At 43.9% G+C, this 70871-nt stretch overlaps 5 protein-coding genes and 1 long non-coding RNA gene across 8 annotated transcripts; 4 read left to right on the top strand and 2 right to left on the bottom strand.

The window, feature by feature from the left end:
• The first annotated feature begins 15167 nt into the window (after positions 1–15167).
• On the top strand, positions 15168–16637 carry LOC127323394 (uncharacterized). Its single transcript, XM_051351544.2, has one exon. The coding sequence runs from the start codon at positions 15168–15170 to the stop codon at positions 16635–16637; it is 1470 nt and encodes a 489-aa protein (XP_051207504.1).
• Positions 16638–20183: 3546 nt separating this feature from the next.
• LOC127323379 (uncharacterized) lies at positions 20184–24720 on the top strand. Of its 2 annotated transcripts, XR_011752900.1 has the most exons (7): positions 20184–20236; positions 20417–20525; positions 20628–20719; positions 20804–20858; positions 20959–21145; positions 21718–22538; positions 23108–24720. It is a non-coding gene; the product is annotated as an uncharacterized lncRNA (long non-coding RNA). The 2 variants fall into 2 exon arrangements; XR_011752901.1 differs by lacking the exons at positions 20184–20236; positions 20417–20525; positions 20628–20719; positions 20804–20858; positions 20959–21145 and adding an exon at positions 21344–21471.
• Positions 24721–28760: 4040 nt separating this feature from the next.
• LOC127323372 (exocyst complex component EXO70A1-like) lies at positions 28761–31045 on the top strand. Its single transcript, XM_051351521.1, has 2 exons — positions 28761–29261; positions 29354–31045. Exon 2 carries the CDS (start codon positions 29363–29365, stop codon positions 31043–31045), a length of 1683 nt encoding a protein of 560 aa, XP_051207481.1. The 5' UTR covers positions 28761–29261; positions 29354–29362.
• Positions 31046–32089: 1044 nt separating this feature from the next.
• Positions 32090–33374, top strand: LOC127323377 (exocyst complex component EXO70A1-like). Its single transcript, XM_071825823.1, has 3 exons — positions 32090–32262; positions 32379–32573; positions 32606–33374. Exons 1-3 carry the CDS (start codon positions 32090–32092, stop codon positions 33234–33236), a joined length of 999 nt encoding a protein of 332 aa, XP_071681924.1. The 3' UTR covers positions 33237–33374.
• Positions 33375–34009: 635 nt separating this feature from the next.
• LOC127323386 (ubiquinol oxidase 4, chloroplastic/chromoplastic-like) lies at positions 34010–37182 on the bottom strand. Its single transcript, XM_051351538.2, has 9 exons — positions 36799–37182; positions 36463–36679; positions 36271–36364; positions 36064–36179; positions 35784–35892; positions 35617–35685; positions 35029–35100; positions 34890–34937; positions 34010–34523 (listed from the first exon to the last, which is right to left on the bottom strand). Exons 1-9 carry the CDS (start codon positions 36936–36938, stop codon positions 34318–34320), a joined length of 1071 nt encoding a protein of 356 aa, XP_051207498.1. The 5' UTR covers positions 36939–37182; the 3' UTR covers positions 34010–34317.
• Positions 37183–62829: 25647 nt separating this feature from the next.
• LOC127323387 (ubiquinol oxidase 4, chloroplastic/chromoplastic) lies at positions 62830–65567 on the bottom strand. 2 transcript variants are annotated; one of them, XM_051351540.2, is made up of 9 exons: positions 65383–65567; positions 65111–65294; positions 64880–64973; positions 64659–64774; positions 64411–64519; positions 64240–64308; positions 63827–63898; positions 63691–63738; positions 62830–63345 (listed from the first exon to the last, which is right to left on the bottom strand). In XM_051351540.2, exons 1-9 carry the CDS (start codon positions 65511–65513, stop codon positions 63188–63190), a joined length of 981 nt encoding a protein of 326 aa, XP_051207500.1. In that variant the 5' UTR covers positions 65514–65567; the 3' UTR covers positions 62830–63187. The 2 variants fall into 2 exon arrangements, with proteins under 2 accessions (XP_051207500.1, XP_071682974.1); XM_071826873.1 differs by having other exon boundaries at positions 65111–65288; positions 65383–65566.
• Positions 65568–70871: the final 5304 nt, after the last annotated feature.

Here is a 70871-nt window from a genome sequence, read left to right as displayed (position 1 = left end):
TGGTATATCGATGCAGGAGGGATAGCAGGATCTCAGAGTTTAAGGTTGTGGTTAGATTTATCTTAATTAGTTTCTTGTAGTTGCGGATGCTTGCAAGGGGTATAATCACAAGTATGTATTAGTCCTAGGAAGGGCGGTACATTAGCATAGGTTCACCCACACAACACTTATCAAAACAATGAAGATTAATTAGCCGTATGTAGCGAAAGCACTAGACTAAAATCCCGTGTGTCCTCAGGAACGTTTGGTTATTATAAGTAAACAAACCGGCTTGTCCTTTGTGCTAAAAAGGATTGGGCCACTTGCTGCAATTGTTACTCTCGCACTTTACTTACTCGTACTTTATTCATCTGTTACATCAAAACCCCCTGAATACTTGTCTGTGAGCATTTACAGTGAATCCTTCATCGAAACTGTTTGTCAACACCTTCTGCTCCTCGTTGGGATCGACATTCTTACTTATCGAAGATACTACGATACACCCCCTATACTTGTGGGTCATCAACCACTTTATCATATCCTTTTATAAACATTGCAATCCTGCTGATAGACATGATTCATGATGCTTATTATTAATTTGTTGGTACCTTTTCATGATTGACATAGCTATTAGATGATCTTATTTGCATGTATCTTATTATGAATTGCCTAAGTACTTGTCCATATCATGAGAATATTTACATCATATGAACAAATGTGTTCGTGAAAGTTCTTTTATCGCACTCAGTTGTTAACTGAATTGCTTGAGGACAAGCAATAAGCTAAGCTTGGGGGGAGTTGATACGTCCAAAACGTATCTACTTTCCCGAACACTTTTGCTATTGTTTTGTCTCTAATTTGTGTATTTTGGATACAACTAACACGCACTAACGCTGTTTTCGGCAGAATTGCCCTGGTGTCTTGTTTTTGTGCAGAAATTCAACTTTCAGGAAAATCCCCGGAATTTATGTCGAAGGGCTTATTTTTCCAGAAGATTCACGGAGCCAGAAGGGCAGGCCTGGGGAGGCCCAGGGCCCCCACACACCAGGCCAGCGCGGCCTGTAGGGGGGCGCGCCGCCCTACTGTCTGGCCGCCTCAGCCAGCCTCTGACGCCCCCCTCTGGACTATTTAAGGGTTTCGATCTAAAAAACGCGAGACGGGAAGTCGAAGTCGCCAGAAACCATCCAGTACGCCGCCACCATCGCGAAACTCCATCTCGGGACCAGAAACTCCGTTCTGGCACTCCGCCGGGACGGGGAATTGGAGGAGATCATCACCATCATCACCACCGACGCCTCTCCATCGACCAGCAATGTTTCCCCCATCCATGTGTGAGTAATTCCCCCGCTGTAGGCTGAAGGGGATGGTAGGGATTGGATGAGATTGGTCATGTAATATCATAAGATTGTTAGGGCATAGTGCCTAGTGTCTGTAATTGGTACTTTGATGATATTGTTGCAACTTGTTATGCTTAATGCTTGTCACTAGGGCCCGAGTGCCATGATCTCAGATCTGAACATGTTATTGTTTCATGATGATATGCATTGTTTTATAATCTTACCTGCAAGTTGTATACATATGTCGTTGTCCGGAATCCGAGGCCCCAAAGTGATAGAAATTGGGACAACCGGAGGGGAAGGCAGTGATGTGGGGATCACATGTGTTCATGGAGTGTTAATGCTTTGCTCCGGTACTCTATTAAAAGGAGTACCTTAATTTCCAGTAGATTCCCTAGAGGCCCGGCTGCCACCGGCTGGTAGGACAAAAGATGTTGTGCAAGTTTCTCATTGCGAGCACGTACGACTATATACGGAACACATGCCTATGGATTGCTTAGTACTTGGACACCGTTTTATTATTATCTGCAAATGCCCTACTTTGATTGTTACATGAGTTTCTCTCATCCATGCAACGCCCGTCATCCATCCCTGTGCCTACAGTATTTTAATCCTGTTGTTTACTATAATCACTACTGATGTCTTTGTTACACTGCTGCTGTTATTTCACTATCGCTATCGCTATAAATCAGCATTACTGATAAACTCTTGCGAGCAAGTCTGTTTCCAGGTGCAGCTAAATTGACAACTCCGTTGTTAAGGCTTTCAAGTATTCTTTGTCTCCCCTTGTGTCGAATCAATAAATTGGGTTTTACTTCCCGCGAAGACTGTTGTGATCCCCTATATTTGTGGGTCATCACTCATCCCACACACGTACACCAGGTCTGCCCCACAACTGTAAAAGTTCATCAACTAATGGCCTTAGGTACACATCGATGTCGTTGCCGGGTGGCTTCGGACCTTGGATGAGCATTGGCATCATAATAAACTTCCACTTCATGCACAACCAAGGAGGAAGGTTGTAGATGCATAGAGTCACGGGCCAGGTGCTATGGCTGGAGCTCTGCTCGCCAAAAGGATTCATGCCATCTGTACTTAGACCAAATCTTATGTTCCTTGCGTCAGCTGCAAAATCTTTGAACTCTATGTCGATATTTCTCCATTGCGTTCCAACTGCGGGGTGTCTCAACTCCCCGTCCGACTTACGGTCCTCTTTGTGCCATCGCAACAACTTGGCATGCTCTTTGTTCCTGACCAGACGTTTCAACCGTGGTATTATAGGAGCATACCACATCACCTTGGCGGGAACCCTCTTCCTGGGTTTCTGGCCCTCAACATCGTCACCAGGGTCATCACCTCTGATCTTATAACGCAATGCAGTGCATATTGCGCATTCATTCAAATTCTCGTATTCACCGCGATAGAGGATGCAGTCGTTAATGCATACATGTATCTTCAAAACCTCTAAACCTAGAGGGCAGACAACCTTCTTTGCTTCGTACGTACTGGCGGGCAACTCGTTATTCTTTGGAAACACATTCTTCATCATTTTCAGCAAATTTTCAAATCCCGAGTCAGATAGACCTTCATGTGCCTTCCATTTCAGCAAATCCAGTGTGCAGACCATTATCGCATCCGGGGTACAGCGACTTTTTTTTATCCTCTAACATGCGATCCAAATTCTCCCTCTCCTTTTCAGTTTCGCAGCGTCTCCGTGCATCAGCAATGGTCCGACCAAGATCATCAACGGGCTCATCACGTGCCTCTTCTTCACCTTTCCCTTCACCTTCCCCTTCACCTTCCCCACCTTCAGCATCCTCCATGAAAGTATCACCGAAATGATCAAGATAGTTGTCATCGATGAAATCATCCCCTTCTTCATCTTCTTCCATTATAACCCCTCTTTCTCCATGCTTGGTCCAACAATTATAGCTTGGCATGAAACCGTGCCGAAGCAGGTGCAGGTGAACTTCTCTTGAGGAAGAGTAACCCTTCTCATTCTTACAGCCAACACATGGACAGGTAACAAAATTCCCCTGCTTGTTCGCATTGGCCACTACGAGGAAATCTTTCAAACCAGTAGTGAACTCGCCGGAGAGTCGGTTACCGTACATCCATTGCTGATTCATCTGCATTATTATTATATAAAGTATATAATTAACCATCATGCATTTGTTAAACTAACTAGCTAGAAATAATAGAAATTAAACAATGAACTACACACATGCATATTTTATCAATGACACATGAAAGGTTCAAGTTGCTAACCGCGATCGAGGAAAAATAAATGAGAAAGCTCAAGTGTGGCTCGGACACTTCATATCATGTTTCTTTCTATCTCTCGGGCATTTCATCGAACAACTTCTGTGCATAAGAGGAATTAAAATCAAACCAACCACCCACTTGTGAAGATTGTGAAGAAAGTGGCACCAAATGGCTAAGTGAGTGTGCTGAACGGGTATATATAGGATATATATAGGAGAGGGACTTTAGTCGCGGTTGGCCTGGCCAACCGCGACTAAAGGCCTTCGGGCACCTTTAGTCGCGGTTGGCCTGGACAACCGCGACTAAAGCCCCTCCCGTGCACCAGCTGGCCACCGAGCGCCCTGGGCCCAGGCCTTTGGTCGCGGTTCGCCTCCCGGACCGCGACTAAAGATCCCATTAGTCACAGTTCGTATATTTTGGGGACTAATGGGGACGGATGGAAGGCTCTTTTTCTACCAGTGAAAAAGTCTACTTCCATTATGAGTATGCCTCAGCAACCATTAGTTACCACCGAGTGCTCATACAGATCTTTGGAGCATCTCCAGTCGCGTCTCTCAAACCGTCCCTAAACGGCGTCGGATCGAGTGTTTGGGAGACGAGTTTTGTTCGTGCCGCGTTTGGGAGGACGTTGCTCCCCAGTCGCGTCCCCCAAACACCGTCCCCAATGAAGAATTCAAATAGTTTGCATTCAAAAGAGATCGTTCCCGCCGAAGTCGTCACGATCAGAGTAGCGGCAATAAAACTTATTATACAATACTTACCTTATGTAACACGGTTGGATTATTTAGCTACTATGCTTACGGAAGCAATAACAGTAAATGCATGACATATTGAGACAAATCTATGTTAGAGCCACCATTTCTTTACGGTTACATTAGTGTGGATTGTTCTTCTGATTCTGATAGGCCTCGCACCCTAGCTTCGATAGATTTATTTGATTTTGCGCGATCATATTACAGGCCGACGAAAGAATTAGAAGAATGGGTTGGGGTTGGGCGACGCCGACGGCGCATCCTGAGTCAACGTAGGCCCATCGATCACGATGAACTCGTCGTGATCTGCTCGGTGTGCATGCTCCGTTGCCGACGTCGAGGTAGAGGCCGACGCAGATGTAGTAGCAGATGTTGTCGCAGACGCGTCTGCCGGCTCTTGCTCCGGGGTTGGGGCCGCTGCCGCTGCCTGGGCCGCCGCCATTTTGGCTTCGATGGCGTCGAGGATCGGGCCTTTGAAGAAGTTGTGCGCCGCTCGCGTCCGGGGAGACATTCCTTCTGCCGACGTACTCAGCAGGGACACGCCGTCCCTGCGTTTCTTCAGCTCCATCTTCTCCTCTTGCCTCTTGAGCAGCGCCGCCCACCTTTCCTCGGCCTTTTTGTCGCGGGAGAGCAAGGTCGAGGAGACCTCGACGAGGCACTGCGTGAGCAACGCCTGCGCCTTCTCGGACGACGCGACGTTGGCCAAGATGGCCTTGGCAGCCTTGTTGCCGATAGGGCTCCCTGCCGATGTTGCCAGCGGCGCATCCAGATCAATGGCGTCTTTCCCCTATGAAAACGAAACGCGCGTCAACTGCCATTTGGGGTTCTTTTTGAGCTTGCTATAGCAATGCATCAGCGCGAACGACTTATGCCCATCCGAGTTCTTGCGGTACAAATTCATGGCCTTGTCAAACTAACTAAAGAAAGCGCAATAATTTCATCGAACACAATGTAGGCGCTACGGATTATGTAAGAAAGAGTCGTACCAGTTGGCTGATGTCGGCGCCGCTGTCGCCTCTGGTCTCTAAGTCGTGATGGAACCCATGGAACATGTTCAGCGACGCCTGGATGATGAGCCATCGCATCGACATTGCCTTTTGGCTCCTCTTCATTGTCACTTTGTTGTAGTCGGTGTTGATCAGCTTGCGCTCATCGAACTCGGCATTGATCCTCGCCCAATACTTCCCGTTTTTGGTTGGCGCCGATGATGGAGTCATGGCTCACCGTCGACCACGACTCGCACAGACATAGATCCTCCAGAACCATCCACTTGGGGCCTCGTGTGCCCGACGCCTTCTTCTTCTTCTTCTTCTTCCTCACGCCGTCCTCTTGAACCTCCACGAGATCATCGGCATCCTCACTGGCACCCTCGTCATCCTCTTCGTCGCCGCCCTCTTCATCCTCATTGTCCTCCACCCCCTCCCCCTCTGATACGTCTCCGACGTATCGATAATTTCTTATGTTCCATGCCACATTATTGATGATATCTACATGTATTATGCATACTTTATGTCATATTTATGCATTTTCCGGCACTAACCTATTAACAAGATGCCGAAGAGCCAGTTGCTGTTTTCTGTTGTTTTTGGTTTCAGAAATCCTAGTAAGGAAATATTCTCGGAATTGGACGAAATCAACGCCCAGGGGCCTATTTTCACACAAAGCTTCCAGAAGACCGAATGAGTCACGAAGTGGGGCCACGGGGCGCCGACACACTAAGGCGGCGCGGCCTGGGCCTTGGCCGCGCCGGCCTGTTGTGTGGGGCCCTCGTGTGGCCCCCTGACCTGCCCTTCCGCCTACAAATAGCCTTCGTCGCAAAACCCCCAGTACCGAGAGCCACGATACGGAAAACCTTCCAGAGACGCCGCCGCCGCCAATCCCATCTCGGGGGATTCAGGAGATCGCCTCCGGCACCCTGCCGGATAGGGGAATCATCTCCCGGAGGACTCTTCACCGCCATGGTCGCCTCCGGAGTGATGAGTGAGTAGTTCACCCCTGGACTATGGGTCCATAGCAGTAGCTAGATGGTTGTCTTCTCCTAATTATGCTTCATTGTCGGATCTTGTGAGCTGCCTAACATGATCAAGATCATCAATCTGTAATGCTATATGTTGTGTTTGTTGGGATCCGATGGATAGATAATACTATGTTATGTTGATTATCAATCTATTATCTATGTGTTGTTTATGATCTTGCATGCTCTCCGTTATTAGTAGAGGCTCTGGCCAAGTTTTTACTCTTAACTCCAAGAGGGAGTATTTATGCTCGATAGTGGGTTCATGCCTCCATGAAATCTGGGACAGTGACAGAAAGTTCTAAGGTTGTGGATGTGCTGTTGCCACTAGGGATAAAACATTGTGTCCGAGGATGTAGTTATTGATTACATTACGCACCATACTTAATGCAATTGTCTGTTGTTTGCAACTTAATACTGGAAGGGGTTCGGATGATAACCTGAAGGTGGACTTTTTAGGCATAGATGCATGCTGGATAGCGGTCTATGTACTTTGTCGTAATACCCAATTAAATCTCACTATACTCATCATATCATGTATGTGCATTATCATGCCCTCTCTATTTGTCAATTGCCCAACTGTAATTTGTTCACCCAACATGCTATTTATCTTATGGGAGAGACACCTCTAGTGAACTGTGGACCCCGGTCCATTCTTTTACATCGAATACGCTCTCATCGCAATACTTGTTCTACTGTTTTCTGCAAACAATCATCATCCACACTATACATCTAATCCTTTGTTACAGCAAGCCGGTGAGATTGACAACCTCACTGTTTCGTTGGGGCAAAGTACTTTGGTTGTGTTGTGCAGGTTCCACGTTGGCGCCGGAATCCCTGGTGTTGCGCTGCACTACATCTCGCCGCCATCAACCTTCAACGTGCTTTTTGGCTCCTACTGGTTCGATAAACCTTGGTTTCTTACTGAGGGAAAACTTGCCGCTGTACGCATCACACCTTCCTGTTGGGGTTCCCAACGGACGCGTGATGTACTCGTATCAAGCAGATTTTCTGGCGCCGTTGCCGGGGAGATCAAGACACGCTGCAAGGGGAGTCTCCACATCGCAATCTCTTTACTTTGTTTTTGTCTTGCTTTATTTTATTTACTACTTTGTTTGCTGCACTAAATCCAAATACAAAAAAAATAGTTGCTAGTTTTACTTTATTTGCTATCTTGTTTGCCATATTAAAAACACAAAAAAATTAGTTACTTGCATTTACTTTATCTAGTTTGCTTTATTTACTGTTGCTAAAATGGGTACTCCTGAAAATACTAAGTTGTGTGACTTCACAACCACAAATAATAATGATTTCTTATGCACACCTATTGCTCCACCTGCTACTACAGCAAAATTCTTTGAAATTAAACCTGCTTTACTGAATCTTGTTATGCGAGAGCAATTTTCTGGTGTTAGTTCTGATGATGCTGCTGCCCATCTCAATAATTTTGTTGAACTTTGTGAAATGCAAAAGCATAAAGATGTAGATGGTGACATAATAAAATTAAAATTGTTCCCTTTCTCATTAAGAGGAAGAGCTAAAGATTGGTTGCTATCTCTGCCTAAGAATAGTATTGATTCATGGACTAAATGCAAGGATGCTTTTATTGGTAGATATTATCCCCCTGCTAAAATTATATCTTTGAGGAGTAGCATAATGAATTTTAAACAATTGGATACTGAGCATGTTGCACAAGCATGGGAAAGAATGAAATCTTTGGTTAAAAATTGCCCAACCCATGGACTGACTACTTGGATGATCATCCAAACCTTTTATGCAGGACTGAATTTTTCTTCGCGGAACCTATTGGATTCAGCTGCTGGAGGTACCTTTATGTCCATCACTCTTGGTGAAGCAACAAAGATTCTTGATAATATGATGATTAATTACTCTGAATGGCACACGGAAAGAGCTCCACAAGGTAAGAAGGTAAATTCTGTCGAAGAAACCTCTTCCTTGAGTGATAAGATTGATGCTATTATGTCTATGCTTGTGAGTGGTAGGACAAATATTGATCCTAATAATTTTCCGTTAGCTTCATTGGTTGCTCAAAAAGAACATGTTGATGTGAATTTCATTAAAAATAACAATTATAATAATTCTAGGCCATATCCTGCTAATGGTAACTCTTATGGTAGATATGCTTCACCTAATGAGGAAAAGATGTTAGAAATTGAAAGATCCACCAAGAACTTTATGCAATCACAATATGAGCAAAATAAATTGTTTACTAAAACTATGAATGAGCAATCTACCTTGTTGAAGAATATAGGAAATCAACTTCAAAATCTGAATATGGAGATCTCTGGGTTGCAAACTAAACTTGCAAATGCTGAAAACCGAATCTCATACATGTCTGCGTCACAATCTTCTTTAATTAATAAAATGGCTGCTAAACCTGAGGATATAGATAATAAAATTGTTACTACAGCAAATGCCATCCAAGTTAGAATTAATGAGAATATAAGATTGATGGCCGAATTGCGTGCTAGGTGGGAAAGAGAAGAAAATGAAAAAGAAGATAATATAGCTAAAGTTTGGACTATTACCACCACTAGCAATGCTAATGCTACACATGTTGCTGCACCTCCTACTAATAATGGTAAAAGAATTGGTGTTGGCAATGTTTCCACTTCTAATGTAAAGCGCGAAAAACTGCCTGAAACTGCTAAAACTGCTGAAACTGCCTGTGATAAAACTGCTGAAATTTTTCCAACATTGGGGATAATGATCCCATTGCTTTAGATTATAATGGTTTGGATTTTGATGATTGTCATATCTCTGAAGTTATAAAGTTCTTACAAAAACTTGCTAAGAGTCCTAATGCTAGTGCTATAAATTTGGCTTTCACAAAACATATTACAAATGCTCTCATAAAAGCTAGAGAAGAGAAACTAGAACGCGAAACTTCTATTCCTAGGAAGCTAGAGGATGGTTGGGAGCCCATCATTAAGATGAAGGTCAATGACTTTGATTGTAATGCTTTATGTGATCTTGGTGCAAGTATTTCCGTTATGCCTAAGAAAATCTATAATATGCTTGACTTGCCACCATTGAAAAATTGTTATTTGGATGTTAATCTTGCTGATAATTCTACAAAAAAACCTTTGGGGAGAGTTGATAATGTTCGCATTACCGTTAACAATAACCTTGTCCCCGTTGATTTTGTTGTCTTGGATATTGAATGCAATGCATCTTGTCCCATTATATTGGGAAGACCTTTTCTGCGAACTGTTGGTGCTATCATTGATATGAAGGAAGGTAATATTAAATATCAATTTTCTCTCAAGAAAGGTATGGAACACTTCCCTAGAAAGAGAATGAAGTTACCTTTTGATTCTATTATTAGAACAAATTATGATGTTGACACTTCGTCTCTTGATAATACTTGATACACACTTTCTGCGCCTAGCTGAAAGGCGTTAAAGAAAAGCGCTTATGGGAGACAACCCATGTTTTTTTACTACAGTACTTTTATTTTATATTTGAGTCTTGGAAGTTGTTACTACTGTAGCAACCTCTTCTTATCTTAGTTTTGTGCATTGTTGTGCCAAGTAAAGTCGTTGATAGTAAGGTTCATACTAGATTTGGATTACTGCGCAGAAACAGATTTCTTTGCTGTCACGAATCTGGGCCTAATTCTCTGTAGGTAACTCAGAAAATTATGCCAATTTACGTGAGTGATCCTCAGATATGTACGCAACTTTCATTCAATTTGAGATTTTTCATTTGAGCAAGTCTGGTGCCTCAATAAAATTCGTCTTTACGAACTGTTCTGTTTTGACAGATTCAACCTTTTATTTCGCATTGCCTGTTTTGCCATGCTTAATGGATTTTTCGATTCCATTGACTTTCAGTAGCTTTGTGCAATGTCCAGAAGTGTAAAGAATGATTGTGTCACCTCTGAACATGTAAATTTTGATTGTGCACTAACCCTCTAATGAGTTGTTTTGAGTTTGGTGTGGAGGAAGTTTTCAAGGATCAAGAGAGGAGAATGATACAATATGATCAAGGAGAGTGAAAGCTCTAAGCTTGGGGATGCCCCGGTGGTTCACCCCTGCATATATCAAGAAGACTCAAGCGTCTAAGCTTGGGGATGCCCAAGGCATCCCCTTCTTCATCGACAACATTATCAGGTTCCTCTAGTGAAACTATATTTTTATTCCATCACATCTTATGTACTTTGCTTGTAGCGTCTGTTTGTTTTTGTTTTTGTTTTGTTTGAATAAAATGGATCCTAGCATTCATTGTGTGGGAGAGAGACACGCTCCGCTGTTGCATATGGACAAATATGTCCTTAGGCTTTACTCATAGTATTCATGGCGAAAGTTTCTTCTTCGTTAAATTGTTATATGGTTGGAATTGGAAAATGATACATGTAGTAATTGCTAAAATGTCTTGGATAATGTGATACTTGGCAATTATTGTGCTCATGTTTAAGCTCTTGCATCATATACTTTGCACCTATTAATGAAGAAATACATAGAGCATGCTAAAATTTGGTTTGCATAATTGGTCTCTCTAAGGTCTAGATAATTTCTAGTATTGAGTTTGAACAACAAGGAAGACGGTGTAGAGTCTTATAATGTTTACAATATGTCTTTTATGTGAGTTTTGCTGCACCGCTTCATCCTTGTGTTTGTTTCAAATAACCTTGCGAGCCTAAACCTTGTATCGAGAGGGATTACTTCTCATGCATCCAAAATCCTTGAGCCAACCACTATGCCATTTGTGTCCACCATACCTACCTACTACATGGTATTTCTCCGCCATTCCAAAGTAAATTGCTTGAGTGCTACCTTTAAATTTCCATTCTTCACCTTTACAATATATAGCTCATGAGACAAATAGCTTAAAAACTATTGTGGTATTGAATATGTACTTATGCACTTTATCTCTTATTAAGTTGCTTGTTGTGCGATAACCATGTTCCTGGGGACGCCATCAACTACTCTTTGTTGAATATCATGTGAGTTGCTATGCATGTTCGTCTTGTCTGAAGTAAGGGAGATTTACCACTAAAATGGTTAGAGCATGCATAATGTTAGAGAAGAACATTGGGCCGCTAACTAAAGCCATGATCCATGGTGGAAGTTTCAGTTTTGGACAAATATCCTCAATCTCCTATGAGAAAATTAATTGTTGCTACATGCTTATGCATAAAAGAGGAGTCCATTATCTGTTGTCTATGTTGTCCCGGTATGGATGTCTAAGTTGAGAATAATCAATAGCGAGAAATCCGATGCGAGCTTTCTCCTTAGACCTTTGTACAGGCGGCATAGAGGTACCCCTTTGTGACACTTGGTTAAAACATGTGCATTGCGATGATAATCCAGGTAATCCGAGCTAATTAGGACAAGGTGCGGGCACTATTAGTATACTATGCATGAGGCTTGCAACTTGTAGGATATAATTTACATAACACATATGCTTTATTACTACCGTTGACAAAATTGTTTCTTGTTTTCAAAACCAAAGCTCTAGCACAAATATAGCAATCGATGCTTTCCTCTTTGAAGGACCTTTCTTTTACTTTTATTGTTGAGTCAGTTCACCTATCTCTCTCCACCTCAAGAAGCAAACACTTGTGTGAACTGTGCATTGATTCCTACATACTTGCATATTGCACTTGTTATATTACTTTGCATTGACAACTATCCATGAGATATACATGTTACAAGTTGAAAGCAACCGCTGAAACTTCATCTTCCTTTGTGTTGCTTCAATACCTTTACTTTGAATTATTGCTTTATGAGTTAACTCTTATGCAAGACTTATTGATGCATGTCTTGAAGTACTATTCATGAAAAGTCTTTGCTTTATGATTCATTTGTTTACTCATGTCATTTACATTGTTTGGATCGCTGCATTCATTACATATGCTTACAATAGTATGATCAAGGTTATGATGGCATGTCACTCCAGAAATTATCTTTGTTATCGTTTACCTGCTCGGGACGAGCAGGAACTAAGCTTGGGGATGCTGATACGTCTCCGACGTATCAATAATTTCTTATGTTCCATGCCACATTATTGATGATATCTACATGTTTTATGCATACTTTATGTCATATTTATGCATTTTCTGGCACTAACCTATTAACAAGATGCCGAAGAGCCAGTTGCTGTTTTTGGTTTCAGAAATCCTAGTAAGGAAATATTCTCGGAATTGGACGAAATCAACGCCCAGGGGCCTATTTTCACACGAAGCTTCCAGAAGACCGAAGGAGTCACGAAGTGGGGCCACGGGGCGCCGACACACTAAGGCGGCGCGGCCTGGGCCTTGGCCGCGCCGGCCTGTTGTGTGGGGCCCTCGTGTGGCCCCCTGACCTGCCCTTCCGCCTACAAATAGCCTTCGTCGCAAAACCCCCAGTACCGAGAGCCACGATACGGAAAACCTTCCAGAGACGCCGCCGCCGCCAATCCCATCTCGGGGGATTCAGGAGATCGCCTCCGGCACCCTGCCGGAGAGGGGAATCATCTCCCGGAGGACTCTTCACCGCCATGGTCGCCTCCGGAGTGATGAGTGAGTAGTTCACCCCTGGACTATGGGTCCATAGCAGTAGCTAGATGGTTGTCTTTTCCTAATTATGCTTCATTGTCGGATCTTGTGAGCTGCCTAACATGATCAAGATCATCTATCTGTAATGCTATATGTTGTGTTTGTTGGGATCCGATGGATAGAGAATACTATGTTATGTTGATTATCAATCTATTATCTATGTGTTGTTTATGATCTTGCATGCTCTCCATTATTAGTAGAGGCTCTGGCCAAGTTTTTACTCTTAACTCCAAGAGGGAGTATTTATGCTCGATAGTGGGTTCATGCCTCCATTAAATCTGGGACAGTGACAGAAAGTTCTAAGGTTGTGGATGTGATGTTGCCACTAGGGATAAAACATTGATGCTATGTCCGAGGATGTAGTTATTGATTACATTACGCACCATACTTAATGCAATTGTCTGTTGTTTGCAACTTAATACTGGAAGGGGTTCGGATGATAACCTGAAGGTGGACTTTTTAGGCATAGATGCATGCTGGATAGCGGTCTATGTACTTTGTCGTAATGCCCAATTAAATCTCACTATACTCATCATATCATGTATGTGCATTGTCATGCCCTCTCTATTTGTCAATTGCCCAACTGTAATTTGTTCACCCAACATGCTATTTATCTTATGGGAGAGACACCTTTAGTGAACTGTGGACCCCGGTCCATTCTTTTACATCGAATACAATCTACTGCAATACTTGTTCTACTGTTTTCTGCAAACAATCATCATCCACACTATACATCTAATCCTTTGTTACAGCAAGCCGGTGAGATTGACAACCTCACTGTTTCGTTGGGGCAAAGTACTTTGGTTGTGTTGTGCAGGTTCCACGTTGGCGCCGGAATCCCTGGTGTTGCGCCGCACTACATCTCGCCACCATCAACCTTCAACGTGCTTCTTGGCTCCTACTGGTTCGATAAACCTTGGTTTCTTACTGAGGGAAAACTTGCCGCTGTACGCATCACACCTTCCTCTTGGGGTTCCCAACGGACGCGTGCTGTACGCGTATCACCCTCCTCCTCCTCATCGGCCTCCTCCTCCTCAGCACCGGCGCCGTCGAATTCGAGCGGGCTCCCGCGGCAATTGAACGGGGCGTCCTCTGGACCGGGTCCTGGCTCGTACGTCGGGGAGTAGAAGAGGGTGTTGGGGTTGAAGCCACCATGCGGCAGCATATACTGGTAGTGCGGTGACAAGTTTGGCGTCACGCACTCGGGAGTGGTGGAGGGGCCGTCGTTGTAGAAGCCGGATGTCGACAGGGACATCACTCCCGGAATGTAGGGTGGCACCGCCGTACTCCATGGGCTCGCGTTGGTGGCAGCGATACACCCGGCCAGCGCGTGCTGGTGCGCGCGCGCTGCCAACGCCTTCTTCTCCAGTTGTGCCGACCTCCGTCCTTTGCGCTCTGCCGTCGACATCTTCCAGCGCATACAGTCTTGATGCCACTGATAATCGGTCCAGCCTTCTGGCTTCTTCTTCGGAGCCGGCGCCTTCCGCGGCTTTGCGAACGGCGCCTTCGCCCCTTTCGTCTCATTGCCCGACAGCTTCTTTGCCGCTTTCTTGGCCATTTTTTTAGGGCAGTCGGCGGCGCCATGGATGGGAAGAGGGTGGCGGCGGGAGGGAGAAAAGAATCGGCGGGATAGGTCAAATGTGTTGGGATGGTAGAAATGCGCGGCGGGAGAAGCGCGATGTGGTGGGAGAGGCGCGATTAGGCGGGAGCGGTGGATGATTTTTTCCTGTGCCGCTGACGCGTCGGTCCCGCCACGCCTCGCCTCGCTTTTCGGTGTGTCCGGTGTCCCCGAAGCGTCCCCTGTGTAGCGGGGACGGGCTCGGGGCGCCGGGCACCGTATCGGGCCGCGCCGAATAAAAATCGGGTTTGGGGAACGCGACTGGGAACGGGTTTTTTTTCGGCCCACCCCAAATCGCTTTAGGGGATGGTTCTGTGTTGTCGGATGAGATACAGTAGGGTTCACTCTGTTTCCTCTGTTTTGGGTGCAGCACAACAAGGCAAATCATGCTGAGTCTCTTACGGGTGTTGTGTTGACCGGAGGTATTCATAGAAGTACTCCAATAATGCATTCGCTGCATCAGCCGAAATATCGATGCGGTTGGTGTTGACCCGCGGCAGCCAGGTCCTCAACTTGTCAATTGATTTGACTAGCTCCGGCAAATAATCAATATCTATTCCGGTGACTTGGAACTGCACTTCTCACAGTGTGCTCTCATCGAGCTCAAAGGGTGGCTTCCATCTACAAAGTAGCGGCCAACATGGCAGAGCACCTTGCTTCCGTGCAAGAGGAAACCACCACCAGCGTCGCTGCTTCCTGCCCGCCGAGCAGCACCTACCGCGAGTCCATCCGGAGCGTCACCTGGCCCCAATGGCAGATCAGGTCGGCCGGCTCCTCCCAGTCCGGTCAGAGCGGATCCACCTACTCCAGCATCTCCGGCGCCTCGAGCTCTTCCGCAGCGGACTTCGGCGCCGAGGAGCTCACGGAGATCGCTCGCAGAATGGTGAGCGACGGCTACACCCAGCGCATGGTCCAAGCATTCACTTCCAAAGACGGTGCCCTGCAAAATTGGTTCGTCGAGCTCGACGTCGATTGGGTTCTCGAAATCCGCGGGGGCTATGGCGGCTCACGGAGGCGGCTCGAGCTCCTGCTCCAAAACTCGTCTGCGTCGTGGCGACAAGAATTAATCGACAGGTGGGTCCGGGCTCTCACCATAATTGTCGTCAGTACCAGCAAAGAGCTGGTCGCCGGCGTCCACGATACTCTCGCGGCCGCACGGTTTGGCAAAGCCAGCATCTCAGCAATGCTTGTCGTTGTCGCGCCAATCCTCGCCGTTCTCAAGGTGGAGAATCTACAAGCGGTGCTGCACATGTATATCTGTGTCTCCAGTGCATCACGTGACTTGGGTGCGACGCACGTGGTAACTTCGGAGGCCCAGAGCATTTTCAACGAGATATGCGTCTTGCTGGAGAGAGAAGAGAGCAGGTTAATTGAGACAATATCAAACAGTCTGTCGAAGATGAGGATGACACTCATCTGTGACGACTCCTGGGTCATGGACATTCTGCGAGGAGGAGGCGAGGTTCATAGGAAAATTCAGTTTTGGGTGGGCTGCATAGTGTTGATGAGGAAAGCGCATGAATCAATGCAGAAGAGTTCTACACAGAGCCACAAGGCAGAAAACCTCCGTCGACTGATAGATGGCACCATTGATTATACAAAGGAGCTGCTTCTGAGAAAATCAGAGTTCTGCAGCGATCCAAGCCTCAGGTACATGTTCCGGCTCAACAACTCTTATTTTGTAGCGCATGAGGTGCCTGAACCATCGGTATCGTTAGATCTTGGCCTGGGCTCTGGACACCACCACCGGGGACTTGAACTTACACCTGAATGTGAGCAGTACATGAAAAGCTATTTCGATGTTTCGTGGGGACATGTGTTGTCATGTATACTGCAATCAGATTCTCCAGGACAACCAAAAAGGCGGAAGAAAAACTCTTCGCTGGCCAAATTTCAGTCAGAGTTTCATAAAACGTACCAAGCTCAGAAGTTCTGGAAGGTTCCGGATCCTCAGCTCCGATCCTTAATGCGGGAAACTATCACCAAAAGAGTCATTCCAGGTTACCGCGACTACTTGAAGGAGCATCCGGAACTCGAGAAACAGGATAGCGGTGGAAGCAACAGTCCCGCGGTTTTGGAGGAGATGCTGGGGGAGTTGTTCGAAGGTTGAGAATTCTTGATGCATCGAATTGAGTCATCTAATAAAAAAGAGGCCAGAGTTATGTTTCATATTGGTGTCTTTGGATTTTTTCCCCTTTGTTACTGAATTTGTTTTCTGAAGTTCGTTGGTAGCTTAAACTCCAGATACTTCACGAAGTGGCCACATTTTGTGGGTCTGTCTTTTGATTTAATTTCATGATTTCATGTCAAATACTTCAATATTATGCATTTGCATCAATTTCATTCTTAGATGATTACCATATTCAGATTTGGTTATTCAACACTCTATACATGCCCAGGTTCACACGTTAAGGTAGCCCCATACTTCTGAACCAATGAATGGGGAAGGTTTCCACCACAAAAATAGTTATATTTGCAACATAACTCTACTGTTTATATATGGAAATTCATCTGCATTTTGTGTACACCTGTAAGAGCTTTAATACATTTATGATTGCAATGCACCGTTATAGTTTAGACCAACTGAAGTATTGTGAATATACTACTACGGAATTGCTTTGTTTCCTGTGTGAAGGTTTAAGGTTTGAGGCATGTATTAACTTTCAACATAATAGTTTTTTTTAGCAAGGCAACGGAGGGCGAAAAGCCCACCTGAAACTTTTCATCAATTTTCATGGAAAACAGAGGATTACAAGCAGGGTTCAAGCCCCAGCAACACCCGAGAAAAGGGTCAGGGGGAGAGGGGCGCACACTAAGCAACAAGGGGAGCACAATCAATGCGGCGCGGCGCCCTAACAAGCCAGAGTGCAGGGTGGTCTCGCACGGATACGAAGAACTCAACGGTGGTTGTGTCGATACCATCGAAGACCATGCGGTTTCGCGTCGGCCGCAGTCATACGGAGAGTGAGCGGCCAGCCCGAGTGGGCGTCGGAGAAGGCGTCTACAATGTCCTCCACCGTGCGGTGTGATCCAACCCGAGGATCCGCGTCCGGATCTAGAAAAGGAAGCAAAATGAGGGAATGATAGGAAAGCAAAAGCTTGGGATGAGGATTCGTTGGGAAGACAGGTGCGTGTGCCTAGGATACTTCGGCGGCCGTACCTGCACAGGAATTGGCCGAGGTTTCAGCCTTTCTTCAGGTGGAGATTTTTGGAGCAATCAGGTTGTAAGACTGGGAGTGGAGGAGGACATGGGTTTGACCAGAAAAGAGGCGGCGCACGGGAGTTCTGCCGAGAAGAATCGAGAAGGCACCTGGCATAACAAATGAGCAATCTGAGCCATTGGATGTGACTAAATCAACGACCAGTATTCGTGGGATTCGCTCATGTATCATCCATTGGATTTGGAGAACTGACGGCAGATATTATTTTGAGCTAAGGCGGGAACACTATAGCGACGGTGGTAAATCCCAAGTTCAAAAATTGGTGTACATAGTAGTAGAGATATTGCGTGGATAGATGTTAATATCATCTCATCTTTTAGCAAAAGTGCTAAGGTGACAATCTCTGCACTAAGTACACACCATCACGGGTTTGCCAACATTTTCCGACAACATAAACTGAATCACAAAGTTTATCATAGACTGCGCGTGGTGAAAGATCAATGGAGCTGAGGTACAAACATGGCCGTAGTTTTGGAAGTGAGGTGTCCATGTAAAGTACGCCACTTCCAATGGAACTTTCCTCCCTTCCATTGTAGTATGCCTCAGCAAGCTTCCACGGAGTGCTCATGGAGACTTTTGGCGAGCATCTTTGCGTTGCCGGATGACCTACAGTACCCGACAGTCTGTTTCCTATTGTTATTTTGGGTGCGGCACAACAAGTTCTTGGTGAATTTCAGTTCCAAATCGCATGATATATCACAGAACGAAAGAACTCTGCAACCTGAAGAAGGTGCCCAGCACGGCCCAGGTTTTCGAAATGTACTCGTCCTCCACTCCTCCTGCCGGTTTGGGAGGGTGAACATAGGTGGAGCATCTAAAGGTATAATTGCTGCACCCCCATGGGGCATGGAGAGACTATCCACGCATGCCACCGGGCTCGCACGGGCTGGTCGCTGCCTTGTTTCCTATTCCAGAGATTTGGCCACGTGTTGCTTTTTAATTGGCTCAGTTGAGGGGATAGGAGGCTACCGTGAGACAAAATCATCCTCCCAAACCCTACCCCAATCCCCACAGCCGCCGCCTCCGCTCATCTCTCTCCTCCCGCGCTCGCCCTCCTCTCTCCCTCTCGAGCCTCCATGGAGCCGCCGCCGGTGCTTTCCCGCTCAATCCCCTTCGCCTACGCCCCGTGGAGCCCGTCTCTGGACCCTCGCATCAGCCGCCGGCCTCCAACGGGGTGCGGAAGGAGGTGGGCGCGAAGGGCGGAGCAGGTGCGTGTCCCGGAGGAAGGAGGTGGTGGCGCTCTAGGGTCGAGGCTGTCGTCCCCGACCTCGCCATCATCCTCCGACTCCAGGCCGCCAAGGTCATCCTTGACCAGCACGGTCGTCCTCGACCTCCTCAACCAGCATGAGCAAGCGGAGTGGCCTAACCGTCGCCAGTCTGGAGCTCCTCCCTTCGACTTCGTGGCGTGCTCCGCTTCTTTGTTGTCACCGAGGACGCCCGACAGCGGCACAACAGCCTCTTCTTCAAAGAAGACCATCAGGTTCTCTCTCTCTCTCTCTCTCTCTCTCTCTCTCTCTCTCTCAAATGTACGGGGAAAATCTCATCTTTGTTTGTCAAGATCCATTTTTGTGTGTGCTTACAAGGTGTTTGATAAAAATCCTAGATAATATGGCTGTGTGTACTATTTAAGGAGAACGTTTGAAATAATTTGTGCAGGGATTAATTTCATATTACTTTACATTGTAAGACACCAGTGTGCAAGCAACAATAGTCCATGAATACACATATAGTAAGTTCTTCCACATTTTCTTAGGCGTCATGTAGCAAGTTTAGAATAATTTGTGCAGTTTTTTAAAGTCCTACCTTTTCTCTGGTACCTATATTCATTAATGAGAGAAGCAGCTGTGGAGTCCCTCATGGTCGTGTCCGATGAGGCGGAGGAGGAAGCCCTCCATAGTGCTGCTGATACTAGAGACGGCGGCGAGGTGAGCATGGAGAAGCAGCATAGCGGTGGGACACCCCGTCGCCTCTCGTGGCCATGTTGGCTGCCATCGTCTGCGAGCTGCTTGACATGGAGTCTGTTGCCAGAGAGGAGGTGCGCTTCAGCTGCGTCGGCTCCAAGCTGAAGGTAAAGACTGTTTTCTTCAATCCCTTGTTGGATCCAGAGGGTTCTATTGTCATTATGTTGTTTTCCTCTCAGAATATAAAACCCCCTGTTGTTTTTCATCTTAGAACAAAGAATCATTGTGTTGTTTACGATGGTGTTCCAATTAGTCCTCAGGACCTTCACCTGGATCTTGTACTAAAATCTGCATCTTGCTCATTATAGTCACTTTGAATTATGTAGGCAGTGTAGATGATGTGTTTGAACTACTACGATGGTTTTTAAAAATGTATTTACTTCCATCTGTTCCATCTACTTGTGCCAATTGGGAACTCATGTACATATATTCTGGAATATGGGAACTAACTAAACAGCTGTTGCACTCTTGACAGGAGTTGGCAATGATTCACGAGAAGAAACCAATACTTCAGCATCCCCAAGCAAGTAAGCATCAATGTTGCTGTTGGCGATGATTAGATATGCATTCGAAGATAATTTAAGTATCTAATCATCATTCCTTGCTAGAGAATAGGATAAAAATCAACCTCGTGACATTTTTATAAGCTTTTCTTTTTATATTTTGGATGTACCACCACTTTGTACTCTGATAATTGTTGTTTGCAGGCTCGGTGGCGTTGTCACAAAGATGGTTCAAATCATCTTAAATGGAAGAGAGCGATATTGATTTATCACTGCTACAACAAATGAACTATTACTTGAGTCTCTTCTCGATGTAATTTTTCAGTTTTGGTTCTGCACGTTGTCGAATCAAAATTATTTTCCTCTATCGCTCCAAGTTTTTATCCCCCACTAACGTTAATGTTTTTATTTGCAGGTCCTTCCTTGCCGAGGTTTTGGTGTGTTTAGGACTTGAAGTCTTGAACTGAACCACAAGCGAGCAGGCTGAAGAATATGTGCAGCTAAAAGGTATGGCCCTACTCATCTCCAATCACTTGTATCTGACTAAGACGGACAATGATCTTACGAAATTATACATGTATGCTGCATCAGCTCCTTCGGAGAAAAGAAGAGCCAAGAGGAAGCTTTCCATCTTCAACACATAGAAGTATTGCAGAACAATAGCAACATCAAGCAATTTTGCTATCCGCTCATCAAGAATTGGGAGCTAACTCTTTTTTTCCGCTGTATGTGCGTTACAAAAACAGTAGGAGGAGAGGCGTGCATGGACCAATGCCAAGCGACCACAGGCCTGAATCGTGGAGCTTCATCTGTTAACCGATGGCAATGAGCATAGGCGCGAGGAGGTGGTCTTGAGGAGAAGCTGCTTGATGAGGTTGGTCTGTCGCCGAGCTTGACTGCAAGATCCTCATCTCTGTCTGCTGCATGAGTAAGGTACCTGTACAACATTCCTGAGTTATTTAGATTGAGTTTATAGGGCCAAGTAATGTGTGATATGGTTTATGTGATCTTTTTTTATCCATTGAATACAACATTGAGCAATACATAGGTGGGAAAGTATGTCGGCGCAAAATTGTTTGTTTAATTCTGGCACTCGTGTTCATCTAGGTTGAAATGTGCGTTACAAAAACAGTAGGAGGAGAGCGTGCATGGACCAACGCCAAGCGACCACAGGCCTGAATCGTGGAGCTTCGTCTGTTAACCGACGGCAATGAGCATAGGCGCGAGGAGGTGGTCTCGAGGAGAAGCTGCTCGATGAGGTTGGTCTGTCGCCGAGCTTGACTGCAAGATCCTCATCTCTGTCTGCTGCATGAGTGCTGCATGAGTAAGGTACCTGTACAACATTCCTGAGTTATTTAGATTGAGTTTATAGGGCCAAGTAATGTGTGATATGGTTTCTGTGATCTGTTTTTTTATCCATTGAACACACCATTGAGCAATACATAGGTGGGAAAGTATGTCGGCGCAAAATTGTTTGTTTAATTCTGGCACTCGTGTTCATCTAGGTTGAAATGGTCAAACAGGTTGAGACACTGGCAATCTCTCTTGAGCTGCTCAATTGAGCCTGAACCCAATAATGACGTGAAGTAAGGTACCAAACTGCCAGTACAGCTTGTGTTACCACCTTCTACTATGTTCCTTCACTCCCTGCTATATAAGAATATTATTTATTCAATGGACTTCTATTACTACAAAAATAACGTAATAATTTAGTAGGAAGAAAAACTGTTAAAGAACTGCAAGAAAATTAAGTACACACTTCTGGTACCAGTGTAAGCAAGGGAAAATCTTGGCATGTTTTTTTTTGCCTTCAAATAGCACTTACCTTGTCTTGTATTATAATTTACCTTATTAGACTGCTTTCAGCTGATAAAAATTCAGTGTTGTCTTAAATTCATTTTTTAGTTTAACTGCAGTAGAAGATATATGTAAACCAGTAGCCTGATTTAGTGATTTTCATCTGCATGTAAGTTAGCTTTTGTATATAGAAAATCCATGTAGTATGCAGCTTTTGCTTTTTGTTTTCACATGGGGGCAACTTCTTATGAAAAGTATTTGGCCATGAAGGACTGGATTTCATGTTAGAAACTATGGTTACCTCACGTGGTTTAAATTTCCTCCAAATTTCATCTTCTTGGAGAACCATTATCTGTGTTACTCTTACTCTTTAGTTCTTGATTGTGCATGCTTTATTTTTAACTAATCAATGTCCCTTCCTGCATCTACGTTGTATTACAAATCGGCTTCTCCTGAAGTGGCCATTCCTCTGATGCCACCATCTGGTGTTAAAACTGATGGGCCTAAATTACTGATTGAGTTTAAGGGGGTAAGAGATTATGAAATAGATGCAGCAAAATAGATTGCAGCTCAGTTACCATGCAAAATAAATCTAATCTTGCAGCCACGTGTATTTTATTTATTAATGTATTGACAAGCTTCCACTAATTCAATTCTTTTTGAAACTGATGTACTAATTTGCTTTGTCCTCCTTTTCCTCTTAGATAACTAGATCGATTCATAAGTGAATGTGGGTCTTATTTAGCAAAGTAAGATTATATCATGTAGCACCAATGCCAGTGTCTTTTACTACATGAATAAATGAGAGACTCTTCTTCTAAGAAAATAAAAAATGCAAATGATCCTTGTGTGTTCTTCAGTCCAAGACCATTTTCAGTATAGTTAGTGTTTTTTACTTTTTCTACTGGTATTTCCATGCCATGGTTGAGTACTTTATTTCTTGCTACATCGAAAATAGGAGCATGGTTTCTATATGGCTGTTTATTTCAGTATTCACACTATCCGACACGATCCTGACACCATCTACCTTTCTCCACTGTTGCTACTTTCCCTTTACCAAATCTGCCTTGCTGATGTGCTCTATGTCTCTTCTCCCAGGGGTTTAACTAAGCTGCAAATGGAACAGCACAGGTCATCGCTGTATCTGAACTCACATGTAAAGCATGTACCCAAGATCTTATCTTCATCATGATTCATGTCTACTCACTATTCCTGTTAAGATTTACTTTATACTCCATACTCTTATGCTTGGATAATTAAATATGATGTCTCCATTCTTTTCTCTTTATCATCTAGACTGCTGCAAATTTTTAAAAGATGCTTAGGCTTTGACATGCACTCTAATTTTTTTCTCTTTATCCTCTGTTCTGCTGCAATTTCCGTGCATCAGTCACAATACAGACTGCTGGTCTTGGTTACATGCTTTACAAGTGAGATCAATCTTGCCAGATGGAAGGCCCATGCCTTACTTCATGTCCTGAAATAACATTGGCTAAACATGCTTATCTTAGGTCTACAGTGTGCTATTGTATAAATTGTTTGTCTATGAAGACCACTGATTTGGATAATATTTAGATGAGCCACCGGTACTTTTATTTCTGATTGATGTATGGAGGATAAATCTGTTATACCAGACTATATATACACCGTTGATTTCACTGGAACTCAATGCTACATTTGGGGATTCTTTACACTGCATACGTTTGGGGATAGTTTAAATCATTTAACTGAATCTGTAAAAAAAAGGGATCAAACACCTGACGGTAGATAAATTGCTCCCATTATTTTTTATAATGCTAGGCTACAGTTTGGTGTTATCTTTCAGCACCAACAATTTGTTTTCTTCTAACAATATACTTGATCTATAAGTATGAAAGGTTCAACATTAGTGTGCTTATAATATTGATTACACATTTCGGCTTTTAACCATATCTTGGTTTATTATGAGTGCATTAGGATATTCTTTGCATCCACAGAACCCTGGTAGGCACACCTACCTAAAATGAGTATGGTGATCAACTAACCATACTTCTTGCTTGTTCACGCCGTTTTTTATGAAGAGTTTTATGCAGTTTGCATAAGATCATGAGGGTAATTACCAGTTTTCATGCATTTTGCTTACAGGAAATCTATTGAGACTCAAGATTGAAGACAAGGGCAAGATTTTTCTGAAGGCAAAGATGTTTCTTTATTCTGATACATGAATGGGTACTTATTTTTGCAAATCAGTAATAGGCGTTAGAAGCTCCGTAGATTCCCTAAGTTAAAGCAAGGTTAGTTCATTGTTCTGCATTTCTGGTGCTCATCTCCCTTCCATTCTTGACCACTTTACCCAAAAGTAGGATGGATGCTTATGGTGGCAGGGAAGCAGCCATCAGCGAAGAGGTTGCTGCCCCAACGAGTGTTCTCGTGTCGCATGTCCAAATTGCAGCAACGCGAGGGGCATGTGTCCTTTTTACAGCTGTCGTCTTACTGAAGATTGTTGCCTGAGAGCTTACTTCTACGTGTTTCTGCTGCAGTGCCTATATAGATAATGATTGTGGGTTCTTCCTTGCTTTTGTTGCTCTCAGTAGAATCAATAAATGTTAGTTGCTATAATATATTTTCCTCGGTTATATATAAATGTTTGTTTTTTATTTATAATTTATTGTGGTTTGCTACGATTTTGTAAAACCTAAAAATATTTCTTATCATTTTCTCATCTACACATGAGTCACAGGATCGTGCGCCAAGGCGCACGTTAAAATCTAGTTTTTCTAAGCGACAAAGGAGGGATGGAGACCGGGGGCTGTGCTCGCATAACTGAAGACACTGGGAGAAAACACTTTACGCCAGGCCTCGTTCGGCAGGCTAGGTTTCAACGGTTTTCTCGTGTATTTTATCCAGGCCACCCCTATAAAACAGAGAGGAACACTTTATTTCAAAAAAAACAGAGTGGAACACTTCGTGCATCGTTCGGTTGTCCGGTTTTCAACAGATTGAGTCCCGTCAATTCATGTCTATTCGATGAAATACTCGTCAGTTCCACGGGAGTTAAAACCACGCCACCTACCTCGCGTTTTTCTGTTCAAAATTTCTCGCTGCTTCATCGTATCAGCACGTGGTTGCTCCCGATTAAATTCCGCTCAGTTACCCGGCCTACCCAATCTACGGATCGGCTCCCCTTTTGTTTTGGCCTTTCTGCTAGCCATTGACCGGGCGTACCTATGTAGAAACGCCTCAGTCCTTCAAAACACGTCAATCCCAGTCACCAAAAACACGTTAGATAAAACTCTACAATACACGTCTACCGAACAAGGCCTCAGGGTTGCTCGCACGACGCGACTCGGGGGCGATCGAGACATACGCCAAGAAACCTACAACCCTGCATCCCTTGGCCGCCGCCAGCGGTGGTGGCAGCTCCTCAGCCGTCGAAGGTGGCGGGGCGAGGACGGCGCACCCCTATCCCTCTTCTTCGCGCGGAGCGGAGGTTTTGGTGTGTCGCGCAGGACGCGGCGGCCGTGCTCGCATGGCGTCCGGTAGGATTAGCGGCGGAGCGGCGGCCGTCTGGCGGTGCAATGCAGCACGGCAGCGCGGCGCTCAGATGTGACGGTCGGTGAGCACCTATGCCCGATCTCGGCTACAGGGCCACGGCGGTTACGCCTAGTTGCTGCTCTCAATTGCTAGAGCGGACGGCTCGCCCACTGCCACATCTCTGCCGCGGCATTGTTACCATCTTACTACTACCGGACATGGCGGTGGCCTAGGTCACCTTCTCGATTTGCGGGCCTTGTCGAGGGTCTGGCGACCAGTCCCGATGGGAGTCGGCCGGTAGCGTGGGGGCTGCTAACCTGACCTTGAATAAAGGTGGTCTACCCTTGCTGATCTTTGAGCACTAATGACGTTGTTCTGCTTCATGTTAGCCTCCACGATCTGGCCGCCAACAAGTTTCAGGCTTCCTCTCTGAGATTTCTATAGTTTGACACAATGCGCTACTGGTCATCTAGAGTGGAATTGATGCGACCATGCGCGTCCTAATCTTCAGCCAATGGTTTCACTTGGGAGAGGTGCGAAGCTTCAACTACTTGTTGGTGCCATCGGGCAGAAAACCTTTTTAGGTGTAGAATTGTTGAGTGTGTACAAAAATAAATAAAGTATTTATGCTCTAGAATTCAAGTTCTGATAACTAGCTTCACCTTCTTGGTAGTGCCATTGGACACGTTTTATTATAGATCTCCATGAAACTGAGCAGAGGTGGAGAAAGTCATGCGTGAGGGCTAAAATCGGAGGTATGTAATGGCGGAGAGGATCTTGGTTGAGAAGAAGACAATGTGACGCAGGTTATCCCTCTGTCGGGTGTTTGGCGACTTGCTACAGCAGACTTGGCAAGCGGGGTGGCATCAGAGATGGAGTTCACTCTTGTTGGTGCTTCTTGAGTACGGATCCACGATTTTCAAGATTAAAGCCCAAGGTCTAGCCTTCATTGATTGTATTTAGTAATGGTCTTGCTAAAGGCATAGTTTTGGAAACTCAGACTTAATTTCTAATTTCTTTAGAATGAAAACACACACAAAATTATCGAACGACGACAACTCTTGTGTGTTGTTTCCTTCTTGGAGGTGTTGATTTTCGAGAATCTAGTTTATAGTTCGGGTGTTGTAATTGGTGGTGGTTAGAGCGTTGTTTGTTGCAAGTGGTTCTTCACAGCAAGGTTATTTTTTTCTCTCATTTTTATCTTTTCTTCTTTGCTATATGTGCATTCCTGGTGTCTAGATATCTTGTTAACGCAAATGCTTGTTGTAATTAAATCTTCGCGATATTAATATATATTCTCTCCATAAAAAAACCAAACACGCCTAACATTTTTTTCTCAGCTGCTGAGCGTGTAGCACCAGGGTACCGAAGGATTTGCTCTTGCTATACATCTTGCTGGGCGACTGAGCTGGCAAAGTAATTTTTTCCGCTGACAGCATCATTCTGATTTTTTCGATAAAGGGAATATATTAATATCAAAACGATATCAATTACACCCAGTCTCTGCAACAACGCACCACCCTAATGGCACTACGGATGCACACAGCCAAAAAAAGGAAAAAAACTAAGAAATAAAAGTCCCGCTACAGTATCTCGGGCCTAACAACAACAATACATCCACCGCCAAGACAACACCTGAAGTACAGACTCTCCAAAAACGATGCCTCCAAGAAGGGAACAGTGCGCTAACACCATCATCGCCCGATCAAAGATCTTAGGTTTTCACCCTAAAGATAGTCCCCGCTCTCAAAACAATGCCTCCAACAAGGTCATTGTCAGGCACAACCAGTTAAGGTCAGACCTTGGGTTTTCACCCTGAAAGGTAGGACTCTGAATTTCACCTATGTTGTCGCCCCCACTTTCATACCGCTGCTGTGAAGTCCGGAACACCAAGCAACCCTTAGCTAGTCCTCCCTTCCGTCCTTCATAAACTTCCCTTGTTCGAATATAGTCCATACGCTTGTCACAGTGTAGCAGATGTGCTAGCCAGTTCATGGCGTCGAACTGCCAACGTCACACGTGCTGATTCCAACGATTTAGTCGAGCATGATCATTTGAAATGCATGGTGTTCGATCACAAACCGATCATCAAGAGTTGAAGACTTTTCTTACAGGGAGCATTAATTAATACCTTATCGTACAAAAATAGTGAGAAGACTCATCCATGGCCTTCCAGGCTGCTCACGGTGCAGCATTCCTCACTGTCAAACTCTCCGAACTCTTAACTTATCGGAGGCTGAGATCGAGTTCCATACTCCTTTTACAATCTTAATTCAAATGGATACAAAACAGTCTCAACTTTTGATGTATTTTTGTTTATAAAGGAGGGATTTGTACTTTTAAAAATAACTTAAACTGGGCTGTTAGCCACAGGGCTCCACTGACGAACAAAGCTATGATCACACCGTGGGAATGGAGTTTCCCTATACCCCGCCTGCGTGCATGCGGGAGTAGCGCACACACGCAGGGTTTCCCCCACGCGCCTCCGTGTTGAGCCGGCCCAGCCGCCCAAGAAAGGTCTTCTCCTTTTTTTTCTATTGATTTATCTGAAAAAATTGAGATTTGCGGAAATTTAAATTTTAAAAAGTTCAAAGCTGAAAATTTTCAAATTTGAAGTAATTGTACAAATCCGAAATTTTCACAAAATTTGAAAGTTGCTGAAATTCGAAATTTTCTGGATTTTGAAATTGCTCGAAATTTGAAATTTGCTAGAAAACTGAAATTCGCTCGATGTTTAAAATTTGCTAAAATTTGAAATTTACACAAATTTAAATTTTTCTCAAATTTGAAATCTGCTCAAGGTTAAAATAATGCTCAGATTTGCAAACTGCTCAGATTTAAAAACTGTTAAGATTTAAAAATTGTTCAAATTAAAAGTGTTCAAACAATAAAAGAAATAGAAAAAGGAGAAAAACCGAAGAAAACGGACCAGAATCGAAGAACCAGAAAAAGTTCGAGGAAAACCGACTAGAACAAGTTCACAAAACCAGAAAAAACCGATCACAGAACTCCCGCTGGTTGCTGTTGGCAAGATAGTGGGCCGCGGCCCAAGTCGCCCCTCGTGCGTGCGCGGTGTACTAACACGCGCCAATGGGCGATAAATAGGATTTGCCGTGGGAATGCAGGCATGCAAGTGCAACCCGCTTCCGTGGCCCGGCCCATTACATTTTCATGTTTCGCCGTCTCTTCTGTTTTCCCCTCTCCTATTCTCTCGCACTTCAGTCGCAACTCGCAAGAACTCCATGATTCTGCTTGCAAAAAAAAAAAAAAACTCCACTATTCGCCCACAAATCCGACATGGAGCTGCCTTCCTCCCTCAGTTCCGTCCAGCGGGGCGCTCGCCCACCCGCTCTGGAAGCGATGCCCGCGGAGGAGTTCGACCTGTCTGGGAACCGACGGCCGCTGTTGAGGTCGATCTGGCCGCCGGCGGCGCTCGATTTGGCTACCAAGGAGCTCGCCACGCCGTCGTCTTTGGCCGGCGTTTGAGCCAGCATCCGTCGTCGTCGGCGGCGGCGGACGTGGATACTACGGCGGGCGCGGCTGGCGAAGAAGTCTGACACGAGGAGTAGAAGCGAGGGAGGAAGAGATGTCCCGGGCAGAGGAGGCCGGCACATCTTCGGCCTGATGGTTGTGCCGAGCTGGCAAGTCTGGGCCATGTGACCATCGGGACAGCCGTCCAAGGTCAAGCAATGCCCTAGCAGCTTCCGGATGTGCCCGTCATCACGCGGGTTCCCTTCCGGTTTGACCTGCGTCCTCCTCCTGCACTTCTCGCTCGCTCTTTCCCCTGCCCATCTCACCGAGATTCACCAAGGGCTTTCATCAAATTACCAGGCTAGCATCATGGCGGAGGAGACCACCATCAGCTTTGCGGGCCTCGCCGAGGACAACACCAGGTTAGCATCCATCCAGCTTGCTTCCGCGCCGGAGGTGACCACCAGCAGCTTTGCGGGCCTCGCGGAGGACAACACCAGGTTAGTATCTATCCAGCTTGCTTCCGTGCCAGAGGAGACCACCAGCAGCTTCGCCGGGCTCGAGGCTACCTACCCGCCGCCACAGTCTTACCGCGAGTCGATCCAGAGCGTCGTCTGGCCCGAATGGCGTATCAGGTCGGCTCTCTCCTCCCAGTCCGGTCAGAGCGGATCTAACTACTCCAGCATCTCAAGTTCTTACATGTCCAACATGACCTGCTGCTCCGTTGGCTCCACGTCCGCCAGCACAGCGGACTTCGCCACAGACGAGCTCACAAAGATTGCTCACAAAATGGTCAGCGACGGTTACATCCAGCGCATGGTCCAAGCTTTCAAATCCAATGGCGAACTGGACGACTCCCTGAAGTCTTGGTTCGCCGAGCTCGACATCGAGTGGGTTTTCCAACTCAGCATCTGGGAGCAGTCCCTGCTCTATGGAATATCTGCGTCGTGCCTCCAAGAATTTGTTGAGAGGTGGATCCGAGCTCTCACCATAGTTATCATCAGTATCAAAGAGCTGGCCGCTGGTGTCAATGACACACTGGTGGTCGCACGGTTTGGTAAAGCGAGCATCTCAGCAATGCTCGTCTTTATAGATGACATGGCCAGAGTTTCCAACAGAGAGCAGCTACCAGCCGTGCTACAAGCGTATGTCTACGTTTCCAATGCATCATATGACATGTCGACGATGCATGTGATCTCTTCAGATGCACAAAGGATTTTTAATGGTATAGGCGTCTTGCTGGAGAGAAAAGTGAACAACTTAGCTGAGCCCATATCCAAGATGATAATGTATTCGATGCGAGAATTCCTTAAGGACCGCGACCGGCGGCGTTATCCGTATCAAGACGGACCTTTGGTAGCATACAGGCTCAGTGACTCGAGGTGGCCTACTGAGATCGTGCGAGGAGGAGGTGAGGTTCACAACAGCACCCAGTTGATGGTGGACAACATAATGCTGATAAGGAAAGCACTGACTTTGACGCAGAAGTCCACACAGAGCCACAGCACCGGAAGGCTTCATGACTTGATACATGACATGATCAATCATCAGAAGGATCTGCTTCCGAGGATATCGAAGGTGTGCTTGGATCCAAGCCTCGGGTACTTGTTCCTGCTCAACAATTCCTATTTCCTAGCACAGGTGTTTGAGCCATCGATGTCATTAGATGTTGAGCTGTGGTCTGGAGACCACCAGGGACTTGAACTTACACCTGAATGTGTGGACTACATGGATAGTTATATCAAGGTTTCTTGGGAAGATGTGTTGTCCTGGTTATCAAGGTTTCATGGACCACTCCTTCGTTGGATAAATACATCTCCGCTCGGTAAATTCCAGTCAGCGTTTCATAAAACATACCAGACTCAGAAGTTCTGGAAGGTTCCGGACCCTCGGCTTCGATCCTTACTGCGGGAAACTGTCACCAAGAGAATCATTACAGGTTACCATGACTACCTGAAGGCGCATCCAGAGGTGGAGAAGAAACATGTTAGCGCTGGAAGCAACAGTCCTGAGGTTTTTGAGGGGATGTTGGGAGAGCTATTTGAAGGCTGAAAATCGTTTGATGCATCGAGCATCATCACCTGACAGATAAGAGGCTGGAGTTATGTTTCATTGTCTTGTTTGTTTTCTTTTCGAAGCGAACTTGTATTCCGAATTTCGTTGGTATCTCTAGTCACTTTATCTGGTTGGCCAGAATCTACATCTACAGGTGTGTTTTGTTTAGATTTCTATTCCATGCCAAATACTTTTGCAATCTGCTTTTGCATCGATTTCACACTTTTATAGTTGCAATGTTTATTTCTGATTATACAACAATCTGTGCACACTTAGTTTTATCTAGTTTGGTAAGACTTGGGCTTGCAGATTCCAGGGTCACTCAAACGTAAAGGTAGCTATTGTACTTCTGAGTTTTAGGATGGGAAATTTCATCACAAGCATAGTTATATTTTCCTATAACTTACTGTTTATATGTGGAAATTATTTACACTTTGTTTACTCTTGTTAGAGTTTTATTGCATTTCTGATTGATATACACCGCTATAATCTAGACCAGTTGACATAAGGATTGTGCATAACTCTGTTGTACTTTTTTTAACCTCCTGGAGCAAATGTTCAGGCCTTATTTTAGCTTTAAATACAATTGAATGGGTTAACTAGATAGTAGTAGATGTTGATATCATTTTCATTCTTGAGCTAAGCTGACAATCTGCAAAACATCCTCATCACAGATTTCCTGCGTCTTTTCGACAGCAAAAACTGTCCACAAAGCATCAAGGCCATCAGCTTACACGAATCCACTGTCCACATTTCTCATTCTGAATGCACGATGCATTTATATACCTACTAGGAGGCATCGGCGCGGTGGCACGCCACACCCGTACTGATGGCAAAATTCACTATAGACTGATTTTTCTGTGAAGTATGAAACTAACTTTGGCATATAAAATGTACATAATAGGTAACAGCTAGAAGTCTAAAACTAACTTTTGCAGTTAAAATGTACATAATAGGTAACAGCTATTTAGCTGTAGCAGTACCATACGATGAAAACTATCTTACGGGATGCCGATTTGTATCTACATTGGGCTAAGCCAGATGGCTTCTCTGCGTGTTCTAGCATGTCAGTACCCCTGCATTGTTGTCCTCGACAATATCGATGACGGGTACCTATGTGTGACAGTGCCAAAAGCTGATGGTGCTAGAAGGGAAATTTCGTTCATGGAACAGAGATTAGCTAGCAGTATTGGTACATGTTCATACTTGAGAACGTATTTCATAGTACCGAGCATTTCCAAGATGGTCGTCTTCATCGATGCCATCGTCCCTGTTCTCAAGGCTGAGAATCTACGAGCAGTGCTAGACATACGTATATATGCGTCTGTAGGGCAATGGAGAACATGGAAAATTCTCAAGTGTGCTCGTCGTTGGACTACAGGACCGTGATCCTTGTCCACATTAGTGAAAATGCTAAGAAGGGCCATATCCAGCACGATGGGGAAGGCGACGTCGTTGGACTACAGGATCGTGATGCTCTATTCCTTGTCCACATTAGTGAACATGCTAAGAAGGGCCATATCCAGTACGACGGGGAAGGCGGTGACACTTTTTCAGGAAGACACTTTTTGAGGAAGACGACTCATGGGCTATTGAGATTCTGCAAGGACGAGGTGAAGTTCACAGGAACACTCGGTGGATTGTGGATTGCATCATGTCTGCCTTTGCTGAAGCATACACCTCGGCAAGGAATATCAGCGGCCTAACCGGCGTGATAGATGACACGGCCCGTCAGCTGAAGGACCTGCTCCTGAGAAAATCGGAGCTATGTTCAGATCCAAGCCTGAGATACCTCTTCCTGCTCAACAATTCCAATTTTGTAGAGCAGCTGGAAGAGACACGTCTACCTCCACACTATTGGAAACTTACACCTGAATGTGAAAAGTACATGTATACTTATCTAGATGTTTCTTGGGGGAATGTACTGTTCTGCATACCGAGATCGCATTTTCCTGCGCGGCTCCCTCGTTGTCGTTGGATCAGCACCTATAAACTGGCCAAGTTCGAGTTAGAGTTTAATAAAACCTACCGAGCTCAGAAGTTCTGGAAGGTTCCGGACCCTCAGTTAAGAGATGTTCTGCGGAGAGCTATCGCCGACAGAGTTGTCTCAGGTCACCGTGACTATCTGAAGGAGCATCCGGAGCTAGCAGAGGACGTTTACCGAAGAAACAGCACTCCTGAAGACTGAAGTTGTCGAGGAGATGTTGGGACAGCTATTTGAAGGCTAAAAGCTGCTTGACGCACGAATAAATTAGTCGCAAGATAAGTAAGAGGCCGGAGTTCATGTTTCATCGTTGTATATTTGTTTTTCCTTTTCAAGTGAAGTTGCTATTTGCCTCAAAAAAAAAAATTCCTCAAAAAAAAAGTTGATATCTTAAATTTTTTTTTAGAGGGTTGCAATCTTAATTTGGTTGGTACCTTTGGCTCTAGATAGTAATCAAGTGGCCAGAACCTGAGTGTGTGCGTTTGGATTTGATTTCATGATTCCATGTCATATACTTTGACATTATGCTCTTGCATCAGTTTAATTCATAGATGACTGCAAAAAATGGGAAAGTTCAAACTTGTTTATTCTCATCCGGTTCCTTAACATTTTAGCTGCTCATTGTTTCCTATAGACTCGTACTTCTGAACCTAATGGGGAAGTTTGCCACAATATTTATGGAAATTCAACTGCATTTTGTATAAACATGTAAGAGTTTTAATGCATTTCTGATTATTATGCACCGCTATAATCTAGACCAACAGGACCAAGTATAGTGAATGCACTACTATTAACCTTTTTTGTTTCCTGGAGCGAACGTTGAAGGCTTTGGAATTTTTATAACTTTAAGTGCAATAACACAATTGGTCGATTGAATATTCTTAGCATCATTCTCATTCTTGAGATAAGCTGACAATGTCCGCACGGTACAGCTTCATCATAGATTTGCTGACGTCCTTTTGACAGCAAAAACAGAATACACAAAACATCAAGACTTTTCCTAATAAAAAGCATCAAGAGCTTCATGTTACACAAAACACACAGCACATCTGGATTACAATGGTCGTGGTGAGTGTTAATTCCGGATCCACTATGCGCATTTCTCATTATGAATCTATGATGCATTTATATACCTATTTCTACTGTGTATGATTCACAAGTAAGGAAGTCTGGCTAATGTCTAAATACAAAGAGAAGAGAAAATGAAACGTAAACAGAATACAAATACAATATCACCAAAATTCTGTATGCTATTCTACGATGCTATATGTGAAGGTATAACAAGTCAATCTTCACTTGCAAGAGACTTTTTTACACAATCCATGATACCCTCACAATCATTTTCAGGTACTATGCATTCTGCATCACTTTCTATGCTTCTTGGCATCGAGTGAGGAGAACGGAGATTTCCATGCGTTTGACAGGCCTTCATTGTCTTGCAGTGCTCCGCCTCATCATCTCGTATGTTGACAAACACATCATACAAGTTATCTGCAATGGGATACAGGACAGTGAACATTTCATAAATAACCTTAACTTTGAGTTCAGCTTCTTGTTTGTAAGCAGTGTAAAATCGGTAAAAACGGCTTAAACACCGAATACCAGCACCAGGACCCAGTAGCCCGGGCAACGACCTGCTGAAACAAATCGTAACTGTGGTTTGCTGGGTCTTAAGCCATATATGTTCCAGGAAATGGTGGTGACAAGGAGACTTATCCAATGAACTCAATGACTTGATTAGATTCAGTGAAACTAATTAGAAAAGCTACAGCCAACTTAGCAAACCCAGACTTTCTGGGAAAAAAAAAACTAAAGAAAGCAGTTATAAGGGGTAGAAAGAAGGAATGAGAACTATACCAACTTTAGGCCTCCTAGAACAAGGGACTCGTGATGTTTGAAACTCATCTGATGAAACAAGCCATGCATGCAATAAGCACATATATAATAATGGTTAATGTAAAGCATTGATATAGAAGAAGCCAACATGAATGCCTACCAAATAAGTAAAGATCCTCATTCATGTAATAGTTTACAGCCGCCTCTGGAGCTGGTAGTTTTTTCAACTCCTCTGTTACAAAAGGAACAAGTAACTTACATTACGGAATTGGAAATGTCATTACAGGAAGACAAACATGCGTACATTGGGAAACACATCAACTGAGTTAGCAGTTTGCCCAGTGCCCAGGTAGCTAAGCAAAACTATGCAAAACGTGGTTGAACAACAGCAAACAATGTTTAAACGATTTAAGGTTTAATTTTCTTTTGGTAGGATTGAAAATCACATATTTATAAATAGGTTAAAGGATATTGGAATAAATTACAAAAGGGATTCCAACAATTTACAATGATGTGGCCCTCCATTGATAAGGTAGTTAAAACATGGAACACAAGAGGTAACTAGGTTAATTATGTAAACTAATATCGCATAGACAGGGTACTGTTGTTCCATAAAATCCTAGATACATACAATTTAAAATATACCACACAACAGAGAAGTCGACGGTTAGCTACTGTACAAGTTATAATTCCAAATCTTGCACAACAGGAAGAATAGTTAGTGCAGATATTTTGGTCGTTATCTTACCTCCATTGAGCTTAAGGAACTTGTCATAAGTTGAGTATGCGTGCCTCTCGACACATTCAGAAAAGTGGTCTGCACAGGAGATGGCCAAGTTGGAGCATTATCATCACAAGAAACACAGTAATAAAATAGGAAATTACTTCATAATGTGAAGTAATATGTGTACTCACATGCCATTCTTGGGCTCAGCATGTACATGGCAACAGTCATGAAGTAGTAGAAAAAGGCACTAAACCGCGCAAGAAAGCGGTCAACCCATACAGAGTTGCCACCCAATTCCTGATATGAACCGATAAGAGGAAGAAAGTAAGAAATACGCAGTAATATAATCCGACTGAAAGCTATCTACAGCTCAACTGAAAGGGTCAGAAGAGAACATGATCGCTAACGACAGAATTCATTTTGGCAAAACATTGAATGAACAGATACACAAAAGGTTTGTGAACATACTTCCATGATCAAGAGGTGATGGAACTCATTCATGCTTTCGGCGAAGTGCACTTTGATGTAATCCGCCCGTCTCCACCAGCCGAAGGTCTCGTACAGGTGAAGCACCGATATGAACGCTGCGCAACAATCAAGAGTCAAGAAGACACAGGCAGTAGTATGCAGAACCATGCCCAAACCATATGTAGTGCAAAAGACAGAGACCCTCACCGAAATAGGGCACCCTGGCGATGGTCTCGAGCACGAAGAACCTGGCGTAGTCGCGGTCGCGGTACAGGGCATCGAGTATCAGGATGATAGAGTCCTGTGGTGTGCACACGAGATGCAGGACAAGCGCATGTTGAGACAGACTGAGAGTAAAACCTGGAGGTAAAAATCTATCTGGAATCTGGAGTCACCCACCGTGAGGAAAATGTTGAACGATTGCTCGAACCTGACGGCCCAGCTGTCGTCGTCGTTGGTGGGAGACAGCGGGTCATCGGCGGTGGCGGCTCCTTGAGGAGGAGAGCTGGCCTCCTCCCTGACTGGGAAGGAGTCCTCGACGGCGGACACCTCCGTCTCCTGCCCCGCCCTCTCCCGCTGCGTCCTAATCGCTTCCGCGCGGAACGTTCTCCTCCTCCTGCGCGACACACACGGAATGAAACAAGCGGAAGCTGCAGCGGGATACGTGCGGCGGGCGGAGAGAATGTGGAGGTGTGGCGAGGAGGAGGAAGAGGGGGATCGGGTCGAGGGGGTTACCCGGTGGCGAGGACGACGGGGCTGCGGAGGCGGCGGGCGCGGAGCGGGAGGAAGGATGGGGGAGAGCGCCCGGCGGCGGCGGGGTTGGAGGCGGGCGCGGCGGGGAGCGGGGCCGCGGAGGCGGCGGCGACCCCTGCCATGGTCGGGTTTTGGGGGTCAAATTGGAAGAGTGGCGCGGCACAGCCCTGCGACGAGGGAGGTGATGGGCAGGGGAAGTGTGCTGGTGCTGGTTGGTATATTCGCGCGGGCGCCCGGCGCCGGGCGTGTTTTGTCGTTGGGGGAAGCGGGACGGCGGTGCCCACGGAAACGACGGGGGAGTGGCGGGGCGGCGGCACCGGGCAAGTGCGCGCCCACGACCGAGCCGGCCGGACGGAGGAGACAAAGCAAGTCTGGTGTGAGCGAATGCGTGAGTGGGCCGGTTCCGAGTGGAGCCGTGGCACGACGCACGAGTCACGTCCATGTCCATCTCATATCTAAGCCTGAACTCAAACATCTGCAATGTAAGCCCCGTAAACTGGGCAAAACTAAACCTAAAAATAACCGCTAATTTACTAAATTAGGTTCGAAAAACGGCGTAGATCAGTTACCGTAAACGAGCAAAACTGAAAAAAAGTTTTCAGGTCGAGACCGAAAACCCAACTCGCCCTGTATTTGTAGGGGCTGAAAGGGCGAACTGAACACAAAGCCCCTACTCGTGGCGCGCTGAAACTTCAGATCACCAACGCCAGTACATTCGCTGGACTCCGGCCAAATTCCGACGAATCTCAACCTAATTCGACCGAGATGTATCATCGTGACGTTGCTGGACTACAGCAGGACGACCGACGGTAGGTGGCGCCCCGCGGGGCGAGCTCGGGATGAGGTTAGCTCGGAGCAGCCTGGGGCGGCGCGGGGCAGCGCGGCGCGCGGGGCTGGGCGGCCCCGAAACCGGTATCCTGAGGATTCCAGCGATCCCGCCGAAATCCGCACGATATCGATTCTGAGACGCCCTCCGACACGACGTACGCGACGAATCACACACGTGATGCCAGAGGAATTATCACGAGTAGTAACATTACAACAGATTTAGAATAGATCCCACAAGAAACATATATTACAACAACGACTCCAACGAGTCAAGATACAAATATACAATACAAAGATCCAAATCATACAGAAGATCGAATACGTCCGAGTACGGACAAGATACAAATTGGACTAAGAGTCCTGAAGATAACCAGTGGCGTCTGTAACCCTGCCCAGGCCAAGCCAGAAGGGTAACCTCGCTAACGTCGTCTTCATCGAACATATCTTCATACATGCCCGGTTATATCCCGTAGAAGCAGCAATAAGTACGGGTTCGTACTTAACAAGACTTCAAGACGTATAAGCATTCATCAACCAGTCGTCCTTTGTACTTGAGGCACGCAGGGGACTTAGAGGACGCAAGAGGAACGTCATGGGCAATATGGTGGAGTTAAGCGGCAGCGCGCAAGCACTAAAAACCTATAGAGACACTCTACAACATTCGTCTAATCAGAGAAGATGAGAGAGCGCATAAGCTAACAATTTTATACTCTGCAAACATAACACAACCGATGTGTTCCCCCTTCGCAAAGAGGTACTGGCAAAGGCACTCACACGGTTGTCAAGTTTTAACCAGTTATTATTTATGTTGTTCTACCTTACTATGCAAGTTAATAGTATTGAAACAATAGGTGTAAGTTGTCTATGGTCGAGTCATACAGCTCCAAGTCGTCCATAACCGCGGACACGGCTTATCGATAAGATTGTAACCCTGCAGGGGTGCCCAAATGTGCCCACACGCACGCTCAACCCACTTACGACAGGTGGATATCACGACTCGCACTCTCCTTCACGACAACAATGTCCAGGAAGCCACCTAACTAAGTTAACCCGTTTCAGAGCCCGATCGGAACTCTGACGCGGACCTAGCTGTTGCGAGAACGGCTAAGAGGATCAGAGCCCACTAGAGGATGACCTCTTAACAATACGTGCCGCACCTACGGACATGCAAGAGACAACGGGGTTACAAGGCAACATGGCCTCCCCAAAAGTAATATCATATCATCTGACCACAAAGAAACAAGCTTGCACGCCCGAGAGAAACAAAACAAACATCCAAACTAGTTGTGGCCACTGGACAAAGCTGTAGATTCCGGCAGTGGTCGAGGGGAGACCCGGTAAGCATACCCACGTGTGGTTAGAGCGCTCAGTCTCGGAACAGATAACAAGAACTCGGGGTCCTAAGATATTTAGGAAACACAAGTGAGCCATCATAAAACGATCAGCTGACCCACCGATGCCTCCGCTAAACAATTTTCAACAACTAAAGTAACCATGATTCTTCCCAACATATAACCCAATAAGATAACAAAACGGTAACGAGATAAGACAGCACTAGCATGCACTATGACTCGCAAGGCAGACTCGATAACCAAACAATAACCGTAGGAGGTGGTGGTGGCAATATGGGCTGCTTGAGGTAACAAGTGGAAAGGACACGTGACAAGAACGCAACTTAAGGATAGCATGAGGGAGAAGGCAAAATAAAATGGGATTTCTATTTTCGTGCCCCTGGTTCGTTAGTTGTACTCAGTTTTCCCCAGCCCCTTAGTTTTTCCTCAGTTTTCCCCTCCCTCTAGTTTGAAACCCGTCGCAGACGCTCAGACGGGAGGGTTGCCGTCTGGTCAGAGGCCTTCACCGTTACCGGTGACGGCTAGGGAGCCGCGTTGGTGTTGAATTGACCGTTTCTTTCGAACTGTGTTGATCGTTGACCTGGAGGAGCTCACCCAAAGCTTTCCACTCCGCCCGATACTGGAGGAGCTCACACACCGCCCCTCCGCCGCCACGCCGTCCTGCCCTCCTACCTTATGGCGTCGTCCGCCGCCGAGCCGCCCCCGTCCCCACCACCACCACCGGGAGGCGGAGAGGGCTCCGCCTCCACCAGATCTGGATCTACCCCTTTCGTGGAGTTTGTATGTCCATCTGGTGTGCCAAATGTTCGCGTCAACCGCGGAGAAGATTGGGAATCGGAGGGATCTAACGCATGGATTCCATCTGGGTAAGCATCGTCTGCCTATGTGAATTAACAGTAGGCAGTTTTTGAGCGCCAATCGTTGTTGCTCAACTAACTGCGTTGCTTTTCGAATAGGATTGATCCAGTCACTGGCTTTTCGGCTGGTGGCTAGGCTGGATTCTAGCTATACGCGTGATTCTAAACGCTATAAGAATGGGTTTTTCTTCCTGCGGTGGTTGCAACCACCATCTCGTTGAGGGATTTGAAAGCTAACATCTGCGGTCAAGATACCTGGAGCTCTTACGACGCAGCTCATTTCGAATATTTCAACACGGAGGGAAGATTTGTTCCACTAATTTCCGACGACGATCTGGGAATTCTTTTTGCTTTGAATGCTTCTTGCCGGTTCGGTAAAATTCGTATCCATGTGGACAGGGGCCGGGCATCATCTCTCTGGTGCTGAGGCATCATCAGTGGTCGGGCATCATGTCTCTCTCTACTGCTGCCTCTTCTAACAGTGTGCTTGTGGCCCTCCTTGTAGGTCCACAGCAGCACCATCTGTCCCCCGGCTAGTGGTAGCCAGATCGTTCGTACGGTCATTGTGGAGGACGATGCAGACATTGAGGATCAGCCTCCTCAAGATGATGAGGATGAGTTGATGTTTCCGAATTGGTAGATCGATGCGAAGAAGGTGCAATGGAGGATCAATACATGGAAGATATTGCTTTTGGTGCCAGATTTGATGACACCGATGATGAAGAGAAGAATGAGAATGATGACAGCCTCGTTTTAGCCGATTACGAAGGTGAAGACTTGCCTACAATTGAGTGGAACAGGAGAATCCCCACTTGTAGAAGGCACCGTGTTTCAAACGATGATGGACTGCCGTAATGCAATTACTACATATCACATTCTCACTAAGAATAATTTTGAGGTTGTTAAAAGTGAGCCAGGTAGGTTCACAATTAAATGCCCATACCCAAGGTGTAGGTTTAGGCTGCATGCATCCACAATGCGCAGTACAGCTTGGTTCAGTACTACGCCAACCAGCTTGTGTATTTAGATCACAAAGTGTAAAATTTGTTATCTATTACCGACATCCCTTATCATTATGTTTCGTAAAGAAGAATAAGGAGATCCATAGGTGTCCACCTCTAGGGGAGAGCCAGAGCTGAAAACAAAGCTAGCGAAGACTAGGTGGTTGGCGATATAATCCTAGATTGGCTGAGAGAAGATCCTTCACTTGGTCCAACAAAGACTCGTAAAAAAGGTGGTTGAGAAGTATAAAATGGAAGTACCTTACATGAGGATGTTCTATGCAAAGGAAATGGCTCTTGACAAGATCAATGGTCCATGGAATGAAAGCTTTCAGCTTGCTTTACACTTTCAAAGCTGAAGTGGAGATGGCTAGTCCAGCAAAGTGTTGTAGCGATAGACAAGCATACAGCTTCCCTACAAATTGAAAAGCGGGAAGGTAATGCACAAGGAATGTTTCGTAAGGGCTTTTGTTTGTTTCAAAGCTTGTCGGAAAGGCTTTTTGGACGGTTGCGTGCCTTATTTGGCCGTGGATGCATCAGCTCTTCATGGCAGGTTTAAAGGACAGCTAGTTGTTGCCATCGCAGCTGATGGACATAATTGGATGTTCCCTGTTGCTTATGGGGTTTTGGAGGTTGAGTCACAGAAAGTTGGACTTGGTTTCTGCAGAATTTGCGCGATCTTATAGGTCATCCACCAGACTTGTTATCCACACGTACGCTTGCAAAGGTTTGGAGATCTGCGGTAGAAGCAGTATTCCCCGGAGTGGAGCATAGGGAATGTATGCGACACTTGGTACAGAATTTTACAAAGAAATTCAAGGGTAAAGTTTTTACCGACAACCTATGGCCAGCTTCATACACATGCAGCTCTAGGAAGCATCTGTTTCATTTGGATGTGTTGTACAAACAAAAACCCGGGGTGAAGGAGTACTTGGATGAACATCATGGTAGGGTGTGGTCAAGAAGCCAATTCAATGAAATTTGCAAGGTAGACTATGTAACAAGTAACCTTGCGGAGAGTTTCAATTCAAAGGTCAAGTCATTGAAAGGGCTTATGTGTGGCAAATATTTGATAAGATTAGGCAGATGATCATGATAAAGATCGATCTCATGCGTCAAAGAATTGCATCCACAAATTATGTTGGCCATCTCATGCTCCCATCTTTGATTAAGTCTTTGCATGAGAGGGCAAAACAATTGAGGATGCAATGCGTCGAAAAGGAATGGAGGCTGAGGTAACCTACACCGACAACAAAACAGCAAGGAGGTATCCAAAGTGAGTTTGGTTGATAGGACATGCCATTGTAGGGGATGGCAGATCCGTGGGATACCCCGCATACACGCATTGTTTTTCATGAGTGTTATAGGGGGTGAAGATGGTGAAGTTGATCAAGATGTGTCGCAGTATTTCTCTGTTGCCAAATTTAGGGCTGCATATGCTATGAATGTTCCTACCTTGTTGGGAAAAGACCAATGGATGAAAGTCGATCCAAAGCTTCAAACTCGTACTCTCCAAGATTGACTAGACCGGCAGGTAGGCCGAGGAAGAATAGGATCAGAGCTAGTGCAGAGGGTGGTGCACCGATTCGAAACGTAAGTGCAAACATTGTGGAATCCTGGACACATTGCTAGGATTTGTAAAAATGGAGTTGACCCAGCTTTTGGAATGGAAGATCAGGCGGGAGCAGAAAATGCAGAGGAGAATGAAGCAGCAATTCAACTTGAGATTGAAGCAACAATTCAACATGAGGTGATTGAAGCAAGAAATGCAAGAGGAGATTGAAGCAGAAGCTCAACATGAGGAGATTGAAGCAAGAAATGCGAGAGGAGATTGAAGCAGCAATTGAACATGAGGAGATTGAACCGATGGATCGAGAGCAGAGGGAACAGATGGATGTAGAATGGCTTCAACCGATGAGTCTAGAGGAGAGGGAATGATAGTCGAGAATGCCTCGAAAGTAGTAAGGCCATGATAGATGCTAACTTCAAGAGTACATGGCGTAAGAAAAAGCACAAGCTTTGCAGAAGAAGAAGAACAAGAAAGAGGGCAAAAGGAAGGTAGACACCGGTAATATCCCCGGTAGGGTTACCCGGAGTAAGGTGGTGGCCCCTACGAGTCACACCAGGAGCAAGAGAAAGATTTTATTCTGAACAACTAATTTGAATTTGTATGAACAATTTGTATTGTGGTTCCCTTTGTATTGGGGATCCCTTTGTGTTGAACAATTTGTATTGGGGATGCCTTTGTGTTGAACAATTTGTATTGGGGATGCCTTTGTGTTGAACAATTTGAATTTGTATGAACAATTTGTATTGTGGTTCCCTTTGTATTGGGGATCCCTTTGTGTTGAACAATTTGAATTTGTATGAACAATTTGTATGCCACATTTAAGCCACATTTATCATTTTAGGGTTTTAGGGTTTTAGGGTTTTAGGGTTTTAGGGTTCAATTCAAAATAATTCAAAACATGGTGGAACCTTCCCATGGAGCCTTGTTATGTTACCTACAACCTAGAGAAATAATAATGGAAAAGGAAATATAGAGATACTAGATATGCCAAAAGCTTCAAAACCACTTCCTAGTCCATGAGCTACTAGATATGAAGATGCGGGGCTTTTCGCTCAATACACCTCCCAAATACCCACTATGCTTACAAACTTTGTCCAAATGAGTCCAAATTCGTCACACTTGTGTATCTTTGAGTTGCAAACAATATCTAGTCGGCCAAAATGTAATATATTGTTCAAATAACACAATTTTACAATTTTTATGCCAAAAGCTTCAATTTCCCTTAGTCCGTTTATTATTTGGGTGCCCCTGTTTTATTTAGTATTACTCGGTTTTCCCCCTCAGGGCCCACTTGTTTTACTCACCATACTCAGTTTTGCCCTTCCGATAAACATTTCCTCACTTTTCCCCCTCTTAGTTCTACTCAGTTTTCCTAACTTGTACTCACCGGCTGATCTCGATTGGTCGAGATGTATGTCACACGGATCTTGGTTAGTTGAAAGCTCAACGAACGCTTGCACCGTTCGATCATTTATGATCGGACGGCCTGTATCTCTCTCTACCACGATGGACGCATACGGAGACAAGAGCAGAGCACATACCTACCAACCCTGGCAATCGCATATTCCGGCCGCATCCTCCTCTCTCGTATTTCCTCTCTTACTACGGCGGTCGCGGCGGCGCGGATCTAACCGTGCGTGCGGCGGCGTGCGGCGCGCGCAGATCTAACCGTGCGTGCGGCGGCGCGGATCTAACCGTGCGTGCGGCGCGGCGCTGGATCTAACCGTGCGTGGCGGCGGCGTGCGCGGCGCGCGGATCTAACCGTGCGTGCGTCGGCGTCTTGCGGCGGGCGGCGCTGGATCTAACCGCGTGCGGCGGCGTGCATCTAACCGTGCATGCGCCGTGGATCTAAGAGTGCCGGTGAGGATCTAACTGTCAGAAATAGTTGAAATGTCTCTCTCTGTCTCACTTTCGATTCTATTCTCAGATCTGTTGAATGATGAAGAACACCAAGACGGCGGCCGTGCGGCGGTGGTCATCGATGCCACGAACATTGAAGCCATCGCCTACAACATCGCTTCGACGGCGCAGACCCAGCCTTCAATGTCGGAGTTGTTGATGTCTCACTTCCGGTGCCGAGAGTGCGAATCGATGCCAAGACGATTGAAGCCATCGTCTACAACCGCGCTGCAAAGCCGCCGATCCAGCCCTCCGCAGATCCGTCGCTGATGAAGAACACCAAGACAGCGGCGGTTCCGACGGTGGTCATCGATGCCACGAACATTGAAGCCATCGCCGATAACATCGCTTCAACGTTTGATGGCGCAGATGACCACCCTCAGCCGCCCGTCGTCCCGGCCTTTCTTGCCCATCGCTGCGCGACCGTGTTCGACGCCGCAAATTGGGATAAATTATTATAAATTCGAACTACTACCTCCGTCTCAAAAAAAGCTTCTTCACGTTCTTGATGTGTCCATGTACATCCGTATGTATGATTTGAATTCTATCCCAACTTGATTGGGAAGATATTGATATGTATTTGATCCGGAGGCTGGTACATGCTTTCACTTTTGGGATCCCTTGCTAAAATTATCGTGCACATTACTTAGCACAAGTAGGAAATTGTACACCGAAATACGGTGCTTAGAGCCACAACAAAATACGGTGGTTAGAGCCATCTACCGAATAACAATTCTATACTAAATCGTCTACCGAACCACATAACCGCTAGGACAGGATGACACCTAATAAAACTGCACAGATGAATCTACTTTTCTCCTCTCCCATCACTTTTAGTTCATGTTCTAGATTTTCTACCACTTGATCAAATACGGCAAGATCTGTCTCAACTCTCAACTTCTCCTTGCGAATAAGCTCTGAATTCTTCTTTTCTTCATCCACAATACGCTTCAGCTCGAATATCATCAGGTTTTTACGGGCCAAATCATCACCTAAATTGGCCACCTTCTCCTCCAAATCCATCCTCCGGCTACACCACCGGGTTGATTCATCTTGGTATGCAATGTACCATGGATCATCGGCTTGCCTCGGCTAATCGTAACAATAATGGAAAAAAGAACAACCGAAATCACCCCAACAGCCATGGCGGAACTTCAAATTCAACGGTAGTACAGAGAGCTGAAGCTATATACCCGCACTTCCGACGAGGTAGGAGAAGTAGAACGTGGCCACGACATGATCGAATCCCCACCCTCGCCGGTGTACCCGCTACGACGAGACATTGAGGACTATTTCGTACCTGCAAACTCCAATAAATTACGGGAACCGAATCGATTAGGGGCGGGGAGGCAGAAGCGGAGGTCTACCAATTGGTGCGCGGAACAAATCCCGGTCGTCGTGGGCGGCGGATCCGCTTGCGGCGGACTTTCCTGCGGTGGGTACAATGCGTGCGGACGAAACAAGTGCCGGGAGCCGTGGTTGACGTGCAGCGCCGCAGCTCGTCCGACGCCGCCAGGGGACAGAGCCGGCGGCGCGACGAGGCGCCGGCGCGCCGCCGGCGATGGCTGCTCCGTCCGACGGTGGGGAACGAGCTGCCAGCGGTTCTCCGGTCTAGCTTAAGAATAATTAATTAGCGAACTTGTTGCTTCTCTCTATGATATTCTCTAAAGACATATATCGTAACGGCAAGATATGATTTTTTCTCTCTAAATAAATAGACGACCCCACCGGTCATTGGCTGCGGCAGCCCCACGTAGCGGCAATATATGAGTTTCTCTAAATAAATAGACGACCCCACCGGTCATTGGCCGCGGCAGCCCCACAGAGCGGCAATATATGTCTTTTCTGAAAAATAGACTACCCCACCGGTCATTGGTCTGGAGGCCCCACAGAGCGGCAATATATGAGTTTCTCTAAATAAATAGACGACCCCACTGGTCATTGGCTGCGGCAGCCCCACAGAGCGGCAATATATGTCTTTTCCTGAAAAATAGACGACCCCACTGGTCATTGGCTGCGGAGGCCCCACAGAGCGGCAATATATGAGTTTCCCTAAATAAATAGACGACCCCACTGGTCATTGGCTGCGGCAGCCCCACAGAGCGGCAATATATGTCTTTTACTGAAAAATATACGACCCCACTGGTCATTGGCTGCGGCAGCCCTATAGAGCGGCCCCATTTGTCATTGGCAGCACCGCGTATAAAATCATGAAATAAAACGGCCCACACGTCAGCGATAGATGGATGGCTGCTCCGACGTGTCTCCTGACCCTACCCGTCAGCACGAGACGGTCAGGGAGGAGCTGCCCCTGTGCGGCCCCACCCGGTCAGACTAACGGTCAAGGCCTCTGACCTGACGGCTACCGGCCGTTCCAGCACTTGTGCGTGTTTCAAACTAGAGGAGGGGAAAACTGAGGAAAAACTAAGGGACTGGGGAAAACTGAGTACAACTAACGAACCAGGGGCACGAAACTAGAAATCCCAAATAAAATAGGTGAGCGACTCCTGCAGGGACAGGAGTATAGGGGAAATGCTTGCCTGTTAAAGTTCGCCGAGGAACATCCGGAGAACTTGTCGTATCTCACCACACCACTTCGGGATCCTATCCGGGAAGAAGCAAATGCTGGACAGACAACGGGTGCAAATCTTACTACTACGAAGGAAGAATCAGCATGAGGAGATGCAGGCATGCATGGCATGGAAACGATGATGCGATGCAACTTATCCAAATTAATCGGAGTCGGAACCCCGGACAAACAAAATAGAGTTGGAGTTGCATTTCTACCGACAAATTTAAGGGTGGGTTAGCATAGCAAACATGGCAGGGGTGAGCTACTTCAATATTAAACGGAGCGGGGAAAACCAAATCGGTGTTCCGAAATACTCCGCATGTTATGTGAGGTGAATATGCACGAACTATCAACGAGCGACATGATGCGAGATGCAAACAGATGAATGGATGGCATATTAATGTTCAGCATATTTTTCTGATCAATTTTCATATACAACACTTTTAATTTGGAGTTACAGATTAAAAGTTATTCACATATTAGTTTTTATCAATTTAAAATAGAAAAACAGATTTATTTTTATTAGAAAAGGACCCAGAAACGATTTCTGAAAGGGGAAGGACCCCGGGTTGTTTTCAGAAAGATGCAGGGGGGTTTCTTATAAAGTACAGGGTGAAGGGCTGCGGGTTGAGAGAGGAAAAGAAGCAGGGGGGCGGATGCAAAGATTTCAGATCTGGATCTGGCAGGCGTTTCTCACCGGAGCGGGTTCAGCCCAAGTCGCTGACGGGTGGGGACCAGCTGTAATATCCCAGGTATTGGGGTTACAAAAATAGAAGAAACTGATGTGTGCATTGCATTCATGCATAGAAAATCTGGGGAATTTTCGCGCTTTAAAGTAAAACAGTCACAGTAACTGAAGTTTCACTTGACCTTGGTGGAATTGAAGTAGCTCATCAGGTCAAGCGCTATAAACCTCAATGTGACTTTGCTAAAACTTTGTTTTGGGTAGAGATGATTTGATCTAAGGGGTTAGATCAAATGGAACTAATAATCAACACAACAACACTTTACTCAATGATCAATTGCTTGATCAAACAACAGATCATAATATGGTAACCATTGCCATAACCTAAGAACATTTATTCAAATGCAAATCAAGTAACAATAAAATGGAGAAACCATTCTTCACTTATCTTTTCCATGTCTTAAAACTAATCCATGATCTTACCATGAAACCTCATGGTATTCATTCCACTTCAATATTGGAATTATCACAAGGAGATCCAACTAAGGAATATGATTCTTCTCCATCTCAAATTATTATACATCAAAACCAGAGAGGTGAGAGTTCTATATTAATTATTAGAAAAGCAATAACAAACCTGGAGCTAAACCCTGGATATACCTCAAAGTATTCAAATCATCATCCTTGAGAGGAACACTAGGATATTATTCAATATAATTCCTAGAGAGATAAACCCTTTATATTTAACATAGACATTGATGATCACATCAATCTCTATAGAGCCTAACCTCAGGTTAGTATTAAAGTCCTTCCCAAATGAGTGAGACCATTCATAATAATCCAAGCTTTACCTATTTAAGAATAAAGGATAACCTTTGAACTAAAGTATTAGGAGATTAACCATTTCATCTTGGAGTGGTGAGACAACCTATCATCACATGGAATAATACCATATCCATGAACTGATAAAGTAATGAGGAGGCTAATTAAACCCAGATAGCCAAGTGGAGTTTTAGACTAAATACCTATTGAGATATTGTGAGTACACCATAAACCCTAGAATAACCATCCCTTTATAAGAGAGCCCAAGCCATGGTGTTACACACAAGTAGTTGGGGCAACACTTGAATATAAGGGAGAGAACTATCCATATACCAGATGAGTATATCATCATTGATTAAATAGAACCCTAACATAATATCTCAGGAATTCTCCTGGGATATAAACTTTAGAGGTAATCCTAGTAGTCCCATTCAAGAAGGTAAATTAGAAGTACTATACCCTAGTTGATCAAGACAATGCTTGATCATGGAACTGAGAAACCTAATTAATGAGAGATACCTTAGGGAGCCAAGCCTTGATCATTATTAACTAAGTGATGATCATAAACCCTAAGAACTTGGGTATGGAGAATAAACCCTAATAGGATAAGTAGATCTCATTCACCACATGAAATCATAGGGAGGTAACTAGTAAGCAAACCTAGGCTGATATTCCAACTTTAACTTGTGATTCAATTAGTAATCATAAGTAGAATCCTACCACATCTATATTTCATAAATTAAAGAACCTAAGCAAATCTTAGAGTAAAACTCCATACTTGATATGGTGAGAAACAATATATCCATATGACCAAAGTTAATTATAAAAAGAACTATAATTAATGTAGTTACTTTAATGATAAATTGAGGTTAATAATAGAAGCCAATTGGTAGAAGATAAAACTAATTCTTAATATCATAATAACTAGAGGAGCACCTAAAATGTTAAGTAAATAACCACCTTATCATGGTTAGGGGAGATTAAACCCTATCGCATGTAATATGGTGTCATCTCATCTCTACACCCTAGAATTAAATCTCAAACCCTAGTTCAGGTATCACTATGGTGATCATAATATAAAAACCAAAACCATGCCTAAGCTATAATAGGAATAAGGGAATTGTTCAGTCAACCCTGAAATGAATCAAGATACCAACTTAACCTATTTTTCAAGCCATGCTATATAGGTGCAACTAACTACTGTTTTCATATAAATAGAAGACCCATGAGAGAAATGAGATCCACCTTAACCATATTAAACCAAGGGTTTAAAAGATGACAATAATACTTTAAAATAACAATTCTCCAAATCAATAACCACCATGAGCACATGAAATAATGTTATGAGATCATATGCTCAAATAAGAAACTTGATATTAAGCCATGCCTTGTAAATTGTTTAATGCAATGTAACAAAAGATAAATATAAAAACTTAACTATCAATAGGTACTTAGAAGAACCTCTTGAGAAATAGTTTGGATTGCCTAAATTGATATTGGTAATTAGGACTATATAATTGCCCATTTTCAATCTCTATTAACATTTAATAAACAAGGGTGTCATTACACATATGAAATATTTTAAAGCTTTTATATTTACAATAGTATGTTTGTAAACTCCAAAGGGATTCACATATTTAAGATCCTGCAAGGTATAAATAGGATTCAAATTTGAATTTTAAAAGCAGAATTCAAAACAGAAAATAAGAAAGAAAACAAAAAACAAAAGGAAAAGAAGAAAGCCTACCTGGCTTACCTGGCGGGCCACCACAGCCCAGCACACAGCCCAGCAGAAGCCCACCTACACAGCCCAAGCCGCAGCCCAACTTACCTCTTCGTTGAAATATCAACGAGAGGAGCTCGTACTCATCCCACTCTTAAATCCCCTGCTTAGATATGGAGGCATCGAAGGAGGATCTACAGTGCAACTCGAGGATCGAGGAGTCATCAACTACTTCAAGAGACAGGACCCTGTCAGATGAGTCAGATACCACATCCAACAAGGAGAAAACCTAGATTAGCAATAGAAAGGAACTTTCTTCCTAAACCTAGCTCCTATTTAGCTAGAATCTATGCTTAGCCTCTGTAGTTAGTGAAATACTCTACAAATAGAGTTCGTGATAGGCTTAGATCACGAGTCGTTCTTCTGGAGTTTATTTGCAGTGTTACCTCATTGTAAAGTAGGAGGCTGTGTGGATCTTTTGTAAAGAGTCGATGTTGTAATTCTATAGACATGCCTTGGACCCGCATATGTTTCTGTTGTACCACTCTGAGCGATATAATACCCGTGGAACTGTGTTTCATTGGTGTTATATCAGACTTGCATACTACACCATGCAGTGGTATGCCGGGTCACCACAGTTGGTATCAGAGCAAATGCTTTGACCCTAGGATTAAAACCCTTGAAAAGGAGACCTATAGGATTGGTAGTGTCTATAGGAAGTTGTCTTAGTTAAAACCAAATATTCTTATGACTTGAGATGGATATTCACTTGGGAATAATCCTGACACACTTGAGTCAATTTTTTTTTAATCTATCTTTTCTAAGTAAAGATAGTTAGCTAATCCCAAACATGTAGCACATCATTAAGTCCTTAAAACCATAGATGAGTAGATCGCAGTTGGTATACAATACATGGTAGTCCAAAGAGAGGATACAACCATAAGGAAGATATCCTATTGGAAGATGTGTACCAACATATATTATGATTAAGTAAGAATTATCCAGACCTGTAATAGGAACGATATCAAGTGATAAAGATAGATAAATAAAATTATTCTACTAGAATGTGTATACTAAAACAAGTAATAGGGTAAGTAAAATTTATCTAAACTTGTTAAATAACTCATGGTAAGTAATAAAAACAAGTTATATGAGGTAGTATAGACCATGATGAGTCAATCATGGGAGGTAAGGAAGAAAGATAGGAATAAAATATGCCTACTTACATGGTAGAGATAGAAATCATATCTGATTCACCTGAGAATCGTTATGTGATGGATTAGAGCATCATAAAAATTTAGAAGAAGTTCAATAAGAAGCCAGTTGTTCAACAATAGTGCAAGAATTGTGTTCCAAAATCATGGGAAGTGTGTCAAGCACACCATGACCATAGTCTTTGGATAGAAACACTTGGAAATATAGGAGCTATGCTCTAATAGTTAGGAGTTTAGAGTAGCTATATTAGAATCCAGAGATAGCATGTGAGGTAGTCCTCAACAAAATAGAAGTTAAGTAAGTACTTCCAAACAAAACTAGGTTAAACTTAACTATCCTAGACCATGTTGTTTCAAGTTTACCTCATTGCAAATGAGCAATTAAGGTAAATGTTGAGACAAATAGTAGACTTCCATAAGTGCTAAGTATCACGATATAAACCTACCTTATGTGGTGTTATATACTACACATCAGAGCCTGATGTTTAGAGATGTCTTACTCAACTATTATATTTAGGCTTATGATGGTGTGTATTATAAACACAAAGCTGAATCTTCTTGGATTTTATTGGATTTTCATTGTTTGACTAGATCCATACATGAAGTTTGACATTGATATGCCAATGCATGTTGCAATATCAAGTCCTTACTTGATGCTATAGATCTAGAGGGTAATAGTATTCGTGTGAGGAAGCGACGAAATCTGGAAGATTTAGAAGTCAAGATGAAGGTTCATCAGATAAAGGAAACAAAGTTGTGGGAAGCAACCACAATCTTTGGAAGGAAGTACCAATCAAAATTCATGCTTTACCTCAATTGAGGAGTACTTTCGTACATAAGAAGCATGAAGGTGAGAAATATAATGATTATGGTGAAGCTGAAGCGGATCCATAATCCACATAGAAGAGGGAATGCATGGGAAATCACTTCGAATACTATAATCATAGTGTTAGCTAGTGGTTTTCTTGCAACAATAAACCCTAAATGAAGGAAGATGATTTATGAAACTATAGCAGATATAAGAAGACCATAGTTGATATCAGAAGACCACAATTGGTATAATATCAATACTGCGAGATAAAGTAGAAGATGTCTCGTCCAATTGATCAGAACCTATAATAGAATCCATTTTTAGATATCAAATAGCCACAGTTGGTATAATAACCACAGTTGGTATCAGTTGGTATTACAAATAGTCCACAATTTAATTATTTGTAACAAAAGTTTGTGAACAAATAAAAATCTTGTTAGCCAAATAGCTAGATCTTTAATCATTTAGTCAAAGGATTCACATTGGATGTCCACAATTGAGTGGATACACCACAAACATTCTTCGCGAGACCTTAGAATAAGTACAAACCATAAGCTAGACCCAGACTAATATTCTAATCATAAGCTCAATAGTTGGAAGAAAAGGAGTCGAAGAACATAAGTAAACTCTAAGGGGTAGAGTAAAGATTGAGTTGGATGTACAATAACTCAATATTTTGAGCAGGATAGAATAAGAAGGTCTGAACTGAGAGGAAGTTCAATCTTATTTTCATAAGATTATTGAACACTACTTTCAGAAGGAAGTCAGACAGAAGCCGAGGTTCATACCTCGAGGAAGTAAGAAGTGGACTATAATTTGAGAAAGTGAGTAAGAGTTACTCAGAAGTACGGAAGCTCAAGTAAGCTAAGTATAATGAAGTTGGATTAAAGAAATACCATAGACCAAATACAACTCAAGGAGGCCAAAGACTGAAGTAGATTGACCATACCAAAACTAAAGTCTAGTTGAATGATTCCTTTCATGGAACCTAAATGAAACTAAAGAGTAATAGGTATCAATTATAAACCATGATTGGATGGACTATATAAGTCTAATCCATTATTAGAAAAATAAACCATCACGACCAATTCCATAGTTAGTACCTTATTAAGCACCATTACTGCAATTTTGGTAGTAAGGGAAAACAAAGACCTAATTACCAATACCATCATTGATTTTTCAATGATAAAGGAAAACAAGCTTGTAGAGTTGAAAGAAATCAAATAATTAAAGTTAGAGCCATGGTTCAGAGACAGGTATTATTAGATTCCCGGAAGAAAATCATAGAACTGGAGTTAGAAACTAATGTTCAGAGACAGACACTAATGGATTCCAGGAAGAATCTGGACAAGGGATATATTCAATTATATCCAGTGAGATCACCAAGGAGTTTGAGAAAAGATGTAGTCTGCACAAGTCAGATCCACACTCCGAAACGTGAGAGAGTTCAAACTTCGAGGACGAAGTTTAGTTTAAGGGGTAGAGACTGTAATATCCCAGGTATTGGGGTTACAAAAATAGAAGAAACTGATGTGTGCATTGCATTCATGCATAGAAAATCTGGGGAATTTTCGCGCTTTAAAGTAAAACAGTCACAGTAACTGAAGTTTCACTTGACCTTGGTGGAATTGAAGTAGCTCATCAGGTCAAGCGCTATAAACCTCAATGTGACTTTGCTAAAACTTTGTTTTGGGTAGAGATGATTTGATCTAAGGGGTTAGATCAAATGGAACTAATAATCAACACAACAACACTTTACTCAATGATCAATTGCTTGATCAAACAACAGATCATAATATGGTAACCATTGCCATAACCTAAGAACATTTATTCAAATGCAAATCAAGTAACAATAAAATGGAGAAACCATTCTTCACTTATCTTTTCCATGTCTTAAAACTAATCCATGATCTTACCATGAAACCTCATGGTATTCATTCCACTTCAATATTGGAATTATCACAAGGAGATCCAACTAAGGAATATGATTCTTCTCCATCTCAAATTATTATACATCAAAACCAGAGAGGTGAGAGTTCTATATTAATTATTAGAAAAGCAATAACAAACCTGGAGCTAAACCCTGGATATACCTCAAAGTATTCAAATCATCATCCTTGAGAGGAACACTAGGATATTATTCAATATAATTCCTAGAGAGATAAACCCTTTATATTTAACATAGACATTGATGATCACATCAATCTCTATAGAGCCTAACCTCAGGTTAGTATTAAAGTCCTTCCCAAATGAGTGAGACCATTCATAATAATCCAAGCTTTACCTATTTAAGAATAAAGGATAACCTTTGAACTAAAGTATTAGGAGATTAACCATTTCATCTTGGAGTGGTGAGACAACCTATCATCACATGGAATAATACCATATCCATGAACTGATAAAGTAATGAGGAGGCTAATTAAACCCAGATAGCCAAGTGGAGTTTTAGACTAAATACCTATTGAGATATTGTGAGTACACCATAAACCCTAGAATAACCATCCCTTTATAAGAGAGCCCAAGCCATGGTGTTACACACAAGTAGTTGGGGCAACACTTGAATATAAGGGAGAGAACTATCCATATACCAGATGAGTATATCATCATTGATTAAATAGAACCCTAACATAATATCTCAGGAATTCTCCTGGGATATAAACTTTAGAGGTAATCCTAGTAGTCCCATTCAAGAAGGTAAATTAGAAGTACTATACCCTAGTTGATCAAGACAATGCTTGATCATGGAACTGAGAAACCTAATTAATGAGAGATACCTTAGGGAGCCAAGCCTTGATCATTATTAACTAAGTGATGATCATAAACCCTAAGAACTTGGGTATGGAGAATAAACCCTAATAGGATAAGTAGATCTCATTCACCACATGAAATCATAGGGAGGTAACTAGTAAGCAAACCTAGGCTGATATTCCAACTTTAACTTGTGATTCAATTAGTAATCATAAGTAGAATCCTACCACATCTATATTTCATAAATTAAAGAACCTAAGCAAATCTTAGAGTAAAACTCCATACTTGATATGGTGAGAAACAATATATCCATATGACCAAAGTTAATTATAAAAAGAACTATAATTAATGTAGTTACTTTAATGATAAATTGAGGTTAATAATAGAAGCCAATTGGTAGAAGATAAAACTAATTCTTAATATCATAATAACTAGAGGAGCACCTAAAATGTTAAGTAAATAACCACCTTATCATGGTTAGGGGAGATTAAACCCTATCGCATGTAATATGGTGTCATCTCATCTCTACACCCTAGAATTAAATCTCAAACCCTAGTTCAGGTATCACTATGGTGATCATAATATAAAAACCAAAACCATGCCTAAGCTATAATAGGAATAAGGGAATTGTTCAGTCAACCCTGAAATGAATCAAGATACCAACTTAACCTATTTTTCAAGCCATGCTATATAGGTGCAACTAACTACTGTTTTCATATAAATAGAAGACCCATGAGAGAAATGAGATCCACCTTAACCATATTAAACCAAGGGTTTAAAAGATGACAATAATACTTTAAAATAACAATTCTCCAAATCAATAACCACCATGAGCACATGAAATAATGTTATGAGATCATATGCTCAAATAAGAAACTTGATATTAAGCCATGCCTTGTAAATTGTTTAATGCAATGTAACAAAAGATAAATATAAAAACTTAACTATCAATAGGTACTTAGAAGAACCTCTTGAGAAATAGTTTGGATTGCCTAAATTGATATTGGTAATTAGGACTATATAATTGCCCATTTTCAATCTCTATTAACATTTAATAAACAAGGGTGTCATTACACATATGAAATATTTTAAAACTTTTATATTTACAATAGTATGTTTGTAAACTCCAAAGGGATTCACATATTTAAGATCCTGCAAGGTATAAATAGGATTCAAATTTGAATTTTAAAAGCAGAATTCAAAACAGAAAATAAGAAAGAAAACAAAAAACAAAAGGAAAAGAAGAAAGCCTACCTGGCTTACCTGGCGGGCCACCACAGCCCAGCACACAGCCCAGCAGAAGCCCACCTACACAGCCCAAGCCGCAGCCCAACTTACCTCTTCGTTGAAATATCAACGAGAGGAGCTCGTACTCATCCCACTCTTAAATCCCCTGCTTAGATATGGAGGCATCGAAGGAGGATCTACAGTGCAACTCGAGGATCGAGGAGTCATCAACTACTTCAAGAGACAGGACCCTGTCAGATGAGTCAGATACCACATCCAACAAGGAGAAAACCTAGATTAGCAATAGAAAGGAACTTTCTTCCTAAACCTAGCTCCTATTTAGCTAGAATCTATGCTTAGCCTCTGTAGTTAGTGAAATACTCTACAAATAGAGTTCGTGATAGGCTTAGATCACGAGTCGTTCTTCTGGAGTTTATTTGCAGTGTTACCTCATTGTAAAGTAGGAGGCTGTGTGGATCTTTTGTAAAGAGTCGATGTTGTAATTCTATAGACATGCCTTGGACCCGCATATGTTTCTGTTGTACCACTCTGAGCGATATAATACCCGTGGAACTGTGTTTCATTGGTGTTATATCAGACTTGCATACTACACCATGCAGTGGTATGCCGGGTCACCACACCAGCGGGTCGACGTGGCGCCAGCGTGGCGAAGCTTCCACTTCAAGGGGGGTGCCGCTCGTGTTCTGGTGGCCGTGGTCACCGCGGCGGGGTGGCGTCGCACCAGCGGACGTTCCAGGGCGCCCCAGGAAGCGAGGTTAGGCGCGTTCGCCTCGTCTCATCGGCGCGGACCGTGGAGGGGCGGCGCCGTCGTCGGGGAGCGCCGGAATCTCGTCGGCGGCGGACATCTGCGGACAGCGGCGGTCGGCAACAAGGTGAGACGGCGAAACAGCAAGAGAGAGGGGAGGTCAAGGGGTTCAGGAGGTGCGGAAGCTCACGACGAAGCTCGACGTGCTGACGGTGAGAGCAGAGGAGGAGGGAGGCGCCGTAATTTCGACGATTTCTTGCCGGAGATGAAAAAGGGGAACGTCGAAATTGGCGAGGATGATGACGACCCCCGCTCGATTACTTGCATCAGAAGACACGCGACGGCGAGGCGCACCCAACAGCGCCGACGGAGTGGCTCGGGGCGAACGGAGGTGACGGCACGGTCAAGATTTCTCCGGCAGCGCTCGGTGGAAGAAAACCCTCTCCAACCTTCTGTTTTTTCGTGGAGAAGGGGAAAGAAAGGGAGGGAGGAGGCGTGGAGAGGAAGGCGTCTCAGCGCGAGGAGATAAGGAGGAGAGACGAGTGGTTGGCGTCGGTGGTTGTGGTGGTGGAGGACCAGGGTCTCACGCCGAGTCGGGCCAGAGGAAGAAAGGAAGTGGGCCGTCGGGAAGGAGAAAGAGAGGCCAGGGATGGGCTGCTGGGTTAGAGGGGTTAGGATAAGAGGGGAGGCTTTTGAGGTTTTCCTTTTCTCTTTTTATTTAAAACCTTTGAATTCAAATTCCTTTCCGTTTTGAATTCGAGGCAAAGGTGAGAGGAATATTAAAATTAGTTTTCAATATATTAGTTCATTTGTAATCAAAACAAAACAACATTTTTATTCCAAAATTAATTGTTGCACAATTTAATTATAAAATAGAATATATGAGAGGAGGTTAGAGTTTATTAGATGGAAAAGAGAGATAAGGGATTATTAAAACCATATGAGAGAGAAAATAAAGAGTTAGGGTTTAATAAAATAATTTTATTTTGCTTAAACATGGATGTGATGCATGCATGATGCCATGATGACTTGCAACGACACGGAAAAACAGGCGGCGAAGAAAAATCTAATATTAGGGTTTTTTCGGGTCGTTACAGCGCGGGGCAGGGCGGCGCGCGGGGCTGGGCGGCGCGGCTTGGGGCTGGGCAGGTCGGGCGGGTCGGGCGCGGCGGCGCCGGCCTGGGCATGGTCGGAGCGGGGCGGGTGTGGAGGTGGCGCGGCGGCCGGGAGCAAAGGCGGGCGCGGCGGCCAGGCACGGAGGCGGGCGCGCGCCAGGGCGACGAGGAGGCGGGCGCGGTGTTCGGGGCGCGCGCCGGGCGACGAGGAGGCGGGCGCGGCGGCCGGGGAGCGGGTCGGCGCGGCGGCCAGCGCAAGCCCGGGTGCGGCGGCCAATCGCGGGCCGTGGCGCGCGCGCGCGGCCGGGAGCGGCGGGGGGGAGCGCGGCCTGGGCTGGCGATTTGGTGGCCAAGGCAGGAAGAATTTGGGAGGAGGATGTCTCCGGGAAGAAGAAGAAGAAGAAGAAGAAGAGTAGAAAAAATAAGAAAATGGGAAAAAATAGAAAAGGTTGACAGGTGGGCCATAATTAGGGAATATGTTGTTTTACGGTTTTCGTTTACGGGGTCTGTTCTGCGCCATCAATTTTTCGACCCGTAAACACGAGTTCGGTGAACTAAACTCAGTGTTTTCAGTTCACGTTTTTACGGGCTCTGTTAGAGATGCTCTAAGCGCTCACTTTCTCCCTCCCCTGCTCTCCTCGCGCTACAGTAGTTTGAGAGGTGCCTCTCCTTCGTCGGGCCGACCCGAGGCCACTCTCGCCGGCGCCGCCGGTCGAGATGCGCTAAGGGAAGGCGGCGGCCTTTGTAGTGTATATACTAGGTGTAGGTGTGGCCTCTGTGCCAGTAGTCGGCTTGATGCCGACTGGAGTTCGCCGGTCGCCTTGGGCCAGATCTGGCGATGGCTGCTGTTCTTCTTCCTTGTCGTCCTCGTCGGAGGGACGCGGTCGGTGTTCGGCGGCTACTCCAACAATAAGGAGCCCTGTAGTGGAGGCGGTGGTCAAGATCTGAGCCGCTGGGTCTTGACCAGGCTAGGGCTGATGCTTGCCCTCTCTCTGCTCCGGTGGTTGGAGGGAGAAGGGGTAAGAAGCAGCGCCGTCTTCTTCTTCAACGAAGCTGCGGAGGCGGGTTCTCATCTCTATCCCGGCAGCTCTGCCGACGTTCCCCTGGCCGGCCGTGGAGGCAAGGTGGGGTTTCTTCACGGAGCTGCAAGGTATGCCTTTTCTTTGCTCCTGGCCGGCCTTGGTGGCGAGGGGGAGCTGAAGCATGGCTTGCCGGTTTTGGATCGAGGGACAGGACCCGGTCTTCTCTGTCGATGAGCTGGTGCCTGGAGATTGCTAGGATACGGCGTCTTCTTCCTTGCCATGGTGGTAAGAAGAAAGGCGACGGCGAGCCTCCCCCGGATCGTCTTCATCGACTTCTGCCTCAAAGGTGCTACGGAGTTTCTGTGTGGGAAGCTATTTTCTTGAGCAGCTCTTCGGCGGCACTTGGTTGCCATCCGACATCCAAGGCCACTCCATGGCCTATCCATTTGTCGGCGATGGATTCCGGTAAATCAACCTCCTTTGTGAGGCCCTACCTGAGGTTTGCAGTCGCATACTACGGCTGCGTAGAGGCAAGTGGTTCCGTGCCCGCCTCTTCGCATGACGGCGGAGTAGCAGACCTCTGACTCGATGGCGGGGAAAGAGAAGGACCCGATTGCGTTTCATCATCTTTCAGTGAGGTCTTTTCTGCAAATGCTAGGGACCTATATGTGTATTTAGATCTTATGGGCTCCTTTGTAATATTTTGTACCTCCACTGTTCGGAATTAATGAGAAGCTTCCTGGCCCTTCGGGGCACTCCTTGTTCAAAAAAAAACATCTGCAATGTTGTGGGTAGGACTGCAAATGCTAGATCTGACACTGCAAGTTGCTTTTCCCCACTTCAAACTCTAGTGCTCCAATTTCCGGGACAGGGTGAGATGAGATTATGCAAAGCTTTAACAAGATAGATGTGTAGGATAAGGAGGTAAATGAAACAAAGAAAAGAAACTTCAAGAAGCAAGCTACGCATGGTCCAGTGCAAGCTACCAAACAAAGCACTAGGATTGAAGTGAAAATTTAGATGAGGCATTGGAGTTTGAAAAGAGAAGCAATCTGGAGGGACCTGACAAAAAAATGGAAGGTACAATGTTGTCTAACATTCTTAGTGTTCTTCCAGTTGATGATCTAGATACCATGGCTAATGATGTAGGGATAGATATTTCTGGTATAAATAAGGAGTGTTTAGATATAGAAGCACCTTATAAGGAGACGTTTTGTCATGATACTCCTAGTGCTGATAGTAATAACAGTGGTTTACATTTTATTCTTTTTGCTGAAAGTAACAATAGTAATACTAGTAGTTTACATTTGGATAATAATCCTCTTGTTGATAGTAATAATAGTAAGAATAGTAGTTTACTTTTGAATAATAATCTTCTTGCTGATAGTAACAATAGTTGGTGTAGTACTAGATGTGTATGTGTAGATGCAATAGGACAAAGGGCTAAGCAATCCCTAAAAACTAGTTATAGTTGTGGAAATAATGCTCTAGATAATATGATAGGATTATTTCTTATGACTCTGAGATAAGGACTCCATATTGAGGTAGATTCTTTAGAAGAGAAATGTATAAAGGTAATTAGAAATCTCGGGGCACACCCCCGGAAGAGATATTTATGTTAGTGTCTTTCTTTAATATTAGAGGGATTTTTGTCCCTTGTAGGAAAAAGTGTTTACAAGATACTATCATTCCTTTAAAAGTAGATTACATTGGTTTTCAGGAAACTAAGAAAGAAAATTTCTAAAGAATGTTCTAGGAAATTGGAATTTTATTTGGAATTATTTTCTTGCAAAGGGTTTAGCATGAGCTATCTTCGTAGGGATTAATTAATGGAGATATCTTTGATGTGATTTTTTGGGAGGTTAAGAAGTTTTATGTTAGCTTTGTGGTTAAAATTAAGAGTTCTGGAACAGTTATGAGGCTAACAACTCTGTATGGCTCCTCCTATGAGGAGGGCAAGAATGCTTTCATTTATGACTTGCATGAACTTTTCCTCAATCGGGATGTCCCAGCAATGATATGAGGTGATTTTAATCCAGTTAGATGTTAGAGTGATGAAAGCAATGGGGTGACAGATTTAAATGGGTTGACAAATTCAATGCTTGGATTGAAATGTGGGCTCTGATAGAAATAGGGGTAGCTGGTACATCTTTCACCTGGGTTAATAACCCAAGTAATCTAATTATGAGTAGATTGATATGAATTTTTGTACTACTAGTTTTGAAGCTCTTTAGAGCTTTAGCAAGGTTGGGGAGTGATCACACTCCCATCCTCTCAAGGGAGGCTCACATTCCCATAAAGAGTGGTTTTAAATTTGAAAAGCGGTGGAGTTACCATATCTTTTAATGATGTGGTAGATAAATCTTGGAATATGAATGCTAATAGTGTGTTAATGTTTTAGATATTTGGCCTAGTAAGTTGAGGTATTTTAGGAAATTAGCTAAGGGGTGGAGTGCAAATCTTGATGCTGAAATTAGAAAAATGAAAAATCCCTTATGGAAGAATATGATAACTTAGATATATATTAAATCTAAAACTCAAGATCTTCAAGAGGATGAAAGAGCTAGGCTAAATGAAATTTATGTAGAGCTTAGCAATTTTTGGCTAATAGATGAAATTAAAGCTAAATGGAGATCTAGAGATAGAGACATAAGTGAGGGAGATAGTAATACTACTTACTTTTATGCTATGTATAATTAGATAAGGAGAAAAAATGATTTCGGTTTTAGATGGACATGATGGACCAGTTACTGAAACTAAAGATATGATTAAAATAGCTACATCCTTTTATAAGGGGTTGTTTGGTAAAGGGGACATACCTGATATTAGGCTTGATGATTTCTTCTCAAATAATGAGAAGGTAACTCCTGAAGAAAATATCATGTTGGAAAGTAGGTTTACCTTAGAGGAAGTGAAGGAGGCAGTATTTGGCTCATATGCTGATGGAGCTCCTTGGACTAGATGGGCTTCCTTTTTTTTCTTCTACCAACATTACTAGGAGTATGTTTGTTCTGATTTGATGCATCTATTTGATGCTTTGTTTGAAGATAGGCTAGATATTTTTAGGTTAACTTTTGCTATGATATATAACTTCAATTCCAGAAGAGAATGATGTGAGGTCCATAAAGAAATTTAGGCCCATAAGTCTGTTGAATTGCAGTTTTAAGATTTTATGTAAGGTGTTGACTAAGAGGCTAGCAAGAATTACTGGCAGGCTTATTTTTCAGTGTCAAACTGCTTTTATCAAGGGAAGATTCATTATTGAAAGTGTGGTGTCTGCGCATGAGATTGTTCATGAGGTATATAGGAAAAAAAGCAAGAAGGTTTTTCTAAGATAGATTATGAAAAAGGTTATGATATACTTTATGAAATTCTTGCACTTAGCGGTTTTGGTCCTGTGTGGATTAGACTCACCAAACAGTTGACCACTGGTGGTTCTGTAGGGGTAGATGTTAATGAGGTTGGGAGTGATTTTTTTCTGACTGGGAATGGTTTGAGACAGGGTGACCCTCTGTCACCTTGTTTGTTTAACTTTGTGGTTGACGTTTTCTCTAAAATGCTCATTAAGGGTAGCGGTGTTGGTTTAGTTAAAGGTTTGTGTCCTAACCTCTTCCCAGGGGTGTAATCTATTTACAATATGCAGATGATATCTTGTTGTTTTTAGAAAAAAGACACTAGAGTTGCTAGAAATTTGTATATGACTAAATGCATAGCAACATCACAATTCACAGCTACAACATGGCCTTTGTGCATATCCAGGTGGCGCTAAGTTGGAGCAGCTGTGAAATACTTAATACAATATTTGCACCAAAAATAACTTACATGTAAATATGACTCCACGTCCTAACTCAGTATGTCAATATTACAGCCAATGTTTACATGAGATGTGATTCTATCATTGATAGGGAGTTGAGACATGTTCATCAGCATGGACCGCATTAATGTGAAATACAAAACATATAAGCTTGACTAGAATCGGATTACAACGTCCATGGCATGCGTTAATGCTTGACCCACTGCGCAGATTCATCGCTGTCAATCTGTGATGTACTTTTACACCTATTTCTAATATGTATGGTTCACAAATACGAAGTCTGGCTAATGTCTATACAAAGTGTGTATGCTATTCTGCGATGCTCTAGCGCGGAGGTACAACCAGTCAATCTTCATTTGCAAGCGACTTCTTGACATCAGTTTCTGTACGGCTCTCCGTGGAGTGAGGAGAACGGATGCTTCCAGGCGTTTGACAGGCCGCCATCGTCTTGCAATGCTCTGCCTCATCGTCACGTATATTGACGAATACATCATACAAGTTATCTAAAATGGTATATGGGAACCAGTTAGAACACACATAACTTTATAGCGAAAGCATTCAAGAGGAAAATCCAACTTCTCGTTTATAGGCGTTATGTTATCAGTACAGACAGTTAAAAACGAAATTCCAAGAGCAGGAGCTAGTGATCAGGTAACAATCTGCTGAAACGAATCATGACAGTGATTTGATGGGTCTTATATTATACTTTCCAGCAATGAACTCTTGATTTAATCAGATGAATCAGCGAAACTAATTTCCCAAGCAACAGTAAACTTGTTAAACCCAGACATTCTGAAAAAGTTAACTCAGTGAAGCAGCCAAGAATCAAGAGCCAGAAAGAACTGTACCAACTTTAGGCCTCCTAGAACTTGGGGCTCTTGATGTTTGAAACTCATCTGAGGATATAAGCCATGAAAGCAATAAGCATAGATATTAATGGTTAATATAAAGCCTTAAGATAAACATGTTCAAGTAAGGGCCTACCAAATAGGTAAAGATCCTCATTCATGTAATAGTTTATAGCTGCCTCTGGAGCTGGTAGTTTTATCAACTGATCTGTTGAAAAAAGAGGAAAATAGTGTGCATTATGGAATTGGAAGTTGTCATCACAGGAAAGCAAACATGCGTTCAATGGAGCCCAGGTAGGTAGACAACAAAACTACTATGTAATAGGCTCAATAAATTATGAACAGGAGGTAGTTCAAACAAGGGAAACAAGAGGCAACCAACTTGGCTATGTCAGCTAATATCTGATATCCAGGCTACTGTTATTCCATAAAATCATAGGTATACAATTTAATCAAAACACATAGCACTGAAGGTGATGGTTAGCTATTGTACAAGTTATCAATTCATATACATCAGGAAGAATAGCTAGCCCAGTAAGTTTGTCTTACCTCCATTGACCTTTAGGAACTTGTCATAAGTTGAGTATGCATGTCTCTCAACACATTCAGAAAAGTGGTCTGTATATAATAAGGTAACCGAGTTCAAGCATTATCATCATAAAAGCACAGTAATAAGAAGAAAACAGATACTTCATGATCGGAACTAATATCTGTACTCACATGCCATTCTTGGGCTCAGCATGTACATGCCAACAGCTATGAAGTAGTAAAAAACGGCACTAAACCGCGCAAGAAAGCGATCAATCCATTCAGAATTGCCACCCAATTCCTGATATGAGCCGAGAGGAGGAAGAAAGTAAGAAATATGCATAACTGCAATCCAACACAGAACGGTATCTCGAGCTCAGGTTAATGGCTAGGAAGAAAACAGGGCATAAAAAAAATATGTATAATGATTAAGAACATACTTCCATGATCAAGAGATGATGGAACTCATTCATGCTTTCAGCAAAGTGCACTTTGATATAATCCGCTTTCCTCGACCAGCCGAAGGTCTCGTACAAGTGAAGCACCGATATAAATGCTGCTCAACAAAAACAGAGGCACTAAACGGTATGCGAGAAGTGTACCACAAACTTCAGTGACCTAGAGTACATGCTATCGTGAGCATGTAAGTCGAGAGCCTCACCGAAGTAGGGCACCCTGGCGATGGTCTCGAGCACGAAGAACCTAGCGTAGTCGCGGTCACGGTACAGAAGATCAAGTATCGCGATGATGAAATCCTGCGGGGAAGCCCACAGCAAGACGTAGAACAAGCACATGTTCAGAGTTCAGACACGCGTAAAATCTGAAGCCCAAATCTATATCGGGAGCCTGCAGTCAGCTGCCTGCTGTGCTGTAACACTGATTGATCACTCACCGTGAGGAAGATGTTGAAGGACTGCTCGAGCCTGACGACCCAGTCGTCGTCGTCCGTGAGAGCCACCGCCTCCGGAGGGCCCTCCGCCGCCTCCCTGACGGGGAAGGACTCCTCCACCACGGTCTCCCCCTGCCTCACCTTCTCCCGCTGCGTCGCCTCCGCGCGGAACCTCCCCCTGCTACTCCTGTGCACAAAGGCAAACCAAAGTTGCAGCGAGGCCGAGAGGTAGATGTGTATGGCGAGGAGGGGTCGAGTCGAGTCGAGCGGGTTACCCGGAGCCGAGGACGACGGGGCGGCGGGCGCGGATAGGGGAGGACAGGAAGGAGTGAGGAAAGCGCCCGGCGAGGTTGGAGGAGGGCGCGGCGGGGACAGGGGGCGCGGAGGCCGATGCGACCGCCGCCATGGTGCCTGGTGGTGGGATTTGGGTGTCTGTGACTGCGTGTGCGTGCAAGTAGGGGGCACGGCGGTGAGGGAAGGGGGCTGGTCAGTATATTCGCCCAGGCGCTTCCGTGTTTTGTTGTTTCGGGGAAGCGCGCGGGACGGCGACGCCGCCGGAAACGACGGGGGAGTGGGCGGGCCGGGCGGCGGCACCACGGCAACGAACGGGAAGCAAGTGAGGTGTGATCGAGTGGCGAAAGATGAGTGGTGAGCCGGTGCCGACTGGAGTCGAGTCACGTGGCTCGCTTTGGCATAGCGCAAGCTGTCGGTATCCCGCTACGGCTCTACCCATCGATGCATATCAATGTTCGCAAAAAAATAAAAATAAACGTGATATTTATCTGTAGTACTCGTACTGTATACTGTATGAATCTAGGACGATACCATACGCACAACACCGTGGTAAGACGAACTGAGTATCTAACTATCTTAAGTAACACGATTTTAATCAGTATGGACTAGATGCAAAAAACTGCAAATTGGGGCGAGCTACGTGTACTCCTTTATATCCAAAGATTTAGAATTTAAATTTTAGGTTTGAATTTTTTTGAAAAGAAGTTCTTGATGTTTGCCAATAATGAAATCTACAAACGTGCAAAATCCGAATGCAATATTCTTTGTATTTTAGGCTACACGAAAATTATAAAATCTGACAAATTTAATGTGCACTATTCACTCTAGTCAGAGCCACACATTTGTCATTTTTATTTAGCCCAAAGTACAGAATTTCATATTAAGATTTGCATGTTTGTAGATTTCATTATTAGGGACATCAAGAACTTTTTTTAGATCTTTTAAAAATTAAAAATATAAAGTCTGAACTTTTAAATAGAAATGGCTACATGTAGCTCAGCCTCCGTTTGTCCACTCTTGAACTGATGGAAATAACATCGTGCCTACTGAATTTTAATATGCACTTCAAAAATAAACTTTGAAGTTCAGCAGAAATTCAATTTGGCAGATGGGAGCATATGCTCCTACCACTAGAAAAAAAACTTTTTGAAATGTGAAACAAAATCGAAAAACAATCGCACTTACATATCGAAACTCTATGTGCACACATCAAGTTTTACTTAAAACCAACGTTTTTGTGACCTGTGTAAAAAAACAAAAGAACATCATGTCAACAACTTTTTTTACATCAAAATCTGTATTTTCTACACATGACACTAAAAATGTCACTTCTCCGTGGTACGACTGTGAGCGTGTGGAATTTTAAGATGCACGTATTAAATTTTGTGTGTAAATATTTCAACACTTCAGATCAATATTTAAAATCAAGAGTGTATGCTTCTTGAAGGAGATATGCCCTACAGGCAATAATAAAGTGGTTATTATTTATATCTTTATGTTTATGATAAATATTTATATATCATGCTATAATTGTATTAACCGAAACATTAGTACATGTGTGATATGTAGACAACAAAGAGTCCCTAGTATGCCTCTTAACTAGCTTGTTGATTAATGGATGATTAGTTTCATAATCATGAACATTGGATGTTATTAATAACAAGGTTATATCATTGTATGAATGATGTAATGGACACACCCAATTAAGCGTAGCATAAGATATCGTCATTAAGTTATTTGCTATAAGCTTTCGATACATAGTTACCTAGTCCTTATGACCATGAGATCATGTAAATCACTTATACCGGAAAGGTACTTTGATTACACCAAACGCCACTGCGTAAATGGGTGGTTATAAAGGTGGGATTAAGTATCCGGAAAGTATGAGTTGAGGCATATGGATCAACAGTGGGATTTGTCCATCCCGATGACGGATAGATATACTCTGGGCCCTCTCGGTGGAATGTCGTCTAATGTCTTGCAAGCATATGAATAAGTCATAAGAGACCACATACCACGGTACGAGTAAAGAGTACTTGTCAGGAGACGAGGTTGAACAAGGTATAGAGTGATACCGAAGATCAAACCTCGGACAAGTAAAATATCGCGTGACAAAGGGAATTGGTATCGTATGTGAATGGTTCATTCGATCACTAAAGTCATCGTTGAATATGTGGGAGCCATTATGGATCTCCAGATCCTGCTATTGGTTATTGGTCGGAGTGAGTACTCAACCATGTCCGCATAGTTCACGAACCGTAGGGTGACACACTTAAAGTTGGATGTTGAAATGGTAGAACTTGAATATGGAATGGAGTTCGAATATTTGTTCGGAGTCCCGGATGAGATCCCGGACATCACGAGGAGTTCCGGAATGGTCCGGAGAATAAGATTCATATATAGGATGTCATTTTATGTGAATTAAAATGATCCGGAAGGTTCTATGGAAGGTTCTAGAAGGTTCTGAAAAGTCCGGAAGAAACCACCAAGGAAGGTGGAGTCCCGGTGGGACTCCACCTCCATGGCCGGCCAACCCTAGAGGGGGAGGAGTCCCAAGTGGACTCCCCCTATGGGGCCGGCCACCCCCCCACATGGAAGGGGGGAATCCCACCCCAAGTGGGATTCCCACCTTGGGTAGGTTTCCCTATCACATGGAAGGTTTTGGGTTCGGGTCTTATTCGGAGACTTGTAGTCCAACACTTGGGGCTTCCACCTATATAATGAGGGGCCAAGGGGAGGGGGCCGGCCACCCAAGAACCACAAGGTGGCCGCACCCCTATAGTGGCCGGCGCCCCTTCTCCCCAAACCCTAGCGGCCTCTCTCCTCAACCACATCCCGCACGCTTAGCGAAGCTCCACCGGGTTTCTCCACCACCACCGACACCACGTCGTCGTGCTGTCGGATTCAAGAGGAGCTACTACTTCCGCTGCCCGCTGGAACGGGGAGGTGGACGTCGTCTTCATCAACAACCGAACGTGTGACCGAGTACGGAGGTGCTGCCCGATCGTGGCACCGTGATCAAGATCTTCTACGCGCTTTTGCAAGCGGCAAGTGATCGTCTACCGCAGCAATAAGAGCCTACTCTTATAGGCTTTGGAAATCTTCAAGGGTTAGTCTTGATCATCCCCTCGTTGCTCCCGTCTTCTAGATTGCATCTTGGCTTGGATTGCGTTCTCGCGGTAGGAAAATTTTTGTTTTCTATGCAACGTTGTCCTACAGTGGTATCAGAGCCAGGTCTATGCATAGATGGTTGCACGAGTAGAACACAATGATTTTGTGGGCGTTGATGCTCTTGTTATCTTTAGTTTGAGTACTTTGCATCTTTGTGGCATAGTGGGATGAAGCGGCTCGGACTAACTTTACATGACCGCGTTCATGAGACTTGTTCCTCGTTCGACATGCAACTTGTATTGCATAAGAGGCTTTGCGGGTGTCTGTCTCTCCTACTATAGTGAAGATTCAATTTACTCTTCTATTGAAAACATTAGTATCAACGTTGTGGTTCATGTTCGTAGGTAGATTAGATCTCTCTCGAAAACCCTAAACCACGTAAAATATGCAAACCAAATTAGAGACGTCTAACTTGTTTTTGTAGGGTTTGGTGTTGTGATATGGCCATAATGTGATGATGAATATGTATGAAATGATCATTATTGTATTGTGGCAACCGGCAGGAGCCTTATGGTTTTCTTTAATTTTCATGTTGAGTAGTATTTCAAAGTAGTTGTAATAGTTGCTACATGAGGTGAACAACCATGAAGACGGCGCCATGAACCTTGACGCTACGCCGACGATGATGGAGATCATACCCGTTGATGATGGAGATCATGTCCGTGCTTTGGAGATGAAGATCAAAGGCGCAAAGACAAAAGGGCCATATCATATCACATATGAATTGCATGTGATGTTAATCCTTTATGCATCTTATTTTGCTTAGATTGCGACGGTAGCATTATAAGATGATCCCTCACGTTAATATCAAGATAATAAAGTGTTCTCCCCTCGTATGCACCGTTGCATTGTTCGTCGTTTTGAAGCATCTCGTGATGATCGGGTGTGATAAACTCAACATACAACGGGTGTAAGCCATGTTGCACACGCGGAATACTAGGGTTTGCTTGACGAGCCTAGCATGTACAGACATGGCCTCGGGACAATGGAAACCGAAAGGTTGAACACGAGTCATATGGATGATATGATCAACATGTTGATGTTCACCATTGAAGCTACATCATCTCACGTGATGATCGGTTTTGGTGTAGTGAATTTGGATCGTGTACCACTTAACAACTATGAGGGACATTGTATTAAGTGGGAGTTCATTAGTAATTAGATTAAAACATGAACTAATTATCATAAACATAGTCTGAGTAGTATTTTGAATTAATTTTGTAGTATTGGCATCCGTTTTTCTACCATGCGCTAGTCTTGTTATTGAGATAGAAATACTGTTAAAATCTGACAAGAAACTTTACGGATTGGTATCGTATTGTTAAAGAATCAAGAATTGATTAAGTCCTATTGCAAACTTTTAGTAAACCTCACATTGTTTATTCAAAGAGCTATGGTTTCAATTAGTACCTAAAGTTATCTTGTCTCCGTGAAACTTGAAGTTCAAATCTGTTTGAAAAGTAAGGAGCTGAAAATTTAGTTTTCAGAAATAATCAAGGTATGAGATATATGTGATATCTAAGACCTTATTGCAAGATGATAGAATATAATTTGGTGAGACTACATAAACTCATAAGATTTATGGGAATGTACGAAGGTTGAAGACGCAAGGCGTCCCAATCCTCCAACTATTGGGGCACTAACGATATTCGCATATCCATGAAGTGATCGTGCTTAGTATGCACCGTTGCTATGACTCGTCGTTTCGAAGCATCACGTGATGATCGGATGTTATAGATTCTACGTGTGCATACAACGGGTGCAAACCAGATTTGCACATGCGAATACCAAGGTTAAAACTTTATGAGCCTAGCATGTACAGACATGGTCTCAGAAAGTCATCATGATACAATGGATAAAATTATGAGTGAAATTATTCATCATATTACAAGGTTACTAATAGTGAAATCCGGAACACTTGTCATATGATGATCAACTTCAAAGTAAGAACCTCAAGGTTATTGGTATTTGACCAACAAACCAAGAAGTTATTGAAGTTGATGTGTTTTTCTGAATAATGAGGAAAGCTAAAAGATAAACTACAAAAGATTATTGGCAGAAAGAAAGAAAAGACTAGAATGTCTAGCTCAGGTGTATATAAATGATATACATGTTATGGTTATATTCCTAGTTAGGTCACACTATGAAATTCTTGGGTATTAGTACTATATTGGTTGGTATGAAGTGTCATACAAAACAACGCAATACAAGAATACAATGGCCTAAGTGACTGACAAGGAACATGATAGGAATGCACGTCTGGAACAAAATAAAGTGTTATTATGTTCGTCGTTGGCAT

This window comes from Lolium perenne, chromosome 2 (genome assembly GCF_019359855.2).
Source record: "Lolium perenne isolate Kyuss_39 chromosome 2, Kyuss_2.0, whole genome shotgun sequence".
Taxonomy (NCBI): domain Eukaryota; kingdom Viridiplantae; phylum Streptophyta; class Magnoliopsida; order Poales; family Poaceae; genus Lolium; species Lolium perenne.
The sequence above is the reverse complement of the archived record's forward strand: the minus strand, read 5'-3'. Positions and strand labels throughout refer to the sequence as shown.

What these genes read in the sequence shown, in the direction of transcription:
- LOC127323394 (XM_051351544.2), top strand. Translation starts at nt 15,168, where the DNA reads ATGGCAGAGCACCTTGCTTCCGTGCAAGAGGAAACCACCACCAGCGTC.
- LOC127323372 (XM_051351521.1), top strand. Translation starts at nt 29,363, where the DNA reads ATGGCGGAGGAGACCACCATCAGCTTTGCGGGCCTCGCCGAGGACAAC.
- LOC127323377 (XM_071825823.1), top strand. Translation starts at nt 32,090, where the DNA reads ATGGCTTCTCTGCGTGTTCTAGCATGTCAGTACCCCTGCATTGTTGTC. An exon ending in ACATGTTCATACTTGAGAAC is followed by an intron (nt 32,263 to 32,378) that starts GTATTTCATAGT and finishes ATGCGTCTGTAG; the next exon opens with GGCAATGGAGAACATGGAAA. An exon ending in GCTAAGAAGGGCCATATCCA is followed by an intron (nt 32,574 to 32,605) that starts GTACGACGGGGA and finishes ACACTTTTTCAG; the next exon opens with GAAGACACTTTTTGAGGAAG.
- LOC127323386 (XM_051351538.2), bottom strand. Translation starts at nt 36,938, where the DNA reads ATGGCAGGGGTCGCCGCCGCCTCCGCGGCCCCGCTCCCCGCCGCGCCC. An exon ending in CCCGTCGTCCTCGCCACCGG is followed by an intron (nt 36,680 to 36,798) that starts GTAACCCCCTCG and finishes TGTGTCGCGCAG; the next exon opens with GAGGAGGAGAACGTTCCGCG. An exon ending in CGCCAGGGTGCCCTATTTCG is followed by an intron (nt 36,180 to 36,270) that starts GTGAGGGTCTCT and finishes ATTGTTGCGCAG; the next exon opens with CGTTCATATCGGTGCTTCAC.
- LOC127323387 (XM_051351540.2), bottom strand. Translation starts at nt 65,513, where the DNA reads ATGGCGGCGGTCGCATCGGCCTCCGCGCCCCCTGTCCCCGCCGCGCCC. An exon ending in CCCGTCGTCCTCGGCTCCGG is followed by an intron (nt 65,295 to 65,382) that starts GTAACCCGCTCG and finishes CTTTGTGCACAG; the next exon opens with GAGTAGCAGGGGGAGGTTCC. An exon ending in GCTGAGCCCAAGAATGGCAT is followed by an intron (nt 64,309 to 64,410) that starts GTGAGTACAGAT and finishes TATTATATACAG; the next exon opens with ACCACTTTTCTGAATGTGTT.